General features: G+C 41.9%; 1 protein-coding gene across 1 annotated transcript; it reads right to left on the bottom strand.

Annotated features, from left to right (window-relative positions):
* Window positions 1–4,508: 4,508 nt before the first annotated feature.
* On the bottom strand, window positions 4,509–33,688 carry LOC137351771 (ELAV-like protein 1). The gene is made up of 6 exons (XM_068016579.1): window positions 33,529–33,688; window positions 27,605–27,831; window positions 20,660–20,763; window positions 19,101–19,254; window positions 17,984–18,209; window positions 4,509–12,949 (listed from the first exon to the last, which is right to left on the bottom strand). The coding sequence occupies exons 2-6, from the start codon at window positions 27,813–27,815 to the stop codon at window positions 12,622–12,624; spliced, it is 1,023 nt and encodes a 340-aa protein (XP_067872680.1). The 5' UTR covers window positions 27,816–27,831; window positions 33,529–33,688; the 3' UTR covers window positions 4,509–12,621.
* Between the last annotated feature and the right edge of the window lie 38,401 nt (window positions 33,689–72,089).

The raw sequence follows: 72,089 nt of genomic DNA on the forward strand, positions 1-72,089 counted from the left end.
TTTGTCCACCTTCTGGATTTTATTCCGTCACTGGAAAGTGTAAATGTCAGGAAGCTGAACTGTGTTGAACTTAGCTTAAAACAAAAGCTTATTCATTAGGAGTCAGAGAGCTGTCAGATGCAATCATTCCTGTCCCAGTTAAAAATAAGTGAGCCAAATTTTAGATTACTAAGATCAGAGCCTGCAGTCAGCTCACTGGCAAAGGCTCATACGCAACCCAGCAGCAAAGATGAAAAGAACAAAAGGAATGTATTTTCCTGCTTCAACTTAGAGAAATGCACACCTTCAAATTAAGACCCATAGAATGCAACATTACACTCCAGAGACCCTGTTCCCTTTGATACCAATATTCATGCTCAGCCTCCAGGCCATACAAGGTATGAATCTACTGGGCCACAATTGTGTTTCATTTAAATGTCTCATTTATCCATTGATGAGGCAACAATGGTAATAACCACCCTATATGATCTTTCAGGGCCTCAACATTCAAACTGGTCAAACCAGCAAAGAATAAGTATGCACCTGAAGACTATGAACCCAAAATGTCAACCGTCTGATCTCCCCGGTTCTATGCTTCCAGTGTTTTCTGTTTTAGTTTCAAATAGAATCCAGTTGTCTAAACTTCATTGACCAGTTCACAGACACACTTTTGACACCTGGAACCAGGTCCAAATTAATAAAAATCTGGACTTTGGTTGGGCTGTTTTGGTCTCACTTAAGTGCCTTTTCCTATCTTTTCCAAAGCAGTATTTTAGGAGAACTGACTCAGGGTGTCCAACTTACAGCCTGTAGGTCAAATGCAACCCCAAGCCCCATCAATCCAGCCAACTCAGCCTTAATTTTTGCTGATTGGCTGACATCCAATTTGTAGTGTTGGAGATTTAAAAAGAGCTTTTTTTTAAAGCACTATTGCCTCGATACTGGATAAATATTAAACCAAACACCAAGATCTATTACTCTCAGCAACTTCAGATAAATACAAGTGAATGAAAAGATGCATTTAAACTTCATATTTGGCCTCCTAAAAGCCCACGGTGTATAGTGTTGTAACTCAAAGTTAAAGTCTGATTACCTCAAACTATCTTTATGTATGGGGGAAAAACGTATTACAGCTCGACTCCGATCATGCCATCCTTATTAAAAGAACTGAAGTCTTCTCTTAGCTACAAGTTGAGGGGTGGTGGTGGCCAATGAAACATTTATTTCCACAAATTCAACTAATTTGGTCTCCTAAACACACTGGCACAAAATGATGAAGCCAATGAGCAGTACTCACTGATTTTTGATCTGGTACAATATATATTCACATTATCCAGGGGTCAGCCTCCTGCCTGCTTTGAAACCTGCTTCCAAAGCTCTGATGCTTCAATGCTCCATTTGTTATGCAGCCAGTTGACAAGCAGCTCCAGCTGTCTATGCCAATAGACCACATCTTGTGGTATCATTCCAGCTTCACTCCTGGAGGTGCTCTTTCCCCACTGACTGAAATAAGGATACTGTCAGTTTGGCTCAGTTAGCGCGCTTGCCTCTGGGTCATAAGTTAGTGAGCTAAGCACTTAAACCTAGGGCAATATTTCAGTGCTGTAGTGTCAGAGGTGCAATCTTTTGGATGTGATGCTCCTTGTCTGCCTAGTTGTGGATGTAAAAGATCCCATGGCAGTATTTGAAGAGGAGAAAGTCTCCACTGTCCTGGCCAACATTTATCTCTCAACCATCATCGCCAAAAATAGGTCACATCATCATTCATTTGTGGGTCCTTGCTTTGCAAAATTGACTCTGACGTTTACTGAAAACATGAGCAACTACATTTCAGGGATCCATTGCTTATAAAGCGCTGATGTAGTGCTAGATAAATGCAAGTACATTCTTTCATTTACATATTCTGAGGCAGATTGTCACCAAAGCATTCTGTACCAATTGGAGACTCTTGCACATTAAATAGTAGATATTATACCACTAGCTCCAGGTACCAATTCAGTTTTGTAATTTCAATTTGTATTTTTATATTAGAAATAAATCATTCTAAAAAAGGATAAGTACTTTAATTATTCTGTTAAATATTTTGTGTTGTGATAAAAACTAAATTGGTACAAAGAACAAGACATAGCTGTATATATCTCAACTACTGTAGCTTGCCAACATAGGTGAACAGCAATTGAATATACAAGTCTAATGTAATATAAATCTGCCTGACTAATGGTAATTGTTACCTTCTAAATACTTCCCTCCCCCCTTGATAACTTGATTTTTGCAAAATCCACAATGGGTCAAAATGTAATCAACCAGGCCTTGTTTCTCCACCTTGAAGTACCTACTTACTTACTTAGATAAGTCATTGAACAAGGTAGAAGGGGGCAAAAATAGGCACCCAGATATAGTGAGACTAATTCCCTCAAATTGATAAGCACAGCCACAATCAATTATACAATTTCTAAGATGTAATTGTGATCTTTGGTTGCTAATTGGTCAGTATCACCACAAGACCCTCTAGTGGTGGCAGTGATGCACAATGTTAGAAGACACAAGATTTCTTTACTGAATTGGTCAATTTGCATGATTAAGATACCAATTGAACCAAATAGTCCATGCAGCTCTCCTTAAATTGTAGTGCTTTGTGAAAACAGCACATGGTTCTTGGAGAATCACATTTTAGCAGCTGCTAAAAAGGCACAGAGCAGTCGGAACCAGGTGAACGCCTCAATGTAATTCAACACTCTGGCGTTTTTGGGCCAGCATAAGGAAATTGAAGGTTATTCCTGCAACAAACCCAAACACTACACCAATATCAGTGTAGACTTGTCCTCATTGCTGGATTGAGATTTTCTTTGAATTCAATAAGGACTCTCCTCGTCATCATCTGGCTTGGAGGCACAGATGTCTATTTCGGGAACACTCTTACCAGCAGCTGCAAAAGGATCAGAGACTAAATTCTTATGGTGCATTAATGACCCGGAGAACAAAATTATCTGTACCTGATGTCTAAGAATCACATTAATCGGGTACCTCCTCTAGTCTCTCCCCACCCCCAGTCACCAAAAACTTTAGCAACACTGATATAATTAATGAAGATTCACTCAGTGCACAGGGGGCAGCACTCAGCAGTAAATCTACAATTCTCATTTCAACGACTTCTTGCCCTATGCAACAGGAAATAAATAGAGCTAAAGGCCAACATTGAGCCTGCAGAGTAAGGTTAATTACTCCCAATGAACAGTCATAAATCTGAGGTGACTGAAGCCAAGGAATTTACTAGTATTTTCCATTGCTTTTCAAACCATGGCAGGAGTGTTCTGATCATTACAAAAGAGTTATGGCACTGGCCATCACCAGTGAGACTTCTTACCACACTCAAGGCTGAACTAGACAAACTTCAAATTTTCTACAAATACTAATAGAGCTCACACAAAGTACAAACCCATGCACTTAAATCACCAGAAAGAACAAAATTTGAAAAATGCTGCATTAAGTTCCAAAGGAAACTATGGACGAGTTATTGTGGTGCATTAGATTGCTGGAAAGAGAACATTGCATGGTAGGTCTAAGTAAGGTCAAATTTTACAGCAAAAATCTGTAAAGGGGTAAGTACATATTCACCCAGCAATGAAGTGGACCCATATATAGCAGACTCATCTGGTCTTGAGAAGTTAGAAATGCTGGCTATATTTCTCTGAAATGGAAAATCACACCTGACAAGAGTCAGACAGGATGACTGAAAAATCCCTGTAAACCAGTTTATGGCATGAAATATCCATGAAACCGTGGCTGAAAGCACTGCATTGTTTAAAGTAAAGCATCCTCTACTGCAGTCAGACCTGTGCTTGATTACCTTAATTAAATGAAAGTTTAATCTGAAATTGGTTATCATTTGTATTATGTACCATAATTGAATAGCTTGCTCTCAATGGGGCTGAAAGCAACTTTAAATGCTCAATTTTGAGAAGAAAAATCTGCAGATGGAAGAAGCAGTGTCCTTCAAAGCAACTGAAGTTTAGGAGTTCCCTTGATGAATGGGGATCAATAAATCAAGCATACAACATGAACTTCATTTCAAGCTAAGCTTCAGTAATCTATTTTTCAGATTTCACTGTACTTAACTAAATATACTAATAGTAGCAGAGGAAACACCAATGTGTTTGTAAGAATATTTAGACACAAGCATGTATTATGGCTAATCACAAGCACAAGGCCCAAAACTAATCCAATAAAGCCTGAGTGAAACACCAATGGCATTCGTGCAAATATGATCATGTGACTGGGCCATTGTCTGACACTTCACTCCACCAATCTGGTATTGGAGTGAAGCTCACATTGATCGGAGAAAACATCTTAGAAACATTTAGAAATACTTTCTACTTTAAATCCTTTAGTTTAACCCTTTTAGAAAAATCAAGACAGCCATGTGACAAACAATTTAGCTCCATTTTTAAAACCTGGAAAAAAAATCATGAATACTACTTTCCTTCAGAAACTGTGTGGAAAAGCAAATCAAGAGTTCAGTCAGACTCATCTTTTAAAACAGAATCAAACATAATTTAATATTGGTGAGAAAATAAATTAAGTACAAAAATGTTTAATAACTTAAAACAGCCTTCTGGCTTTGTAGCAAACTAAAATAAAGCAACAGTATTTAAACATTTACATCCACCAACTCACAGTACACATCAAGCCCAGGCACATCTACCTTGCCGGGAACTATATCTTGTACTGCATTAATGAAAAATAACTCCTACTAGCTGCCATGCAATACTTAACTTTTCAAAAAAAAAAGAAATGCAACATACAACTTTAAATGCATTACACCCGCCCTTTTTTTGACTCGATCTCAAAACTGATGAAAAAAATCTAATCTCTGTTTTGTACTAATTTTCCAATCCCTGGAATATTCCCAGTGCTTCTTGCAGTCTCACGCGAGCGACTCCGGTTTTCAGTACTTGTGGTGCTGAATATTCAAGTTAGTAGCATTATCAAATTCAGGGTACTTGAACTGGCTGTCATATGGTCTCATGTCATGTATATTAGCGTACTAAAATATTGTATGTCCTAACATGCTTGTACTGACTAGCCCCAGAGCATTTGTTCAAACTGTACTAAGGAACAGGAAATTCAGCATGAATATTTGTTCCACCTCAACACTTTTGAAGTTTCAATATAATCCTTTCAGATTTTAGCCTCATTTACATTACAGCCTTTCAGTCCAGTTTGTAACTTGGCTCAAGTACAAAAATAACCATCTGAACAGTGCAAATTTATCCCCATGCCATTGGGTATAAAACACTTGGAGCCAATTTAAAAACTGTGTCAGGAGTACATGCATCTGAATCAGGCTACAAACAGCAAGATTCAAGGCCCCATTTGCCTTCTTGCCCTATTGCATATGCCAATGCATGCATCAGAACTCATTGTATTGTACCACACAACATGTACTGGTTAAGGCAAAGCATAACATTAGTGTGGTTAATTTAAACTAGACCAATACATTCAGAATTCAAGGCAAAACTATAAAAATGGACTAGGTATTTTCCTTTGCAACTTCTAATTGTTCAGATTTCTCCTTCCTGTCTCTTGTTTAAAAAAAAAAGAGAATTTGAGCACTCAATGTGTTGCTTGTACAAGAAAAAGTTGTCTGTAAGCATAGTTACAATCTGGAACTAAAAATATTAGTGCAACTCAAAAGCTAATCTATGGTCCATCATATGCGTTGACCAAAATTCAAATTTTGATAAATTAAGTTTCACCTTCTAAATTCTGGTAGTTCAGCTGAAAAATCCACCTATCCCTCAAATTCTAATATACTCTCTCATCCAATTAGTTACACTACACTGCATCTCTGTCGTTCTTCAGTGTCAACAATTTCATAAAACATAGTAGCAAAACAAAACAAAACTTAGCTCCCAAAAGAACACATTCCCCAGATGAGAGAACTGTGTCACAAATATCAAGGATATAAAGTGGTTGGGAAAAGGAAATTACATATCAACTTTGCCCAATTGTGACTTCACATGGTTGGACATTTGTGCACAGTAAAAACGGGGAAAACACGGCTATACAAGATTGTTAAAGGGCTACTCTTCTAAAGTGCTGTTCATATCCTCTATGTATAAAAAAGGTCTGTTTTATATTTAAGTGGTCCTTCATGCTAAAGGTAGTTCAAAATTAAGCTGGGCACCTACTACAGTGAATACCTGTTGGAGATACAAGGACTGCATAAGCATCAATTTTTGTAGCATTTATCACCTTGTACCTTCAGCAGACCATGTGGTTAGAACTGCTGCTCTGTTTGAATTGTGACTTCAAGAAGTTGAGTGTGGTCAAATAACACACACAGGAATAAAAAGGCCTTGAACAAAAAGGATGCTGCATTTCTGTTGACTCTAGGTGTTGGATTCAAGCAAGTGTATGAAGCCTTCTGCATTTTACCCATATATTAAGGTGAGACTTCCATTAACAGCTATACAAGTACAACCCAGGGCACAGAAACTAGTTGAGATAACATCAGATCTAAAAGTATTCTATAGATTACACTACAACTGAGTACCTTCACGCTTTTAGTCACAGTAATATTTATAAAATAAAAAAAAATGAGGCAACCAAAATAAATGAAAGGCCCAGCGCTGTTGCTAATATAGCAAGTTGGTTAGGAAACTGCATACATCATCTCACAGCCTGTCTCTGACTTGACATGTTGTTTCTTGAGATGGTGCTAATAACTATCACTTGGCCCCACTTTCATTCAGTATTTAGGATGGCATGTGAAGCCTTTACTGCTTTTTCTGGAGGGTGGGGGTTACAAAGATCTACTGCACTATCTCCACTTCAGCTATTGAAGGCTTTTAATATCCACTGGTCCTGTCTCCATTCCAGCTGCTTTGTTGGGGATGGAGAGATCTAACATCCACTAGCATTGCTCTTTTCAAAAGAAGTTAACCATTAAAATTTACAGGTCTGACTTGATATCACTTCTGTGTTCTTTCCCCTTGTTAAAAATCTATCACATTAAGGTACATTAAAAAGCAAAGAATGCAGGCAGGGCAACACCTAGTTATTTCATTTTGGAACCAGACAAAAAAACTTCCCTTTGTACATGGGCCAGACTTTATGCTGCTTGCATCCCCTCCTGTGCCCACCGCCACCACCCCCCCCTTCCCAAGCTTTCAAATTAATACTCTTTAAATTATCATAACATTTCTTGGCAACCTTAGGTAGTCCTTTGACAGGAACTCACACATTATATAAAGTCCATCCTATGCTGAGTGGTACAAAGCAGTAACTGCAGGTCTCTATATAAAAAGGCTGGCTTCATACATATTTCAACAGACATCTAGATATCAAAGTGAAAACCCAACAACCCCTAATCCTCAGGAATACTGGGAACAAACCTCAATGCTTTTCCTTGTTACTTTCCACCCAAAATATGCTAAATGTCACAGAATAAGTATATTTACCAGTTAAGATGGAGTGAGAACTTTGAAATGCAAAAAAACCTGAAAACTTATCAAAAATGGCATTTATTGTAGACTAAACTCAACACCTTTACTTTGAAGTATAAATTCATTTACTTGAAATGCTAAATGGATGGCTAGATTTTTTGTGGTGTGATCAAGATAATTCATATTACTGGTATAGTAAAAGCCATTGAGCGCTACTCAACTGCACCAATAATATCTGCCTAATAACTGGGTCAGAAGTAATCCCTTTTTCATCAGTTTTTTGCTCCTCCTTTCCGGAAGGAGTGGAAGCCTTGCTGGTCTGGTGCCATAGGTCCTCCAGTAACTTGCTTATGTGGTCATTATTCATATGCGCCTCATCAGTGAGGGAAGAGAAGGGAATGGGAAATGCAGGGAAGGGATCATCATAGCCAAGTGCAATCCTCTTTCCACCCAACATCACTTCAAGCAGGGACTTTTGTATTGGGATCAGTGACTGATTTTCCCTAACCCAAGAGCACCAAAGTCAATAGCTGCACACCCACCACTACCTTGGCTAAGACCAGCTAACTTAGCACAGACCAGAATCTAAGTCAGTGGCTTCCTCACCTGTACGTCTCAGCTATTCATTAAATAAATTTACGGAGTTGCTGATTGATCTGTAACAAGCCCCTTAATGATAAGAACTTAATAACTACTTTCAGCAATTTGTGGAAACAAACATGACTTAGTTTAGGTCTTGAATATGACAAGGAAAGTAGAAACTATCCAAGACTGGACGTACAGCAAATGCAATTAAACCTGAAGGACTGTTTACTGGAATTCAGAAATATAGGAAACAATATTCAAACTGATACCATCCAAGTCCAATTTGTTACTTTGCTTGCACCTCCCCCAGTTAGAAAGGACAACTGAAAACAGGCTTATTTCCCTAATAATTTGTAAGCCTGCAGTGAACTAAAAAAATTACAGGTCGCTTCAGTGTCCAAACAGATTTTTAATTTGTCCTTTTCTAAAATTAACTCAATGTATCACAAAACTTCACAAATAGTTTTGATTAAAAAAAAAGACAAACAATATTGACATGACCTACATATTCCCTTTTTGGGGGTGGTTGGTGGACATGGTGGTGACAGGCTGATTCTGCTAAGAGTTGAAAATCTAAGCAAGCATGTGCCTTCCAGGTGACCAGCCCTCTTCAAAACAGCAATCTGGAAGGACTTGTTACGATACAAAAACCTTTTAAATGTGGGGGCTTAGCAGTCATTTGTGGCCAACATATGGACGCAAAGCAGAGGAAAGTTGATTATATATTGGGGCTCTTCAAAATGTATTTTACAACCATACCCTAAGAAACAATAATAGCACAAAATCGTTTGGTGAGAACCAATCTATGAATAGACAAGGGAATTGTTTCAATTTATTTTTAAAAAACAGCCCAAGTTAATTCAGACATCATCCTTGTCCTTCTGATATCACTCAGAGAAAGAAACCACCATATCATTATGTTACAGGCTTTATAGTTGAACATTATGTTCGCACTGGAAGTATGCTTATTTCTTTGGCGGAGGATGGGGTTGGGACAAGGGGTGGAAGGTGGGAAGACGAAAATATGTGGTAGGGAAATTTTTGCAGCGTTAAGTAGGAGAAAAGCATACCCTGAAATCTTACTTTGGGTAAAAGATGTACAATGGGGGATGGGAAAGAATATCGTATTAATTGCAGCTACCTCGGTGATAAAGTAACCTGGCCTGCACAGTTGTTCAGCCATTTTGGGAATGTTAGGAATTCAAGTAGATAGGTGAGAGTTTTTAAAATAAAAGCACCATGAAGATTCTAAGCTAGAAAGAAACCCTTTTATAACTACACTTTTAGTTTGTTATCCTGTAATCAGAGTATAATTAGTATAGACAACTATTGAGGATTTTGGAACAACCAGTTAGGACAATAATAAATTAGGAGTGCTGAGACACAGATATCCCTGCAAATTGATATAATCCAGGAATCAATGTGATATGTAAACAAAATTATAATGAATCATAACTTTAAAAAAAGACAACTAGTTCTTCAGTTTAACTTAACTTTTTTTTGTTTAGAATGCAACAAATAATTGGGTGCTCTATTGGGATAAAGCATCAATGCTTCCCCAACTCCCCACCAAAAAATACAAATTGTGGGCACAAAGTTAGACAAGTGTAGTCCAGAGGATGACTAGCTACAGCTGCCTGATAACTGTTAATTGCAGCGAGAGCTATATCTAATTCAGTTTACGTGTAAAAAAAAAGGACAGCAGAATTGGTTTTCATACACATTACACTGTATAAGCTAACACAGCATTAGGCAGAAGCCAATTCACATTAAATAAATGCTGTGCAGTAAGTAAGCAGAATGGCAACTGTGAAATGTGAATGAAGAAAGGTGCAAGTTAACTTCATTTGGTTTAATTGTCAGGCTGTAGTGAATTCTAAAGTGTGCCAAATGGGAGAGCAGGGAGAAATGGTTGACGACACGTGTCCAAGCAGTAATTGCACAATACCCTATAGCTGGAAAAATACACCATCAGTCCTCAGGTCACACAAATTAATTGTTGACCATTCACTTGTCAATGAGTAGAATTATTGGTCTGTCCTTAGACAAGTTGGCCTAGAATCCATAAAAAAATTTCAGGTATCAAAAGCATCATCACTTCAATCACACACAGAGCAAATTTTGTCACATATCATTTTTGCAGCAGAGGTATGCTGCTGAGTATTACAAATGCCTAGCCAAAAATTATTCTTCATACATACTAAACCTGATTTTACCAGAAAATGTAAGCTCTCAATCAAATGCACAAGCTGTCCAGCCAGATTCTCTTTTCTCAACTGGGTTGCCTTACATACAAGTTCTGAATATGGTTGAGTAACTGAAAGCATTTAGTTAGCTGAATAATAAATCAATTTGCACTAGTGAATGACTAGTTCTGAACCAAATTTATAAAGTCAGATTGTGGTGGAAACACACAAACACACACTCTCAATCCAACCGCTTTGTTATTCTTTTGTACCAGACTATTCCTAATTACTTCAGATACAAATTACTTCTCAAATATTGCTCCGTGGGTGGAAAACTCCTATTTTCCACTACTATATAATTAATATTCAGGCAATAGCATTAAAGAAAATTCTGAAACATCACTATAATTGGTTTGTTCTCTGAATAAGTCTGAACTGCATCTAGCACTTCAAACTGCAATGTACTGGGCAAAGTTAGGAGGAAAAGGGCCTGCAATGAGAAACGAGAACTTTAGATCAGTCTCCATTAATCCGATTGCCTTATTGCCCTCAGCTCCTGGAAATTGCAATAACTTCTTTACAATTTTTAAAAGTTCAAAATGTATATGAAAAATTAAGTGTGTTTTTCTACAGCTCCTTCCTCCAGGAATTTTGAAGTACTAGGGAGCAGGAAAATGAGAAAAGGAAGTCAACTGAAAGTTAACATGGCTTAACTATTCATATTTTGAGACACCCTAACAACACTCTCAAAACCTATTCTGGTGCTTAAACATACCAGTGCGTTTGGCACAAAGAAAAAAGGTCAAAAGTAATAGTACATTTGGTGTCAGCTCCCTTTGCCATAGGTTTGAGACTTGAGTCTGACGTGCATTTACCGGAGGTTTAAGTAGTTTAGTTTCTCCAAACTTATCACTATTCATAATCATGTGCTAAACATAAGCAATACAACTTCTCTTTCCTCCTTGCTACCTGCCCTCATTCAAACAGGACCAGTGGATTTATGTCTGCCTCTAATTCTGACAAAGATTTAAAAGCCAGTTACAGCTAACTGTCTACTGAAGGTGCAAGTCTGGTTAATTTATTTAAAAGCTCACCAGTTGGCATACAAAACTTTCCACTCAAAATCCCCTGCTAGCACTCCTGTAAAAAGTTTGTTTATAAAAATAGATGCTCTGTGAAGCCTACTTCAGCATATGGTGTAAAATTCTTTGGCAGGGTACCTAAAGATCAGGTGCCTGTCTGCACACTGGCCCCTCAATCCCTACCCCAAATTGTAAAATAAAACTTTGAAGCGCTAAACAGCAAATTAACTTTAAAACAGAAAAAAAACAAAAACAAAACAAAATTGGAGCAAAACAAAACAAATTTAATGATCATAAATGCAAAAGTAAAATCAATAGTCAAACAAAACAAAGGAAACAAAATGAAAAGAAATCATATAACAGAACATTAACGAAGTTCAAAGGCAGTTTGAAAAAACTTTTAGATTAGTCTTCTTTAAATCTATTTTAACAAAGCTTTGTGTTGACAGCTAACCTGCATAAAAAAACATTAAGTACTTTCTATTCTGACGCATTATCCCAACTTAGCATGTCAATTATGCAAAAAACAAAAACTTTTAAAAAAAGAAATGAAATGGAGTTCACTAGATGGGGTGCAACGAACTTACAAATGTTCAAAGGTTTGAACTTCCAGGATAATATTACAAGTAGAATTATTCCTGTATTACATTAAACTTCCCAACCAACATGCTCCTTTCACCGAGAAATTTGGCAAATGTGGTCACCTGCTCCATTCTTGTACTGTACACTGTAAATCTCATAAGTACAACTGTGAGCCAATCATATTAATGCCAGGATACCAAGGAGGACAAAGAAGGTGCCATTTACACTATCTACAGAAAACTGTAAATCACAATCATGGCTCAGAAGTCTGGACGAACTTAATACTAAACATATTAATGTTTTGGGCACAAATCAACATTTTAATTCAAAAAGGTTTACTATGTGTGAAGCCTGTGCTAGCAAGTTGCGCATTTATGAAGCTGCTTTCCCAAATGCAAGCAGCAATCAACCAAGAGCTGCTAGTTACACAACTGATATCAAAATGGAATGACTATTGCAATTTAAAGCAATATTATTTCAAATTTGTCGAACTACCATAAGGTTCAGCATTTTTTCCTTATTTTTTTGGATGGGTAGGAAGAAAGGAGGGGAATATGGAAGGAAATGTATCAAACATTCGAACATTTAATGTTAGTTGCATCCCAGAGTACTAATATAAAAAATCCTTTTCACTTATTCTAGAATGGTAGACAAAACACTTCTGTCACAACAGTAAGAGTTGCTTTACACTAGTGGACTTATTCACCTTTCAGCAGTGTATTTCTAATCAAATGCTTACAAATGAGCACAAGCTTTAAATTACACCTTGTGTGACTTGCTGGTTTTGAAGGAGACCTGGAGGATTTTGTCCCCGAGGCGATAGCCATTTAGGCTAGCAATCGCCATGGCAGCCTCCTCATAGTTTGTCATGGTTACAAAGCCGAACCCTTTGCATTTATTGGTGTTGAAGTCGCGTATAACTTTGACATTGGTCACTGCTCCGAATGGGCCAAACATCTGCCACAGGATCCCCTCATCTGCGTCTTGGCCCAGGTTGTAGATAAAGATGCACCAGCCAGATGGATTGTGACCACCAACGTTCACACCCGACAAACTACTCATATTGTCAACACTCATCGGCGAAAACCTAACAAACAAAAAGAAAATTAACTAGGTTGGTGGCAAAAGCTTCAAAAATGACAAAAACAAATAAAAATTAGTAAATATTCTCACACCTTCCCTCCAAAAAATAAAAAGTCAATAAAAATTTCACTCCGGGGGGTGGGAAGACTATTGTGAAGTCAAGTCATTGATTTACTCTTCGCAGAACTGATCCATACAAATGCAGACATTAACATTTCACCCAGAGTACAAATCTTCCACTTAAAACTGTTATAAAACATTGTGATATTATAAACCTCTACACTGTAGCCCAGCACAACTCTATTGTGCACTTTTACACGAGTACAGTCAAACAATGGTTGCCAAGATCCCTTCTGTCAGCTTAATTCCGCATATAAACAAGTATATTTTCCTTTACCGCTACAGCTTTTTAGATCCGTCGGGACAAGGGAGCAGCTTTATCAATGTAAACACAGAATGGTGACTCCTGGACTTCATTTTGCTGCAACCTGAACTAGAGAAATCACTAAACAAAAGCATTTGCAACTATCTTCAGCTAGAAGTCCTGAGTGGATGATCCATCTCAGCTTCCTCCTGAGCTTCTCAGTATCATAGATGCCAGTCTTCAGCCAATCCAATTCTCTCCAGGCGATATCACGAAACAGATGAAGGCACCGGATACAGCAAAGGCTCTGAGCTCTGACAACATCCCGGCTGCAATACTGAAGACTTGTGCTCCAGGACTAGCCGTGCTCTTAGCCAAGCTGTTCCAGGACAGCTACAAGACTGTCATGTACCCAACAATTTGGAAATTTGCCTTGGATATCCTGTCCACAATAAAAGCATGACAAATCCAATCCAGCCCATTATCGCCTCATCAGTCTATAGTGAACCAGCAGCAAAGCGATGGAGGTGTCATTGACAGTGCTATCAAGTGGAACTTACTCACAACCTGCTCACCGATACTCAGTTTGGGTTCTGAAGGGCCATTCAGCTCCAGACCTCATTACAGCCCTGGTCCAAACATGGACAAAGGAGCTGAATTCCAGAGGTGAGGGTGATTGCCCTTGACATCATGCCAGAATTTGGCCAAGTGTGGCATCAAGAAGTCCAAGCAAAATTGAAGTCAACAGTAATCAGGGAAAAACTCCTCACTGGTTAGAGTCATACCTAACACAAAGGAAGATGGTGTGGTTGTTGGAGGCCAATCAGCTCAGCCCCAGGACATCGGTGTAGGAATTCCTCAGAGTAGTGTCCTAGGCCCAACCATCTTCAGCTGCTTCATCAATGACCTTCCTCCCTCCATAAGGTCATAAGGGATGATCACTGATGATTGCACACTGTTTAATACTATTCGCGACTCCTCAGATCTTGAAGCAGTCCGTGCCCGTATGAGGCAAGACCTGGACAACATTCAGGCTTGGTCTGATAAGTGGCAAGTGACATTTGTAGAACACAAGTGCCAGGCAATGACCATTACCAACAAGAGAGAATCTAACGATCTCCCCTTGACATTCAAAGGCATTATCATCACTGAATCCACCATCAACATCCTGCAGATTACCAGAGACCAGAAACAACTTAACTGGACCAGCCATATAAACACTGTGGCTACAACAGCAGGTCAGAGGCTGGGAATTCTGCATCGAACAACTCATTTCCTGACTCCCCAAAATTTGTCTACCATCTACAAGGCACAAGCCAGGTGTGATGGAATACACTCCACTTGCCTTGATGGGTGCAGCTCCAATAACACTCAAGAAGCTAGATACCATCCAGGACAAAGTAGACCACTTGACTGGCACGCCATCCACCACCATAAATATTCACTCCCTCCACCACCAGCGCAAAGTGGCAGCAGTGTGAACCAACGAGATGCAGTGCAGCGACTCGCCAAGGCTCCTTTGACAGCACCTTGCAAACCCACGGTTTCTAACATCTAGAAGGACAAGGGCAGCAGATGCACTACTTGTTCCCTTCCGAGTCACTCACCACCCGGACTTGGAACTATATCGCGCTCCTTCAGTGTTGCTGGATCAAAATCCCGGAACTCTGTCTCTAAAAGCATTCTGGGTGTACCAACACCACATGGACTGCAGTTCAAGGTGGCAGCTCACCACCACCTTCTCAAGGGCAATTAGGGATGGGCACTAAATGCTGGCCTTGCCAGTGAAGCCCACATCCCAGGAGGAAATAAAAAAAAAATCTAAACTGCTACCTAATTCCAGCCAAAAACTGAAGCTACGTAATATTGATAAAAGTGCCTACTGCTAAATCCTGCAATTTTCTTACAGACTTCTTCGCAAAGGCAGCATCTGAACAAACCCAAAATGCCTAGGCAGACTTGTGGCAGACGTAAATAGCTGATGCCAGATATCACTGACAAGACAAAAAGCATTTTCAAATGTCATATATAAATAAAAAATTTGATATCAATTTTGAAATATACAGTGCAATTCTAAACATTTCAAAACCTAAATTATACAGTCACACTGTTCAAACCTCCAGCCCAAATTCAGTTCACCTCAATTTCAAATGGCCTGCCAAGCAGCTCCTGATCAGTAAACAAATGCCCGTTGGCATTAACAACTGGCCTATCAATGGAGACCTGAACTATCAGACAGTGGTGCCAGTATTCACACTGGGCAGATGCACATATCTTACCAATTTTCTTCCCCCATCCAGTCAGACATGGAATATTGTAAATTCTTGAGGAACAACCTCACTTCAAGGGTAAAGCACATTGCCAGGGGCAACAGGCATGTTAGCCTGCTGCAACCCTGCTGTGTCTGTGTGGTATTTTTAATTCCTCATTGGAAGATTAGCTGTTTATGCCAGATGATCTCCCCCCACCCCCAGGAAGCAAGGACTTTGTATTCATGGCCCTTACTCATATGTGGCTGTAAGTGAGAGGGAGTGTTGCTGTCGAGGCTCAGCCAACTTACTTATTAGAAAATCATGTGGGGCCACTGAGCCCAAACATGTTGCAATCTAATTCCCCCTTATTATACCAACATATGAATTAGAAGCAGGAGTAGGCCAGTCGACCCCTTGAGCCTGCGCCGCCATTCAATAAGTTCATGGCTGAACTGATTACTCCACATTTCTATCTACCCCCGATAACCTTCCAACCCCTTGCTGATCAAGAATGTATCTACCTCTGCTTTAAAAATATTCAAAGACTCTGCTTCCACTGCCTTTTGAGGAAGAGAATTCCAAAGACTCACGACCCTCTGAGAGAAAAAAATTCTCCTCATCTCGGTCTTAAATGGACAAACCCTTATTTTTAAACAGTGACCTCTAGTTTGAGATTCTCCCACAAGAGGAAACATCCTTTGAACATCCACCCTGTCAAGACTCCTCAGGATCTAATATGTTTCAATCAAGTCGCCTCTTACTCTTCTAAATTCCAGCGGATACAAGCCTAGCCTGTCCAATCTTTCCTTGTAAGACAGGTCACCCATTCCAGTAAATCTTCTCTGTACTGCTTCCAACGCATTTACATCCTTCCTTAAATAAGGAGACCAATACTGTACACAGCACTCCAGATGTGGTCTCACCAATGCCCTGCATGGCTGAAGCATAACCTCACCACTTTTGTATTCAATTCCCCTTGCGATAAATGATAACATTCTATTAGCTTTCCTAATTACATGCTGTACTTGCATACTGACCATTTACAATTCATGCACTAGGACACCCAGATCCCTCTGCATCTCAGAGCTCTGTAATCTCTCACCATTTAGATAATATGCTTCTTTGTTATTCTTCCTGCCAAAGTGGACAATTTCACTCTTCCCCACATTAGACTCCATTTGCCAGGTCTTTGCCCACTCACTTAACCTATCTATACCCCTTTGTAGCCTCCTTATGTCCTCTTCACAACTAATTTTCCTACCTATCTTTGTGTCATCAGCAAATTTAGCAACCATACTTCCGGTCGCTTCATCTAAGTCATTTATATAAATTGTAAAAAGTTGAGGCCCCATTACAGATCCCTGCGGCACACCACTCGTTACATCTTGCCACCCAGAAAATGACTCATTTATGCCTACTCTGTTTCCTGTCAGCTAACCAATCTTCCATCCATGCCAATACGTTACCCTTACACCATGAGCTTTTATTTTCTGCAATAACCTTTGATGTGGCACCTTATCAAATGCCTTCTGGAAATCTAAGTACAATACATCCACCGGTTCCCTTTTATTCACAGCACATGTAACTCAACACAAACAAATAAGCTACTCTCAGTCTGTTGCTTTCTGAAAGATACAATACTGTCTCCAGCATTCTTCCCCAACTTCAAGACTTGACAGCAAATTATACTGCCACCTCATTCTTCCCTATCATTGCAGAGACAAGCAAAACAAACAGGTAAAAATGAGAAAATAAAGGGGGGAAACAGAGAGGGAACAAGGCATGGTGAGGGTTCAAAAAGAGCACAAGATATACTGGGAGCTGCCATGGTGTTAAATGATGATTTCACCTAAATCAGAATGGACTTGATCATTTGTGCATCATTTGATAGAATGGATTTAGCGCACTACTACAAATATTTGGAAGCCTATTCCCTCATAAGACATTGCAATATGAAGTGACCAGAGATGAATCAGCCTTTCTGGACATGCCTATCTTGCTTCCAGCATTCACTTTCAAAAGGGACAACAAGCGAATAACAAACCTATCTATACGATGAACAAAAATACAATAAATTATTTAAATAAGTCAGGGTCCAAATTGGTGTTCATTGAACAAAAAAATTAATGAACGGTCAAAAACATCATCTGTCCCAGTTGCAAAGTTCAGGATTAAGTCTGAAAGAATCCACAATAAATTCTAACAACGAAACAGTGGAAAAACAATGCCTTAGCCTCTGAGTCCAGGAGGATTAGAGTCATTTTTTTTTGGTACTGAATGAATCACTGCATGAAGTAATCTTGAAGTAAAGGTGGTTGAAATCCATAAAAGGTCAAGTAGTCTTTCATGTTACTTCTCGCTTCCTCCCCAGCGACATAAAAAGGCAATTCAGAACTAGCATCTGACAGTGACAGCAACACACCTGAATCTCTGTGCCTGATGGTGCAATGGTCCTGGAAATCGCCTTGCTGGTGAATGGTACAGCTGTGCCAGCAGGGATTGATTTGTTTTCTGGTTAGGATTGGCTGCAAGTTTTACCGTAATTGGTTCAACAGCACCAGGTGGTTTGTGCCCATTCAGATTGTTAATAGCTTCATCAGCTTCAGATTTCCTGTCAAAGCGAATAAAAGCCACTCCCCTGGACATACCTGAAAACAGACGAGAATTACTAACAAACGTTTTGCTACCGAGACAACAACAATGGAAGGAGGTAAACTAGTGTGCTAGCAATCTATTTAACATTGGTTATAAAATGCAGCCTGTTGATTTGTTCTGGTACATATTAAGTGAAATTCTTTTGATGCTTGAAAAACACATTAAAAATGAGGTATTAAAACTGACGGCAATTGAAATTACTTGAAAAGGCTCCATACATGCACCTAGTGCATAATAGCGTAATAGTAGTCCATATTTACCCTACAAGGTCAAAGTTCATAGAATATTGCCACTGCAGCAGTTTAAAAGTAACATACACACAGTCCCAACTATAATTCCACACAGGAATGCAATATAGAATTTAACCAGTGTCACGAATTTTGGGTGAATTACTGTGAAACCATATCCCAACAAGCAGTCAATGTTATCTTTAGAGAGGGTGGCGCGGGGCGAAAATTAGCTAGGAAGAAAAGATAAATAATTTGAAACAATGTAACCCCCCAGAGCATTTGTATGTGACTGGGCGGCTGGCACTATTAAATAATGTTTGATAGCTTAACGCTTAAAATGGTAGTGAGCAAAAAGGAAGCTGATCTGCATTCAGGAAAAATTATGGTACCATTTCTGGAATAAAGGGAAAGAAAAAAAGTGGAAAAAAGCTCAGTTCCAAAAGATATTTGGAAAGGTGCAAGCCACAGAACCTTTATGTTTTGACACTTAAGATTAAGCAAGTTAATAGAGCCACGCACTAGATTGGGCTAATTAGGTTTACTTTTATGCAGCCAGACAAAATCTCAGACGATATCTTGAAATTACAAATATCACTGATATGCACATTTACATATATTCCTTTTATTGTTGATAAAAATGTAAAAGTTACCCACCCGTGACTTGGTCAACGAGGACACGAGACGTGATGATGCGGCCATACCGCCCAAAAAGCTGTTCTAAATCCTTTTGAGTCATTGTCTTTGGCAGCCCGCTCACATATAGGTTTGCATCCTTGATGCTGTCGGAGCTCGGCCGGGCATATGAAACCTTTCAAACAATATTATGTTCATTGCTGGCATTAGCAGTTTAATAAAGCATATTCATGGGTATGTAAAGCTCTACGTCTATTTGAATTGCGAAAAACAGATTTCATCCTGAACTTAGCTGTATCTGAATAGCTCATTTTGAACTATTAAACATTAGGGCTGGAATTTTACGCCACCCCAGTGGGGTTCCCGATTGAGAGCCGCCCCCGCTTTCCCAACCACCCCCAGGACCCGAGATGCCCGCCCCTTCCCCAAAACTACCATGACTGCCTCGCCAACGCGCGACTGATTAGCCCGGTGAGGCAACCCTAACTTACCTGGACTCCTGGCTCCATGTCCTCAGCTGGGCTGCAGTCCCAGCAGTGGCCACCGCTCCCGGGCTGCTGGGACTAAGATGATTGGCCGGCAGCTCAACGAGGCGGGACTTCCTCCCTCATGCGGGTGGAAGTCCTGCCTTGGAACAATTAAAGCCCGGGGACCTGTAAAATGCAGGTCGGATCCCCAGGCTGGGTGGAAGCGGGTTCGCCACCAACTTTTATGTTGGTGGCCAGCTCCCGTCTGCCCGACGTAAAATCCAGCCCTAGGTTCAAGGTTCCAGTCTTAGTGGTCATGTTGGAAACAACTTGAGGAGATTACCCAAGAGTGTGGCAAGAAGGAACATTGAAGCATACTAGCTTCAGGTGCTAAATTTCCTATACATTAGTGGTACCAATACTTTATATAAATCTAGTAACACACTACTAGAGACCTTGTACATATGCTTATTGATTTAATTGTCAATGTTAACACATTTACTAGAGTGTATCTTTTGGATGCATATGGTCTTTAGATATCTTCACTGGCATTTAATTTGTTTTGAGGATATGTGCCCTCTTACACAGCGCACAGCCTCATTTCTCCCTGAATGCACATACAATTGATGATCTTAGGGTCCACATGTGCCGAGTCTGCAGACATAGGCAGCATGTTCTAAAGATGTGCACAAAATCAAACTGAAGCTGGCATCCAGCTTTTCCCCCTACTTCAAGGGAGGTCCTCACCTCCAATCAAAAGCTCAACTGCATGACTGCAGAAAGCACTGTTGCTACATCTTAATGCTTCAACACCCACTAAAAATTTAATTTATAAACCACTATATTAGCATGAAATCTGAACCTTATCAGTGGTGAAATTTTGTACAACACACGTATAACCTAATATTAAAGTACCGCAGCAAATCAGTTGACAAACATTGCACTGCATGAAATTAACCCAAACAAGGGCAGCAGTAGCTTCATCTCTGGGCTAGGGAAGAGGACAAACACCCATGGAACAGCATAAGTCAACAATTGAGGGGATAGTGAGAGAAGATTTAAATGTCCACATACAGTGAAACATGCACAATGTTATAGTACTAGGTACCTTACCTTTATAGTTTTTGACTGCAGCCTCAGACCATTAAGTGTATTAATAGCTCGCTCTGCATCTTTGGCATCCACATAATTCACAAACCCATATCCGAGGCTGTGTCCTATTTAAAAGTAAGTGTTTGGTCAGCAACATCCCAGTTAAACTCTATGGAAGCTCTCATTTTCTCATATTCCATCTCCATTTAAACTGCAATTTGCATAGGAACCCAAAGTTTTGTCAGTTGCATTGAGAAAAAGCAACTGCTTACACAAAAAAGTGCAGGAATTGAAGTACTGTTAGTTACAGGTTTTCTAAAACCCTCTAATCCCACTTTGTGTTAATATTGCCAAGGCACATAAGAGCTCCTGCCAAAAATCCAGCCCCAACTTAACCAAGAGCTGAGTCACGTACCAAAGCCACATTAACAGAATGAAGCAGGTCTCTCATTTAATGCCAGAACTTCTATAAAAAGCCAGTATAGTCGTAGATCAGTAGTTGAAAGACAACGCACCACCTGCTCACTCAAGATCCCCTATGCAAATTTTATCATACCAACATGTATAGCATATAAATTGCACTGTGTTCAAAACGAGTAATATGTTCAACACTGTAGCACTATAAATTGTACCAAATTCATTAGATTAATTGAATACATATGAACATACGAATTAGGAGGAGTAGGCCACTCGACCCCTCAAGCCTGCTCCACCATTCAATAAGTTCGTGGCTGAACTGATTACTCCACATTTCCACCTACCCCCGAGAAACTTCCACCCCCTTGTTTATCCAGAATCTATCTACCTCTGCCTTAAAAATATTCAAAGGCTCTACTTCTGCTGCCTTTTGAGGAAGAGCATTCCAAAGACTCAACCTCTGAGAGAAAAAAATTTCTCCTCATCTCGGTCTTAAATGGGCGACCCCTTATTTTTAAACAGTGACCGGTAGTTCGAGATTCTCCCACAAGGGGAAACATCCTTTCCACATCCACCGTGTCAAGGCCCCTCAGGATCTTATATGTTTCAATTAATTCACCTCAAACTCTTCCAAATTCCAGCGGATACATGCCTAGCCTGTCCAATCTTTCCTCAGAAGACAGCCCATCCATTCCAGGTATTAGTCTAGTAAACCTTCTCTGTACTGCCTCCAACACATTTACAACCTTCCTTAAATAAGGAGACCAGTACTGTACACAGTACTCCAGATGTGGTCTCACCAATGCCCTGTATAGCTGATGCATAATCTCCCTATTTTTGTATTCAATTTCCCTCGCGATAAATGATAACATTCTATTAGCTTTCTTAATTACGTGCTGAACCTGTATACTAACCTTTTGCCATTCATGCACTAGGACACCCAGATCCCTCTGCATCTCAGAGCTCTGCAATCTTTCACCATTTAGATAATATGCTTATTTTTATTCTTCCTGCTAAAGTGGACAATTTCCCAAATTATACTCCATTTGCCAGGTCTTTGCTTACTCACTTAATCAATCTATATCCCTTTGTAGCCTCCTTACGTTCTCTTCACAAGTTACTTTCCTACCTATCTTTGTCATCAGGAAAGTATGATTACTAGTCACCAAACAAATTGCGGAATAAACCCAACTAAGCACAAAAGCAGCACTGACAGTCTACCCTTTTCAGGGAACATTTACTGTAAAGGTGGCAGTACTTTGAGAAAATATAAAAATACACTCTCTTCTCTGTATTTTCCTGAAATTTCTAACAATTTCATTCAGGTAAAGATCACATGGGAATAATGACACTATGACAGTAAACAAAGTAGAATCCTAAAAGGAAGCAGCTTTAATGTAACTATTTCAATTCAGTCAAGGTGTGCTATCTAAATGGGGTACAGTGCATGTACAGGCCTGACTTGCTGAGTATTTCCAGTATTTTCTGTTTTCTTTCAGATTTTCAGCATTTGCAGTATTTTGCTTTTTTGATGTACATGTAGTCGCTGGGCATTATTCTTGAACTTCTTTTCCATTAGTCTACTGAAATATTTTGACAGCCATTTTCATTTAGCTATTAAGGATCTGATTTTACACTTCCTAATATCCAGCTCATAGCAACATCGTTGGAATGCTGGATGAATACTGCAATAGCTACACTCCTGGCCAAAAGGTGGTACATGATGCGAAAAGGAAAAGAATGGAAGCTTATTGTTCTGGTGAAGGAAGTCAAATAGTCACAACAACAAAGGAACAGTGACTACTGGAGAGAGAGAGAAAAGTTACAACTAATCAAAAGGTAACAGAAAGGACTATTTGTCAGCCCGTTGTCTCCTGTCTGCATTTGCTCCCAAAACTGTCAGCAAGTACAAATAAATATGAGCAACCACACTTTACATACTGTTGGAATTAAACAATCAGCACTATATAAAATTTTCATCCTCAGCTTAGAAATTAACTATAGGGACAGCGCTGCTTTTGATCAGAGAACACAGAGAAAGTGAGGAAAAGACAAAGGAATGAGTACAACAGGTGAGGTATTCTGAACTTAGTCAAAAATCACTCATTTGCGAGAGCTGCATTTCTCTCCACCACATTCAGAAGCTAAGCACTAAGCAATTTGTCATCTCCAAGCATAACACATTTCCTCAAAAGGCTCAATATAAACGTAAGTGATCAGCATAATTATTACCCCTGGTGGATTTTATAGAAGGACTGTTAAACTACCTTACTGTCCTGGAAGGCTCAATGAATTGATGCACTACCTGCTCTAGTACTCAGCACATCTCTCCTCCCTGCCACCCCCCACCATCACTCCAAGCCAGTTTCGATGAAAGGTTCATCTGGCAATCTGGACCAAAGTTTACACTCATTGTTTTCCTGTAATCCTCTCCCACCACACCCAAACCCCCTCCCTAACCCTTTCAAATAACCAATATGAAGATCAGGGATGATGGGAACAAACGTCACCGTGATCCCGGTTCGCCCCCCCCCCTCCCAACAGCTGAATAGTGAAGAATGTCAATTGGATGAAACATCCTGTATGTTCTTAAAGATTTGCCATTGCTTCTCAAGTGTTTCATGTCTACAAATTAGTTCTGAATAGTTCAAAATTAAGATTTTTCAGTATTAAGATTTTTTCAAATCCAGTATTCCATTTAGGGAGCGACACTACAAACAACAAATATTTATGGATGTTTGCATTTAAACTAAAGATAAGGGTTTAAAAAAGGCAAAGCCACACTGTAATTCAAATACATAACAGGTACTGTTCTTTTTAAATATAAGCATACAGGTCTTAATAAAATAAAATATTAAGAATTTAAATTAATTTAACAATGTACAAGGATTGAAATCTTAAAGGTATTCAAAGGTTGTTTTCCACTTGGAAGGGAGATGTAGCGAAGTTAGATTTAGAAGTGTTTACGTGCTTTTCTTTGGAATTTCTTGCAATTGAACGAGTTTAGAAGATACTGGAAAGCTCCTATCACTGACTTCGTGAGTAAATAAACAATGTGGGATGCAGAGTACATAAAGTAATCTTTGGTCCATTATGACGACGTCAGTCATTGAGGGGGACATAGGGGCAGGGGGAGGAGGGAGTGGGCATGGGGAAAAAGGGAAGGAGATATTACAATTGGTCTCAGCAACCACCGGAAAAGGAAAGTCAGCTACACATTCCATTCTGATTTTCAGTCTCCTTCACTGAACCCATGTAATCTGGGGTAATTAGAATGGTCAATTCCTCCTCTCCGTCCACAGCAACAAATACAAAATCCAATTAGTTTCCAATGGTAGGAACTAATTCAGCACAGAACAGGGATGGCACCCAACTGTCTGCATGGCTCTAACATGCACATGGTGCATTTACTTACTGAACAAACCAGAAGAATAATTGCTCTATAAATGAATTAACTGTGAAATGTTTAAAGATATCTAAGAACAGGGTGGTAGGATAAGGTGTTAGAGACTAACATAATGTGTCACAGGTGAGAGGAGATCAAATCACCTTCAATAGTAAATGCATGCATGCTTTGGTATCCATTTTGCTGATTTATGAATTATTCTGGAAAGAACTTGCTGCATCCGCTGAAAAGGGAGACGAGATCAATGTCACACACATCTAAGACAGCACTGGCGGAGGCCTTCGGTTCGTTCTTACCAGCAAAGGTGAGGGATCGAATTGGATCTAGGAGTGAGAGAGAGAAATCTCCTTCACCGGAGCAATCCTTATAAAAAAATGTGTAGATTGCAGAGAACAGCTAGAAAATTGCTTATCCCACCCCAGAATTCTGACCCCTTCTCTCTCCCCATAGGCTACTCATCCTATTGTACAGTCTCGCAATGCTAGCATCTCAGCCCCTTACCTAAAATATATTTATCTCTTCAGATAAGCCAGCAATCAGGGTTTGGGAGGTGAGGGGCAGGGTGCAGTAGGGAACAGAGAGAAAAAGTAGCCAAGATGAGAATTATCTCTTTTTGCATTGCATCACTTGTAATTTTACTGGTGATTGTGGGGCAACAAATGGTCAGCAACATAACATATCTTTCCCTTCCCTGATGCCAAGAGATCAAACTTAGGACCCAGATCCATACCAAACAATACGGATGCCAATTGAAGAATTGAAACCACCCTCAATAAACTGTAATTGGGCTGCACGAAGATGAGTGGAAATAGCATAGCTGTGACAGAAATAAACAAAGCACTAAATTCAACATCCATCACAAAAATAATTAACAACCATTAATGATCAACAGACTAAGCCTGAGAGGAACTTTAAGATATATGGCATTTACGATTCTTTTACCTTTCATGCTATACTCCCTTTTAAATCCAGCCCCACGAACAGCAAATGCACAGATTCAGCAAATATTTGCACTTTTAAAATTGTGCCTCATATCCATATGGCAGAATTGTAATGTATGTCCACCATCCTGTACTTTATTTCTTTGAAAGTTGGTTATTTTGTCTTTCAGAGTTGTTAAGTGGAACAGCTTTGCCTTTCTACGAGTGTATTAAATGCTTGAATATCTGAAAAATATTCAGGGAGGTGGCAGCCATTGCATGTACCGCCTGACAAAGAATGTTTAGTAAAGAGAAACGTTGTGGGGCGGGGGGAGGGGGAGGTGGAAGGAGAAACATTCTCAATACTGGAAAGCCTTTTTAAATCTAAACTAGGTCATGCCACGAACTTGCATAAGCTATATTCACACTGATGACAGCGTTCCTACAATTAATACCACACAATATAAAATATGTCAAAATCCAAACCTCGATAGCACCTGGGACCCCACTTTGAATAAAGAAGAAAATAGGGGTGCAGAAAACACAGGGCTGTTTCTATTTGTTCTTTATTCGGACCTGCGACACAGGTTCATTTAACGAGGGGCCAGCAGGACTCAAGTTGAGAGTTTCAGTCCAACTTCCACCAAATGTGTAAAGGTGTCTTTAGTTAGCAACATATCAATCAGAAGCTATCAATATAGATCCAGAACTGTTAAGTAAAAAGAACAAAGCTTTAGATATGAAGGCCTTTATTAACTAATCACCCAGGCTGGAAAATCAACTTTAACCACAGTAAGAATTGCAGCAAGAATTAACTGATCATTCAAATTGTCTACATTGTAGTTCCAATTATTGAAAAAATGAATATAACATCTCTTCAGTAAATGAAGTCGAACATTTGAAAATTGAACTGTGCAAGGGAGATCCCTACCTCAGTGATAATGAGGCCAATTAAACCCATACCACTATCCTCGCTACGATTTGCTTACACTAGTAAGGAACAAATCCTTAATGCAATGCACAGCTCAGTTCCAAACTGATATAGTAAATTTTCCAATAATCAAAAGTCACACAGTAAAAATGCACTGTATTGAACACTTAATATTCTCTTTCATTTGGTTTCACCTGTACATCTAAAAGTGTGGTCTTCCTAAGGAAAGCAACCATGAAGTAAAATGTCATCAAAATTATTCAACTACCAAATCGACAGAATACAATAGTGAAAGTCTTCCTCATTTTAAAATGAAGACATAAGCAAAAGCACGGTATCCCACAAGTCACTTTGACACCTTGGCATCACCTGAAGGTATTTATTTCTCAGTCTCTCTTTTCTAGCCTGTATTTAATACTCTGTCACACAACAAAAACTATACTGATCCCCCAAGATAATGGTACAATATTCAATGTAGAATGATAGTGGACTCCACTTATGGCAGATGCATTTTGTCTGGACAACTGGCTAAACAAAATAAACCACATGTTCCAAAGCCAATGCACTAAAAGTACTGCACGTTTATAATTTTCTCAGACAGGATCAGAGATTCTGATGACACAAGTCTCCCTGTCCCCTTGTTATAAAGCGCTCCAGCCTTCATTTGTCATAAAGCAACACCCATTGCAATACAAGGAACAATTCTTTATAACAGGCAAAATGATACAACAAATTGTGCAACTCACTACCATCTGCAAATAAAACCATACTCTGGAAAAAAAATAAGCCAGTGGTAATTCAATGGGAATACCACCATATGCAAGTTCCCCTCCAAGTCACACATCATCCTGACTTGGGTCTGTTTCACCGTTGCTTCACTGTCACGGAGTCAAAAACCTGGAACTCCCTTCCTAATCGCACTGTGAGTGTACCTACACCAGTTGGACTGCAGGGGTTCAAAGTGGCAGCTCACCACCACCTCCTCAAGGGCAATTAGGGATGGCCTTGCCAGCAACACTCACATCCCATGAAAGAATAAAAAAATCCCGCTAATTGGCTTTTGAGACATTAGTGGCAGCAGACCAATTTATGTTCCTCCCACCTTAACTAGATGAGAAATGGTTCACATTTGACTTTGCTTGATGCAATATTCTAGAAACTGCCTCCAAGTTCAAGGAAATTCAGACGAAAAAATATTAGTCCAACTGGGTTACAAAAGATTTGTTTACAAATCTTATTAGTTAAGAATAAAAAAGCAGCAATGGCTGCAGCTTTACCTTAAAGGTCCTTACCTGCGACCTTGTCGCGGATGAGCTTGGCAGACTCCACCTCGCCTATGCTACCGAAAAGGCTTCGCAGCTCATCCTGCGTCATGTTCTGAGGCAGGTAATTGACAATTAAGTTGGTTCTTGCATTGTCATCCCCATGATCCTTGCATTCCTCAGCCATGAGATCAAGATCTGCTTGGTAACCGTTACTGTAGCAAGATTGGTCGTTTGACATTTCAAAAAGAGCTCACCTGTGAAAAGAATAAGCATTCAAATGTCTCACATAGTCTGGGAAAGAGCCAACAGATAAGCCAAGATCTGCAGAGCCAAACAATACCAGTGAGCTGGAAGAGTTGCTAATAACGTAATGGTGTGTACCAAGTCCTGGACCAAATGTGTGTGCAATTATATTCTGATATCAGAACTTCCTTTTTCAGTCAGTTGGAATGGTAAAAAGAATGCAATCGGCATACCATATACATTTGAACTGTGAAAAAATAATCAGTACTGCAACTATAGATTTCAACCTTCCAAACCTAGCTAGTGGCTGGAGAGCTTATTCTGAACTAAAGAACACTACAGTGAAGTACTGCTGGTTATAGGATCTTCACTGCTGGTACTGGAGATCAATTAAACATATACATGTGACATTATACTGGCTTAAGGTCAATTTCCCCTACCACATCCTCTAAATAAAACAAAAAGACATTTGTTTTCTTTTGTACATCAGCTTAAAACAGAGAACACAAGTGTCAAAAGTGCCAGATCAAGGCATGAATCACAGTTGTAATCCTACTGTTGGAAGCCACACAAAAAACTATTCTTCGCAAGAAGTATTGTCACAGTAAAGTAATTTAGTTCCTTTAAGTTTTATACTAAGCTCCAAAACAATGTTATTTATCCTACATTACATTGCTAAAAAAGTCTACCGGGTATATTGCTTGGAGATTAAACTACAGTTCAAAAAAGCATACCAAGGAAAGAAATCTGTTTGCATTATTTTCACCAGAAGCACCAACATTCCACTCAATATAAATTACTTACTCAAGATCCCCCATGTACAAAACCTGAAGTACTCTTGGATATAATTTATATTGTACTACGAGAACTGATAGATGAATTTCCAGTGTGGCATATAAATCCCATCAGAATTCCTTACGTATTCTCTACATCTAAATGTTCTGCACAGCTTGCAACAAATAAATGTGACTGTGAAAGATATGCACCACAACCAAATGAAAAACGAAGTCAACACAAAATTGTTACAACCAGGAGGAATAAACTAGCACTGAAATATAGTCTTGGTTCATCACTGCTGCCATCCACCACTGCACTTTCTCTAGCCCATGAAGAATTTCTTCACTTTTCCACAACTAATCTACTGTGAAAGTCTGACAAAAAGTGGGCTACTGCAGGGTAGAATTTTTTTTTATAGCATCCTCAAACTTTCATTTTTCTGCCAGCCCAAAGGGTTCACCCAGTAAAAGATAAAGACTCTGATCAAAGGCCAGGACCCACAAGACCACTAGAACAATTCCACCATCTAGTCATTTAACTGCCCTTCCCATATACTTTCATACTGAACTCCCTTTCCGTCCCACTGTTTTGTCTTTTAGTAACTTATTTTGAACTGGCTCTTCTGTTCTGTGCCAATCTGATACTTAAAACATTTGCAGAAAAATTGCTTTAGAATAAAAATGAACAATGACGTACTGGACATTACTTTAAAATTTGAAATCTATGCATTTCAAAAGTGATGAGCAAGCTCTTTTGTGTTTTTGTTTTGAGACATGACAATATAAGCAAGTATCCTCTTCAGGGAAATTTAGGACCAACTTTAAAATCACACTGAAATTAAATACATTAAAGTAGCCTCTGAAGAGAAACATTAGCAATAGGATAATTTATAAACCCAGACCTATTCAAATCCATGTCATTAAATTGAGAAACTCGAGTAAAAAAAATTATTCTAATACCCTCCTTGCCAGCTCCCAGCCACCAAAACCCTCCAAAAAATCCAACTTGTTCAAAACTCAACTGCCTGCCTCCTGTTCCCACTCACTTGTCACTGCTGCCTTCTCTGATCTACATTGGCAACCTGCTCCCCAACAGATTGCATTTAAAATCCTTGTCCTCAGTCCAATATTTATCCCAGCAACTGCCACCTTAAAACCCCTTCTGCACCCTCCAATACCCTGCCATTAGTCGTTTGTGCATTACTGACCTACCTTTCCTAACTCTCATCATTGTATGTTACCTTTATTTACTTGTATCTCCTCTTTATAGGAACATAGGACTTAGGAGGAGTAGGCCATTCGGCCCTTTAAGCCTGCTCTGCCATTTGATAAAATTGTGGCTGATCTGGTTGTGGTCAACTCCAGTGTCCCATCTGCCCCCATATCCCTTGACTCCCTTGTCTATCAAAAATCTATCAAACTCAACCTTGAATAAATTCAATGACCCAGCCTTCACTGTTTTCTGGGAAAGAAAATTCCACAGACTAATGACCCTCACAGAAAAAATGTCTCCTCATCTCCGTCTTAAGCATTGTCCCCTATTTCTAGTCTCCCCCACAAGAAGAAACATTCTCCCAGCATCCACTCTATTAAGTCCCCTCAGGATCTTATATGTTTCAATAAGATCATCTCTCATTCTTCTATACTCCAATGGGTATAAGTCCAACCTATTCAACTTTTCTTCATAAGATAAGCCCTTCATCCCTGGAATTAGTCGAGTGAACCTTCTCTGAACTGCTTCTAACATAATTATAGCTTTTTTCTACATTAATCTGCATTTATATAGTGCCTTTAATAACACTCCCCATGCCCTTAAAAATACAAATATAAACAGTAGCATGAACATGGGCAGTACAAACATTAACTTCAACGTGAAGACTCTCTGTAATGCCACATTAAAAGCCACTGAATATAAGAGTCTGCCCACATGCAGAAAAATGTTCTACTGTACCACTTCTACATTTTACTCGCATCATCCCTTCTCAGAAATGCTTCAACTACTGACCAGTACAATGTTATTTTCAGCACAATGGTCCACTTAAACATGCATCATTTTTGCTAGTTGGAACTCTTGACTCTTCAGTAATGAATATGAGAGGAATCTTAGATACAAGTGTAATAGAACAGGTCAATCCGAAACCCCAAGCCATTTTTAAAGACATCAATCTGTCACCCTCGCTAACCTTGCAAGGCAAAAGCAAAATCCTGCTTTTGTACTCAGTCTGCTACAACTTTACCAGTCAAATCCCAAAGAAATTCATTCCCTCAGCACAGAAGGAAAGATTGCTGCACCTCACGCATTTTAAAGAGAACCATTGTTGAATGCAACACAAGCTGGTTATTGCACATTCAACAATCTGATATTCTGAACATTTAGAACTCTCATTTTAAACAGTTCTTTCCCAATTGACAGGTACTGTAAGAGCAGTTAAAGGTGATTTTACCATCTAAAATTAGCATGGGGACGAAGTTTCATTTAACTGGTTCACTGTTCACCATCTCAATGCTTTCAATTGTCTCTTGCTGTTGCAGTCACTCAGGCTTAACATCTGAGGTTTATCAAAGCCTGGTGGCTTTACTGCTTGGGACAATGCACAAATGCATACATTTAAATTATTGAATTGTACACCAGAAACTAAAGATCCATACACCAGTGTGTATCTAACCAGATTAACATGTATTAATGGAAAAGGCAAGCATTTAACTGATGTGTACTAAGTCACAAAAAATTCTCCCAGTGGAAATGGCAGAATCTTTTCGCTGCTTCAGGTTATTGTGCTCCATTATACTCATTAACAAGCAATGGAAAAATAAATATGAGCATCCAAAAGGTTCATTAGGTTCAATGAATTAAAACTATTGTCAATAGGAGTAGGTAGAAAAGTCAAAATCACAGCAAATTTACAGACAACCAATCCCCCAGAATATTTAACTATCAAAACACAGTGCATCTTAACACTAACTCAAAGCACACAATTTAGGCCAACACTCCAGCACACTACCAAAGTACAGCTGCATAGTCAAAGGCCCCATCCACTGTTAAAATTTACATTAACAATTCAATGTCTCACTCAATTTCCCTTGCCAACATTCCACACTCAACCACCACGACCAATGACTAACTGGCCATTCATCTAATCCTTGTTTATTGTATCTTGCTGTATTTAAAATAGCTGCCACATTTTCTAATATGAACACACTTGTTGGGGTAGGGTGTTGTGGTAATGTCACTGAACTAGTAATCCAGAGGCCCAGGCTAAAGCCACCATGGCAGTTAATTTAAATTTAATTTAAAAAAATCTGGAATTGAAACTAGTCTCAGAAATGATGCCATAAAACCACCATCAATTGTCATTAAAAACCCATCCATCCTTACATGCTCTGACCGACATGCGACTCCAGACCCACAGCAATGTGGCTGACTCTTCCCTCTGAAATGGCCTAGCAAGCCACTCAGTTGTCAAGGGCAATTAGGGAAGGACAAGAAATGCTGGTCTTGCCAGTGACACCCACATCCATGGAATAAAAAAAAACTTCACCGTAATTGACTTGTATGGGAAGCCCCTGGAGAAGTTGCTAAGGCACAAATATCAAATGTAAGTCTTTGTTGCATTCAGTTCTTACCAAGATGCAATGAACACAAACCAAACACCATTCTCTGGCATAAAAACAGCAAGTGCTGGAAATACTCAGCAGGTCAGGCAGCAACTGAGGAGAGAGCAGAATTAATGTTTCAGGTCTGTGGCCTTTCATCAGGTCACAGACCTGAAACATTAACTCTGCTTCTCTCTCCACAGATGCTGCCTGACCTGCTGAGTATTTCCAGCACTTTGTTTTTATTTCAGATTTCCAGCATCAGCAGTATTTTGCTTTTATACCATTCTATGGCAGTTACATTGTTGAATCAGGCAATCAGAACTAGATTAGTGTAGTTTTAAAACTGTTCAAATTTCACCATTTCAAAATAGCTTTTAAATAGCAAAATGCAAATTCAGAATTTTTTGCACAAGTAATATATGCAAAAAATATGGCTGGAACAGTGCATTTAGATTTTCAAACCGGATAGTTACAAATAAAGGGAAGGTCACACAAAGAGATTGAACAAGGAACAGGTGAAATATGCTTTATCTATCTTACATATCAATTGAAGCATGCAAAACCTCTGCAATCATTTGTACCTTTAATGATGATGCAGGTTTGGGAAATAACCAACTGCTGGAAGGCAAGATATTTGTGGGGGGCGGGGGAAAATAAATCGCTGGGAAATGTAAATTTATTTGATGGACGTGGGAGAATAAGACGAATATTTAATAACATTTTAAAAAGGGGTTGTAAATATCTAGAGTTTATCAGTTTACATTTTTTCCTAAATCCAAATGAAAGGCTTATTTTTGTATTGAAAACAAGTGCAAAGGGCTTTGTGCAATGAAGTGATTGAAGCTGGGTACAAAAACTGCTGGCCCAGGTGCAGGCGTATTGTTCTGCCGGATACAGTGGTTCGCTTCTCCATCCACCTTTTTTCCTACTGAAACCAAACGCTCGGGGCTGGAACTCCCGGGACCTCAACATCGCGCCCGCCGAAGCCTCCAGCCTTTCCCCTACCGTCTCCATCTTACAACTGTCGCATTTTTAACAGGGCCTTCACAACCGGCTTACATCCTAGGTCTCGATTTCTGATCTGCAGAACCGCTTCTCTTTCGATGCCGTTTTTGGGCTTTAATCGGTCCCTTTTCCAGCTCAAATCGCAACAAACCCCGGTAACTACACCTTTGGCCTTTCCCACTGGTATTCCTCTCTCCCGGGCTAAGCAATGACTCCAAGCCCGCGGCCTAATACAGCAGCACAGGCCCCAATGCCGCATGGCCTGGGCCTGTTTGCCGGCTTATGCCGAGTACTTATTTATTTTCTCTCGCTCCACAAATTGACACTTACTCTGACTGAGCCCCGTACTTGGTACGGGGTGAGAGTGCTGGGCAGTATTGGCTTCTCTCCGGGACTCGAGCTGATGAGCAGAGAAAAGCCCGGCGGAACGGAGACGCGAAAAAAAAAATCCGTTAAAATCAAACAAAGTCAACCCCGCGCTCAGCCGCCTGCGCGCGCACCAGCAGCGAGCAAAGCATTGCCCCGCGCTGCTTCATTGGATAGAGTGACTGTCTATCACATATCTGTCCCGCCTTCCAGCTCATGCCACTGGCTATCATGAACGTCAATCAGCGTTTCCGCCGTGATCGATCCTTTGTACGCCATTACTATTGGCCCAAAGGGCGAGCTACGGCGTTCGCTGTTATACGGGGATGGACGAGTTCAGAAGAATCGGATAGTTTGTCAATCAAGTTGTTTAGACCGGGATTTGCGGTTATTTTGAAGTTGGGAGCAAATGGATGTGGTTTTGGTTAGCTCTGGGTAGTTGATAATATGAAATAAAAACAAGACATGCTGGAAATATTCAACAGGTCTGGCAGCATCAGTGGAGAGAGAAGCAAAGTTAACGTTTCAGGTGAATGACCCTTCATCAGAACTGGGAAAGGTTGGAAATGTAATAGGTTTTAAGCAAATAAAGCGGCGGGGGGCGTCAGGCAAGAGATAACAAAAGGGAAGATGCTGATAGGACAGGGTCACAGAGAATAACTGACCAGAAGGTCATGGAGTAAAGGGTGTGTTAATGGCGTCGTGAAAGACAAAGCAGAGAGGGTGTTAAATGACGTAATAATGAACAGACCTAGCCAAAACCACAAACATGAAAAAAGGCACATGGTAAAAAAAAGATGAAACAAACTGAAATAAAAGAAAAAAGGAGGGGGGGGGGGGGGGTTCAGTCATGCTCTGAAATTATTGAACTCAATGTTCAGTCGGTAGGCTGTAGCGTGCCTAATCGGTAAATGAGATGCTGTTCATCGAGCTTGCGCTTATGTTTCTTTATTTTCTAACCTTTGCCAGTTCTGATGAAAGGTCACTGACCTGAAACGTTAACCCTGCTTCTCTCTCCACAGATGCTGCCAGACCTGCTGAGTATTTCCAGCATCATCTTTCCCCATCAGTGAAGGCATTTCAGCACTATTACTGGCAAGAGGGTATAATTACAGCCTGTCCAGTTTAAATACGCTGTTATCATGAGAAGGCGGACACAGGAATTTATAATGGAAAATAGCTGACTGGAAGTGAAAGCAGGTGTAAGGGTCCTCCCACCTACATAAAAGAAATAGGAGCAGGAGCAGGCCATTCGCAACCCCCCCCTACCCGCGCCCCAATGCCTGCTCTGCCATTCAGTAAGTCATGGCTGATCTCATCATGGCCTCAACTCCACTTTCATGTCTGTCCCATAACCCTTGTCTCCCTAAGAGATCAAAAATCTGTCTAACTCAGACTTGAATATATTCAATAACTCAGCCTCCAGTGCTCTCTGGGGGAAGAGAATTCCAAAACTTAATGAACCTCTGAGAGAAGAAATTTATCCACATCTCCATCTAAATGGGAGACACCTTATTCTGAAACAGTGCCCCCCTAGTTCTAGATTCCCTCAGAAGGGGAAGCATTCTCTGAGCATCTACCCTGTCAAGCCCCCTCAGAATCTTATATGTTTCAATAAGATCACCTCTCATTTTTCTAAATTCCAGAGAGAATGGGCCAACCTGCTCAACCTTCCCTCGTAAGACAACCCATTCACACCAGAAATTAACCTTGTGAACCTTCTCTGAACTGCCTCCAATGCAAGTATATCCCTCCTTAAATAAGGAAACTGAAACTGTACGCACTAGTCTAGGTGTGGTCTCACCAACACACTGGACAGTTGTAGCCAGACCTCCCTACTTTTATACCCCATCCCCCTTGCCATAAAGGCCAACATTCCATTTGTCTTCCTAATTACTTGCTGTACCTGGGTGCTCATTTTTTGGGATTTGTGTACGAGGAGACCCAAAACCCAAGTACTACAGCATTCTGTTGTCTCTCTTTATTTAAATAATATGCTGCGTTTCTATTCTTCCTACCAAAGTGAATAACCTCACAGTTTCCCACATTATACTCTATTAGACAAATTTTTGCCACTCACTTAACCTATCTATATCCCATTGCAGAATCTTTCTGTCCTCCTCACAACGTGCTTTCCTGCCTATGTGTATATCAGTCGCAAATTTGACTACAATGCACTCTATCCCTTCATCTGTTATTAATATAGATTATAAATAGTTGAGGTCCCAGCACTGATCCCTGTGGAACTCTACTAGATAAAGTTTGCCAACCTGAAAATGATCCATTTATCCCAACTCTGTTTCCTGTTAGTTAGTGTCATGCTAGGCCCCCACCTGCCAAGAACGAGGCACATTAATTTTGTCATGAACATTGATTTTAAACTGTTACTGGAGTGAGGGGAGGACTTGTTGAACAGATCAGCCATGGCTGGAAAAAACATCTGCATATTAACAGACTTCATCTTCATTGCTGTTTCCAGGAGGACCACTGAATCTGCTGTCCACATCTACAAGTGGGGAAGGGCAAAGCAGCCATTCCCTGACATTCAACCCATAATGGTCTTGTGATCACCAGGTGTTGAAGATGGGGGAGCTCGCATTTCAGGTTGACTGCTAAGATGGTCGAATACACAAACAGACATGGTCAAACCAGCTAGTCACATGACTAACCTGCTTGGCAACCTGAGTTTTTTGAATTTGTACAAACAAAAGCTGTTTGCTCCTGGACTGAGAAGATCGTTCTCCTGTCTGCTCCCATCTCTTTCTCACAAGCCTCTGAATCCACTGAAGACACATAAACCCCAAGAGAAAAAAGTCTCCTACAGCAAACAAGGTTTAAGAGAATACTGGGCCCTAATGAAAAGCAAGATCTACCTACAATCAAGGACTCTACAGTGAGCTCGAAGAACCGTAAAAACAACTCTTCAGATATTGCCTCAAACTTTTCCACTTTATTTTATTCTGCTCTTTTCTGTCTCTATTTGCATGTGTGTATCGTGTATTGTGGCGCGCACCATGTATCTGTTGGCGTTCACCGAATTAGAGTTTAAGTTTAATAAATTTCAGCTTTTCTTCTTTAAACCTAAGAAAGCCTGTTTGTGCTAGTTTCTTTGCCTCATAATTGGAAAGTGGTGAACAAAGGTTCACCAAGGGGGAGCTAAAAACAGGGTGCTTAAAATTAAACCCGGAGTAAGACCAAGCAAAGGCTGAAAGGGAACCCTAGACCTGTTTCTCACCTGGTTGTAACAGTAGCCAATCCTCTATCCATGCTTAAATATTAACCCCAACACCATGACCTTGTGCAGCAATCTTGAATGTGGCACTGTTACAATCAGGTGAGGAAGGGTCAAAGGGCTCCCCTCTTTTCCCTCTCTGTTTGACCACAACAGGGTTTATTTCTTTTTGAAGGTGAATGTGATTGCTAATTCAGTGAGTATTTATGTGCTATTATCATGAAAGGACCAATCAGACAGGTTTACTTGAGTTTAACAAAGAAATGGTGAGCTTTATTGTACTTAAACTGATCTAAGTAAAATAATACTCACACTCACAGAGGTTAGATTGGGGAAGGATAGATTGGTCGGATTAGAGTCCGGAGCAATAAAAAGAGGTTTACAGTCTCTGGAGTTTGGTGACTCGGTTGGCTTCCAGATGAACTCAGTGGTCCTGAGGCTTCCGACTTGTAGATGTGGACAGCAAATTCAGTGGTCCTCCTGGAAACAGCAATGAAGATGAGTTCCTTCAGGGGTCTCTGTCTGATGCAGTGATGCACTTGGGTGGTTACGGCCAGCAGGCAGAGTTTGAAACTTGCAAGCTGAACTAGAGAGAAAGGGACCCCACTTGGGTCTTCTCCGATCAGTGTCCAGTTATTTATCTGACTGCAGAGAGAGAAAAGCTGCTTAAGAACACAGATGGTGGGCATGTCACATGATGGCACAGTGTGTATTTCCTCTTGCAACTTAATTAGTTCCTTCTCTCAATCAGGGTCCCATTGTTCAAGTGATTGCCTTTTGAGTGGTTCATCTACACAAATTTAATGTCACAAGTGATTGCCTTCAATGTCTTGTCAATGGGGACTGGCCAGATGATTCACTCAAATTTCCCCATGTCATTGTTCTGGAGGGGACTGGCCAGACAATTCGACTCTACCTTGATTCATTGGAATGTAGGGTGCTCTGATGCAAATTGTGGTGGCAATTTTAGCTGTGAGCAGTCACTTTTTTATCTGCTCCTTTTCCTTTTTTAAAATTTAATTGAGGTTTCCAGCCGATGGATTAAAAAAAACATCATTTGGCATAGCACGTGTTCGTGACAGGCACCTTATCGAATGCCTTTTAGAAACCCAAATACACTACATCTACTGTTCCTGTTTTATCTACCCTGCTTATTACATTGTCAAAAAAACTCTAATAAATTTGTCAAACATGATTTCCCTTTCATACAATCAAGCAGAGTCAACATGGTTTTATTGTAATTTTCTAAATTTTACTACTTCCTTAATAATGGATTCCAGCATTTTCCCAATGGCAGGCATTAGGCTAACTGGCCTATAGTTTTCTGCTTTTTGTCTCCCTCCTTTCTTGAATAGGGGCGTTACATTTGTGGTTTTCCAATTTGTTGGGACTTTACAGAATCTAAGGAATTTGGAAGATTACAACCAATGCATCCATTATCTCTGCAGCCACTTCTTTTAAGATCCTAGGATGCGGGCCATCAAGTCCAGGGAACTTGTCAGTCTTTAGTCCCAATAGTTTTCCTAGTACAGTTCCTCCCTCCCTTTTGCCCCTTGATTTTCTACTATTCTTGAAATGCTGCTGTTGTCTTCTACTGTGAAGACAGATACAAAATACTTGTTGAAAATCTCTGTCATTTCCTTATTTCCCATTATTGATGCCACAGTCTCATCCTCTAAGGGATCAAAGTTTGCTTTGGCTAATCTCTTTCTTTTTTATTTCTTGTAGAAGCTCTTACTATCTTCTTATATTTCTTGCTAGTTTACTTTCATATTCTAATTTCTCCCTCTTTTTGTCATCCTTTGTTGGTTTGTAAAATTTTCCCAATCTTCTGGCCTACCACTAATCTTTCCAGCATTGCATGCCTTTTCTTTCAATTTTATATCTCCTTTAACTTGCTTAATTAGCCATGGATAGTTCATTTTTCTTGTAGAGTCATTCTTTCTTAATGGCATATATCTTTGTTGAAAGTTATGAATTATCACCTTCAATGTCCGCCACTGCAATAGTCTTACCTTTTAACCTATTTTCCCAGTCTACTTTAGCTAACTCTATCTTCATACCTTTGTAATTGCCTTTATTTAAGCTTAAGACACTAGTTTTAGACCCAGGTTTCTCACCCTCAAACTGAATGTGAAGTGTATTATGTTATGATCACTCTTCCCTAGAGGATCCTTTATTATGAGATCAGTATTTAATCCTGTCTCATTAAAACTTCCAACATTTAAAGTAGCCTGTTCACTGGTTGAGTTCACAACATATTGTTCTAAGAAACTGGTCCTCTCCATTGCTGACGCTGCTAGTGTTTTGGGGGTTGGGGAGGCACTTAATTTGCATGGAGGAAGTGGGGACAAACTCTAATGTAGCCACATCTCTGCAGATGGCTGCAATGGGTGCTGGTGCCCAACACCTCAAGACCTGGGGACTGATCAAAAAATTTATTTAACCTTCCCATTTTTTGAGAACCCAGGCTACTTGTTTGGCTTGAATTCCTCTCCCTCATCCACCCATGACTGGGCATATTTCCTTCCATCTGGTGGCTGCTTAATTTCACTAGGCCTCAGTACTATGGCGACCCAAGGAAGTGCAAACAATTGACACAGGAAGTTTCTGCTCTTTGCTCTGCCTCGTCTGGTGACATTTGCCCTGTAAGGGACAGGTAATAGTCCTGTCCCTCACATGGCAGGTTTGAAATCCTGGAAAGTTGATATGAAACTCTAGCTGCTGACAGACTCAAGATGGCGCTCCCAGGCTATGAACATTTCCAGAGATGGTCTCCTTGAACACAGTGACAGTCTGGCATAAAGTCATGCGCAGCAGGACTGTGTAATTACAGCATGACAAGTTTGCGTCAATGAAAGTCATTATAAATTTGGAGGTAAGATTTTATAATGTGTTGAGGAAGTGTAATTATATATAATATAACAACAGGAAGTCAAGTTGTGCGTATCCTTTCACTGCTGCATTGGACTGAATATAGTATGGGTCGCTGTTGGTATGCTCCTGGTCTTGCCAAGAGATGATTTTAAAAAGCCATGCTGAGAGGCAATATATTTCAGGCTATTGTTTATTATGGGAAAGTTTTATGTAAGTCAAGTATCGGTAGCTAGAATTGGAGTACAACACTTCACTTTCACTGATATTTTTAAAGATTCCCTGAAAACTATTTTTAATATATGCACATGTCTTTGTGCTGAGTGAGTCATTCAGTGTAAACTGAAGATTAGCAAACAAATGAAGGTCTCCTATGCCAAAATAAACCTTACCCTTTTCATCCTTCTCACTCTTGACTTTTTCATCCTCCATGTTTTAGAACACTGATCAGTGAATGTCAACTTTCAGCCTTCGAGAGCATCTTCATTAGTAAGCTTTTGGTAATGTCCTCAGGATAACAAACTGAAAAACCCTTTCTATTAGTTATTTTGGTTAATAGAATTATCTGCTACTTCCATAGGTTTTTTCTCTCCTATCTTTTGATGGGTGATACAGCCTCACATCAGATCTCATTAAGTGAATTTAATTAACAAATAAATAACAGTACTACAATAAAACAGATCCTTCTATCTAAAATTTATACATCTAATGTTTCTTTTCTTGTATTTCTAACTTCTAAGAACTGTGATGGTCTAAATTATATCTCTTGGAAGTTCCAGACTGACTAAGATTTGAACAGCTGCAAAGCTTTAAGTATTCCTGAAAATGGTTACTGGGATTTCCCTGGATTTGAATAAATGTTTTATTTTGTTTTGTCCCTCTTCCCCCTCCCATCTCCCTGTATACATGTGGTACTGACGTGGTACTTATGAGCATTGAATTTGTATTTATTCCTGATGTTGGGGTTTTGGGAATTATGTCTCCAATGTATTACCAAATTGTATCCTTTCAGGATGATGTTCCATTACAAAAGATGTCATTTTTGTCCATTTTTGTGGACAGACTGTACAATAAATGCAGTTTCATGTAAATAAAGTTATAGCTTCTGCAGCATCCAAGCAACATATTTAAGCATTGCAGCATTGTATATATAATAAGCAATCCCTCATGGCAGTAGTTATGTCTCAGGTAACCAACTGAACTTTTCACTCCAAGTGAATTTTCTTGACTCAGTCGAACACTAATGCTTCTTTGATGCATTGGTGTGGACTGAAAGCTCTGAAAGGAACAATTTATTTATTTAGTGACTTCCTACATTACAACAGTGACACATCAAAAAGTAATTAATTGGGTGTATGTTGCTTTTGGACATCCTGAAGTTGTGAACAACACTACATAAATGCAAAACCTTTCTTTATTTTTTTTACTTTCACGACTTCAGGACATCCCAAAATGCTTTACAACCAATTAACTACTTTTGAAATTTAGTTGCTATTGTCATGGAGGAAAAGTGGCAGCCAACTTGCACGCAGCAAAGTTCCATAAGCAACAATATGATAACCAGATCTGTTTTAGTGATGTTGGGTTGAGGGATAAGTATTGCCCAGGGCTTCAGGCGAAAAATTTCCCCTGCTCCTCCTCGAACAGTGTCATGGGAACATGTATTTGAGATGGCAGAGGCCTTGCTTTCACATCTCATGTGAAAAGCAGCATCTGTGACATTGCAGCTTGCTCTCCCAGTGCTGCAATGAAGTGTCAGCCGAGGTTCTGTGCTCAATTCTCTAGAGTGGAACTTGAACATACAACATATTGACATGGAGGTGAGAATGCTACTACTGAACTACGGCTGACACTTTAATGGGGTACGCAATTATGAGGTCATGCATGGAGATAATCAGCCTTGCAAGAGCATTTTCTTGAGCTCTGTTATCAGCAGCCTGAAGGAAGAAGATGGCTCGGTAACGTCTTCGCAGTCCGACATACTAAGGATCAGCAAATCCTTTTATGCTGGGCTGTATGACGCGAAGCCCACAGACAACAGAGCCTCCCAGTCCTTCCTGTCATCTATCACAGAGGTCTTAGATGACGGCAGGAGGGAAAGACTGGACAAGCCACTAACTCTGGACGAGCTGACAAAGGCCGTCGAGTCCTTCGAGACAAGTAAAACTCCCGGAAGCGACGGCTTACCGGTTGAGTTGTACTCGGCCCTGTGGGACTGGGTCGGCCTGGACCCCCCTGCTGGAAGTATACGAGAGTATGCTCCTGGCCGGCAGCATGTCAGAATCCATGAGGAAAGGCATCATCACCCTCATTTACAAGCGGAAGAGGGAGAGGGCAGAAATCAGAAATTGGCGGCCCATCTCACTGCTTAATGTTGACTACAAGATTCTGTCCAAAGTCATAGCCAGTCGAGTCAAGTCTGATCTGGAGTTGGTGATCCACCCCGATCAGACCTGTATTGTACCCGGCAGGAAGATCTCTGATAGTCTCGCGCTACTCAGGGATACGATCGCCTACGTACGGGACAGGAGGGTGGACACCTGCCTCATCAGCCTGGACCAGGAGAAGGCTTTTGACAGGATATCGCACACCTACATGATGGACGTGCTTTCCAAAATGGGGTTTGGGGAGGGAATCTGCAATTGGATCCAACTGCTCTACGCAAACATCAGTAGCGCAGTCTCAATCAATGGGTGGGAATCGGAAAGTTTCCCGATCAAATCTGGAGTCAGACAGGGCTGTCCTCTCTCCCCGGTCTTGTTTGTTTGCTGTATTGAACCCTTTGCTGAGTCTATTAGGAAGGATGCGAGCATAAGAGGGGTGACAATCCCAGGCAGCGGAGGCACTCAGGTGAAAACCTCCCTGTACGTGGATGACGTCGCCGTCTTCTGTTCGGATCCGCTGTCTGTGCGCAGACTGATGAGCATCTGCGACCAGTTCGAACTGGCCTCGGGAGCCAAAGTTAATCATGGCAAGAGCGAAGCCATGTTCTTTGGGAACTGGGCTGACCGATCCTTTGTCCCCTTCACCGTCAGGTCAGACTACCTGAAGGTGCTGGGGATATGTTTCGGAAGGGCCGGGGCGTGCACCAAAACCTGGGACGAACGAGTAGCCAAGGTACAACAAAAGTTGAGCATATGGGGGCAGCGATCTCTCTCCATTGTGGGTAAGAACCTGGTCATCAGGTGCGAGGCGCTTACGTTGTTGCTGTACGTGGCGCAGGTCTGGCCCATACCCCACGCCTGCGCTGTGGCGGTCACCCGAGCCATTTTCCGCTTCATCTGGGGGATCTAAAATGGACCGGGTCCGGAGGGACACGATGTTCAAATCTCTGGATAAGGGCGGGAAAAATGTACACAACGTGGCCCTCATCCTGATGACCACCTTCGTGTGCAGCTGCATCAAGCTGTGTGTAGACCTCCAGTACGCAAACTCCAAGTGTCACTATGTGCTGAGGTTCTATCTGTCCCCGGTGTTGCGAAGGATGGGCCTGGTCACATTGCCGCGGAACGCTCCATGCAGTTGGGTCGTGCCGTACCACCTAGCCTTCGTGGATCAGTTTCTGCAGGAAAACACCTTTGATCACCGGTCCATCAGGCAGTGGTCTGCACGGAATGTCCTCAAGGCCCTACGGGAAAAGGAGACGGTGGATCCTGTCGGATGGTTCCCCGAGCAGACCGTCAAAGTCATTTGGCGGAATACCTCATCACCAGAACTTTCAAACAAGCACCAAGACGTAGCTTGGCTGGTGGTGAGAAGGGCCCTCCCCGTCAGACCCTTCATGCACACCCGAAGTCTCGCCCCCTCCGCACAATGCCCCCGCGGTGGCTGTGGTGGGGAAGAGACGGTTGCCCACCTCCTCCTGGAATGTGTCTTTGCAAAGCAGGTGTGGAAAGAGATGCAGTGGTTTTTGTCGAGGTTCATCCCAAGCAGCTCTGTAACACAGGAGTCTGTGCTCTACGGGTTGTTCCCAGGGGCGCACACCGAGACAAACATCAACTGCTGCTGGAGGACTATCAATTCGGTGAAAGACGCCCTTTGGTCTGCCCGAAACTTGCTGGTCTTCCAGCGCAAAGAGTTGTCCACCACAGAATGTTGCAAACTGGCACATTCCAAGGTCCAGGACTACGTGCTGAGGGACGCACTAAAGCTTGGGGCAGCCGCAGCAAAGGCTTAATGGGGAAAGACCACAGTGTAAGGTCCCCCCACCAAGCTGAACTGAGGGGCTGGATCCATGGGAAACCCCTCGAACTGTATCGTTAATATTTTCATTTGCTGTAAATGTAAAACTGTAATTGGCATGACAATTGTGAAATGGAAGGGTTGTGAAGAAACTCATGACAGTATTGAAGGAAACTGATCTCCCTTGCAATGTTTGTATTTTTTGGTGTTGTTTGAAACTGTTTGGCACTGTAATTTTTACAGATTTTTATGAATAAAGTATATTTTGGAAATATAAAAAAAAAACAAGAGCATTTTCTTCCCTGACAAATCAAACCACTTAATTGGGCACCACCTTCTTTCTTATGTCAGTTAGTAGCATAGCCAAATTGCTATTAGTAGGAATTAATCTGCAGTAAGAACTGGCAAACTGAAGGAATGCCCAGTTTGCAATGTAGTCTGCCTTTACCTGACACGTGACTTATATACAAAAACTGCAGCATGTAGATATAACATTTGAATTATTTCCTAAGAGACTCCAGGATTTTCACCTCCACAATTCTTAGAAATCTACTACAAACATTGATCAACTTTTATGAAGAGAATTCTCGACATCAGCCTTAAATTTGTCTTTCATTTGTTTGGATCTATTTGCACTTGTCCTACTCTTGCAATTTAGCTTAACGTAATATTCTATCTATACCTTTTCCATTCTTTTAATTTTCTTGTCTACATCTATAAGATCACATCTTGGATGCCTTCTTTCAAGGCTGAAAAACCCAAGTCTCTCCAGTCTTTAGCCCATTTGAATGTTACCTGTGTGTCACTGTGATCAGAACTGGATGCAGGACTTGAGGTGCCAAGTGACCAGAGCCTCTACTTCCTCTGATTTGTTCTGTATTGTTTTGGCTACACCATATAACATTGTTAATTGCTGATCCGCATTAGTCAGACATAGTTAGCATTGTGTCATGAACATGCTATGCTGAATGACGATATTTAATTCATTGGTTGGAAACATAAATTAAACTTTAAAAAAAAGCTACAAATCTAAATTCAGCTTTTAAAAAGAAAGCAGCTGAGATGGCCACTGTAATTTGCACTGAAATACCTCACATTCTGAGGTGTCGAGGTGGAGACACATGTCTGAATAGCTTTCATCCAGAACAATGGCTTGAGCGGTTTGAATACTACCTGGTATCACCTTTTTTAGTAAGACATTCAAAGCCATTTTGGAGCATTAGTGCAGACGAACCTCAAAGGTTAAACATTGAAACAAAAGACCTGAGAGAGATTGGAATTCTTAGACTTGGATCTCATTAAAGTGCAAAAGAGAATTCACTGGGACAATCATGTCTCTCCATCTGTGAGATGGTATGTTGCCTCCCTGGTGCAAGGGTCAAGGATGTCTTGGAGCGGCTGCAGGACATTCTGAAAGGGGAGGGTGAGCAGCCGGAGGTCGTGGTCCATATTGGTACTAACGACATAGGCAGGAAGAGAGATGAGGTCCTGCAAAGTGAATATAGGGAGTTAGGCAGAAGGTTAAAAAGCAGGACCTCTAGGGTTGTAATCTCAGGATTACTCTCTGTGCCACATGCTAGTGAGGGTAGGAATAGGAGCATTAGGCAAATGAATGCATGGCTGAAGAGCTGGGTGTAGGCGGGAGGGCTTCAGCTACTTGGATCATTGGGATCTCTTCTGGTGCAGAGGTGACCTTTACAAGAAGGACGGGTTGCATCTAAACTGGAGGGGGACCAATATCCTTGCGGGGAGGTTTGCTAGTTCTACTCGGGAGGGTTTAAACTAGTCTTGCAGGGGAGTGGGACCCAAAATAGTAGTCTCTCAGATGAGATAGTTGAGGCAAATGTAGAGGTTAAAGCAAGCAAGTCCAGTAGGCAGGCCGGGCAGGGGCAGGACAGGGAGCGTGGAAGGTCTGATTGGCTAAACTGCATTTACTTTAATGCAAGAAGCCTTACAGGTAAGGCAGATGAACTCAGAGGATGGATCGATACATGGGCTCGTGATATTATAGCTATTACAGAAACGTGATTGAGGGATGGGCAGGACTGGCAGCTCAATGTTCCGGGGTACCAATCCTTCCGGCGTGACAGAGGTGGAGGCAAGAGAGGAGGGGGAGTTGCACTATTGATTAGGGAGTACTTAGAGAGGATATACCGGAGGGAATGTCCAGCGAGGCCATATGGGTAGAACTTAGAAATAAGAAAGGGGTGATCACTTTGATGGGATTATACAATAGGCCCCCCAATAGTCAGAGGGAAGTGGAGAAGCACATGTGTAGGGAAATCACAGATAGGAATTATAGGGTTGTAATAGTAGGTGATTTTAACTTCCCTAATATTGACTGGGACTGCCTTAGTGCTAAGGGATCAGATGGGGAAGAATATGTTAAGTGTGTCCAGGATAGTTTTCTGAAGCAGTAGTTGGATAGCCCTACTAGAGAATGGGCTACACTCGACCTCCTCTTAGGAAATGAGGATGGGCAGGTGGTTGATGTGTCAGTGGGGGAACACTTTGGGACCAGTGACCATAATTCTATTAGCTTCAAGATAGTTATGGAAAAGGACTGGTCCTCAGGTTGAAGTCCTAAATTGGGGGAAGGCTAATTTCGATGGCATCAGACAGGAACTCTCAAAAGTTGAATGGGAGAGGCTGTTTACAGGTAAAGGGACGTCTGGCAAGTGGGAGGTTTTTAAAAGTGAGATAGGAAGAGTTCAGGGCCGGCATGTTCCTGTTAGATGGAAGGGCAAGGCTGGCAAGTTTAGGGAACCTTGGTTGACGAGGGATATTGAGGGTCTGGTCAGGACAAAGAAGGAGACATATGTCAGGTATAAGCAGCTGGGATCAAGCGAGTCCCTCGAGGAGTATAGGGGATGTAGGACTACACTTAAGAAGGAAATTAGGAGGGCGAAAACAGGCCATGAGATTTCCCTGGCAGATAAGACAAAGGAGAATCCTAAAAGATTCTATAAGTATATTAAGAGTAAAAGGGTAGCTAGAGAGAGAGTAGGTCCCCTTAAGGATCAGTGTGGCAATCTATGTGTGGAGCCTCGGGAAATGGGCGAGGTCTTAAATGAATATTTCTCATCCGTATTTACCGTGGAGAAGGTCATGGAAGCTAATGAGTTCAAGGGAGGGAACACCGATATCCTGGAGCATATCAACATTACAAAGGAGGAGGTGTTGGAGGTATTGTAGCACATTGAGGTGGATAAATCCCCAGGGCCTGACCAGGTGTATCCAAGGATGCTATGTGATGCAAGGGAGGAGATTGCTGGGGCCCTGGCAGAGATTTTTGTATCATCGTTAGCCACGGGTGAGGTACCGGAAGACTGGAGGCTAGCTAATGTTGTGCCTTTGTTTAAGAAGGGTAGCAGGGATAAGCCAGGGAACTACAGGCCAGTGAGCCTTACATCAGTGGTGGGAAAGTTATTGGAAGGGATTCTGAGAGACAGGATTTATATGGATCTGGAAAGGCATGGTCTGATTAGGGATAGTCAGCATGGCTTTGTGCGTGGGAAATCATGGCTCACGAATTTGATTGAGTTTTTCGAGGAGGTAACCAAGAGGATTGACGAGGTAGGGCGATGGACGTTATCTACATGGACTTTAGCAAGGCCTTTGACAAGGTCCCACATGGTAGGCTGGTCCAGAAGGTTCAAACACATGGGACCCAGGGTGAGCTAGCAAATTGGATACAAAATTGGCTTGGTGATAGAAGGCAGAGGGTGGTAGTGGAGGGTTATTTTTCAGATTGGAGGCCGGTGACCAGTGGTGTGCCGTGGGGATCGATGCTGGGCCCTCTGTTGTTTGTCCTATATATTAATGACTTGGATGTGAATGTAAGGGGCATGATTAGTAAGTTTGCAGATGACACCAAAATTGGTGGTATAGTGGACAGTGAAGAAAGTTGTCTAAGGTTACAACAGAATATAGATCAACTGGGAAAGTGGGCAAGGGAGTGGCAAATGGAATTTATTGCAGACAAGTGTGAAGTGATGCATTTTGGGAACTTAAACCAGGGCAGGACATATACCGTGAATGGCAGGGCCCTGGGGAGTGTTGTTGAGCAGAGAGACCTTGGGGTGCAAGTACATAGTTCCCTAAAAGTGGCAACACAGGTAGACAGGGTGGTGAAGAAGGCGTATGGCATGCTTGCTTTCATCGGCCGAGGCATTGAGTACAAGAGTTGGGACATCATGTTACAGTTGTACATGACGTTGGTTAGGCTGCATTTGAAGTACTGTGTGCAGTTCTGGTCGCCGCACTACAGGAAAGATATGATTAAGCTAGAGAGGGTGCAGAAAAGATTCACAAGGATGTTGCCTGGTTTGGAGGGCTTGAGTTATAAAGAGAGATTGGATAGGCTGGGTCTGTTTTCCCTGGAGCGAAGGAGGCTGAGAGGGGACATGATAGAGGTACATAAAATTATGAGAGGCATGGAGTAGATAGCCAGAGTCTGTTTCCCTTATTAGGGGTGACTAAAACTAGAGGGCATAGATTTAAGGTGAGAGGGAGGAGGTTTAAAGGGGATCAAAGGGGTAAATATTTCACACAAAGAATAGTGGGTATCTGGAATGAGCTGCCTGAGGATGTGGTGGAGGCAGGAACAGTAGTGACATTTAAGAGGCATCTGGACAGGTACTTGAATAAGCAAGGCATAGAGGGATATGAAATTAATGCAGGCAGGTGGGATTAATATAGATAGGCATTATGGTCGGCATGGACGCGGTGGGCCGAAGGGCATGTTTCTATGCTGTACGACTCTATGACTCTAACTTGGAGTTTCTTTTGGACACATCAGACAAGCTTCTGAGAGTTAATAAAAATAAAAAGTGCTGGAAATACTTAGCACGTCTGGCAGCATCTACAGTATTTTGCTTTTAAGCTTCTGAGAGTTAACCAGTGAGGATCCAAGTGGTCTCTCTCTCTCTTTCTCTGTCTGTCTCTCTCTCTCTCTGTCTCTCTCTCTCTCTAGGTAACTCTAAGTTTCAAACCCTGCCTGCAGGCAGCAAAACATCCAAGTCTATCATTGCTGCAGACAGAGATGCCAGGGAGAATGCCATCTACATCACTGTTTCCAAGAAAACCCTGAACCAGGGGGCTACCTCAACCAGCCAGAAACTTCAGACTGCAAGTTCAGCTGGAACACAACTAAATTACCAGACTCCATAAACTGTATATTATTTTATTTGTTTTGGACTCTAATTCAACAAAACTATTCTCCTTCACTCTGTAACCTATTTATGTGTGTGTGTGTGTTTGTGTTTGTGTGTGTGTGTGAAACTCTGAACGTGGTTTATTATTTTATTTAGATCGGGTTTTGATTTTTAAGTACAATAAACTAACCACATCTTTGTTTAAACTCAAGAAAACCTGTCCAATTGGTTCTTTTATGATGATAGCACATCAAGACTTAAACATTCACTGAATTGATCAGCAGGTACACTGTTTAAAAGAAATATACCCTGTTACAGTCAAACAAGAAGAGGGACAAGAGGGGAGTCTTTCGACCCCTGCTCATTTGATTGTAACAGAAATTTGGGGGCTCGTGTCTGGGATCAAAACTCAAAGACAAACGAGAAACCAAATTTATCCCTAGCAAAAATTTTAAAACTTCAACAATACAGGTTTTCTTGTGGTTTTCAGTGCTAGAGTACTAAAATGTCCAATTTCAAGGCCAGTACCTTCCTAGACCAGGATGACATAATCTGGGACAGGTTAAAAGCCCTATCTATTGAAGCGTTGAAGAATGTTTCTGGGCAGTTAGGGAATGCTATTCATCCAAAAGCTAGGAAACCTGAAATTCTGAAACATGTGACCAACCATTTTGCACTTAAAACTGAAGACTCGGAAACAAGTTTAGAGTCTGAAACAGACAGGGTAACATTAGCTAAGATACAGCATGAACAGAGGAGACTAGAGTTAGAATTCCAAGGAAAAGAAAAAGAAAGAGCTTTCCAGAAGGAGAAAGAGGAGAGTTTCAGGAAAGGGAAAAAGACAGAGCTGTCCAAAGGGAGTTCAGACAGCTTGAACTAACTAGGGGAAGACACAAAGCACCCCGTGAAGGCACGGCTAGTAAGGGACTTACTCCTTGCTCAGGACTGAGTGCTGATCTTTTAAAGTTCTCCCAATTGATACCAAAGTTCAATGAGGGGAATGTGGAAACATTTTTCATCTCTTTTGAAAAGCTTGAAAAACAGCTGAAGTGACCGGCAGAGAGCTGGACCCTGCTATTGCAAAGCAAACTATAACAGGAAAAGACCATGAGGTTTATTCACTGTTGCTTGATGAGCATTCATTAGACTATGAGATAACCAAAAATGCTATCCTGAATGCATATGAGCTGGTACTGGAGGCGAACTGCCTGAAACCTCTGGAAGCAGCCTGAACAAACTTGCCTCGAGTTTGAAAGAGTTAAGCAACTCACCTTTTTGACCAGCGGATACGGGCACTCGAGATACAGCGCAAATATGAAAACCTCAGGGAGGTGATCATTCTCGGAGTTCAAGAACTCACTTCCCCATTCTATTAGAACCCACTTAGAGGAACAAAAGGTTCCAAGACCCAAGCAGGCAGCAACCCTGGCTGATGAATTTACACTTGTCCATAAGCCCTTATCCCAAGGGAAACCCTTCCCTAGACACCTCCAAAAGCCCAAAAAGGATAGAAGGTGGGAGAGTGATAGGAGCCTTAACAGCCATGGGTGAGAAGGGAAAGCTGGATACATAAAGCAGCCCTCCTCAGGCCAAAAAGGACAGTGCTGAGTGACACCCGAAAGCCTGTGTGTTTCCATTGTAACAAAGCAGGTCACCTTCAAGCTGACTGCTGGAAGATACGGGGAAAAGCTGTAGGATTAATCAGGACACACCAGACCAGTGCAGGAAAAAGGGTCCTGATGGAAAGCACAGTAGACCAGTCTGTGGCTTTAACTGCAGCAGTAAGACCCAGCAAACATACCACTGTGAGTGTGGGAAAACGTAACAAATTTCCTGAATTAGCAGGATTTTGTGTCCCAAGGAAAAGTGACCCAATACCCTTTGAGCGAGGCAAGCAAGCCCATAGTCATACTTAGGGATACGGGGGCCACCCAATCTCCTCTACCGGGAAAAGGCACGACTTTTCCCCCAGAGAGTGCAATGAATGTTAGTAAATGGTATCCGAGGAAGGTATATGCCCAAACCTTTTATATCGGGTGCACCTAGAATATGACCTTGTTTCAGGACCGGTAATTGTGGGGATTGTCCCTAGTTTACCTGTGGATGGGGTCGACCTGCTTCTGGATAATGATCCGGCGGGGGCAAAGGTGGTAGCGGTTCTAGAGGGATTGAAAAAAGTCAGGGAGACAGAGCAGTTGCTGGAGAGGGTCCCCGGTATTTTCCCTGACTGTGTGGCCAAACAAGCTCCATCAGAGGAGGCTGAACTGGCACTGCAGACAGTTGACCCTACTGTCTGGTTATCTGAAACCTCCTTTGGGAAGTTAGGGGACCCAGAGGATGGGTTAAACAGGTCTTCCTTGGTCAAGGCTCAGCAAGCCGACCCAGTGTTTTAAAAAAAAAATTAGCACAGGCTGCCCAAACTGAAGCAGAGGGAGCCCCAGAGTACTACCATTTAAAGAATGAGGTGCTGATGAGGAAGTGAACCTCCTCACAGACCCGCGGATGAAAAGTGGACAGTGGTTCACCAGATGGTGGTGCTGTCGAGGTACAGTAAGGAAATACTAACAATAGCCCACAACCTTCCAATGGCTGGACATGTTGGTATATGAAAAATCCAAACCCGCATAAGACAGCATTTTGACTGGCCAAAACTCCACAAGGATGTCGTGGAGTTCTGTAAAACTTGCTACATGTGTCAGGTTGTGGGGAAGCCCCAAACTGCAATAAAATCTGCATCCCTAATTCCCATACCAGCTTTTGGGGAACTGTTCAGCAGGGTGCTGGTGAATTGTGTGGGACCTCTGCCAAAAACAAAAGGGGCTACCATTATCTTCTCACCATTATGGATTTCCAGAGGCCATTCCCCTGAGAATTATCTCTGCCAAGGTAGTGGTGGAGGGGCTGTCTGCCAAGATCCAGTTGGATCAGGGCATGAATTTCATGTCTGCTATCTTTCAAAAAGTCATGGGTAATCTGGGCATAACCCAGCTAAAGTCCTCAGTGTACCATCCACAGTCACAGGGGGTTTTACAACCGTATCACCAGACCCTATAGACAATGATCGAGGTATACTGCTATGAGTACCCCCATGGCTGGGGCAAAGGGCTGGGATTTTTCCTGTTAGTCACCAGGGACTCCCCAGTGAGTCCACTGGTTTTGGTCCCTTTGAATTAGTTTATGGAATCAAGGAAAGGTTTTTGGGACACAGGGATGAGCCTTCCATGTTAGACTACATCTCCATGTTCTGGGAGCAGCTCACGAGAGCCTGTGCAGTGGCTCAGGAACACCTAAAAACCTCCCAGATATGAAAAATCAGCAGATAAACATGCCAAGGCCAGAACATTTTGGCCCTGAGACCATGTATTAGTACTACTCCCTACACAGGGCGAACCACTGAAAGCCCAATTCAGTGGCCCCGTTAGAGTAGTAAAGAGAATTGGCACGATGAACTATTTAATTGACTCTCTGGACCGTAGGAAAAAACAAAGGCTGTGCCACATTAATATGTTAAAACAGTATTACAGCCGGGAAGGTGAGAAACAAGCACAGGTCTGTCAGGCGGTCAGGAAAGAGGAGGACGAAAAGGGCAGTGAGGATGAGTTAGAGGAGGTCCTGGAGAATTCCCAAATTGAACCCCCTATCATCTGGTTAGCCAACACTGAAATGTTAGGAAAACTAGACATTGTACTCCCCTATTTAAATGCAGAACAAAGGGGAGCCCTACCAAGGCTGCTCACAGCATTTAAAGAAATCTGCAGGGACAGACCAGGGTGCACAAACCTAAGCCTACACAGTGTGGAGGTAGGAGAGACCCTTCCCATAAAACAGAACCCTATCGCCTAGGAAACTGACCCAAGTTCGGGGGGAAATTCTGGATATGTTGGAAAACAAGCTGGGCTGAAATTTACAGACCACCCCCCGCCCCCCCCCCCCCCCCCCCCCACCATCTCCGACATCTGTGTTCGTGGTGGGGTGGGGGTGGGGCAGAAAATGCCTCTGGGAGAGGGCTGCCATGCACCCCAGTGCTGGGAGAGCCCAGCCTGATGTTGCCAGCGGCAGCAAGACCCGCGGCGACCCCCTGCACCCCCGCCACTCAACAACAGGACTGCCATTTAAATATTTTAATAAATTAAAATTAATGAATTGATTATACTTATGCCGCCACCTTTGTCCTGCTGCGATCTTCCTGCCGCTGGGCACTCCCACTCCATCCGGTGAAATGAGGTGAAACACTTGTGGGGAGGAGAGAGGAGGTAAGTTTCTCAGTGCGGGAGTTGGGGGAGGAAACGGGGTCAAAGGAATATAATTGGTACAGAGGATGGTGGAAGGGATTTCGGCTAAAGTTTATGCACCTTGTGGGCTGGGGGGGGGGGGGAGGTTGTGAGGACAAGGTAAGTGTTTTGGGCGGGAAGAGAGGGCAAGTAATTAATTTTATGGTTATTGGAGGATGAGAGAGGGACAAACTAAATGTATTTAATTTTTTAAAATCACTTTCTTTAAATATTTAAATTTCGTGGTAGGGTTCAAAGCCCTTTAAAAATGGCGCCTGCACATAGGCAGTGGACATCATTTCCAGGGACAGCCAACCCGCCTCCTCCACCTTGGCTATTTAAATGAGCCACCCGCACTTAGAATCGCAGCAGCTCCGCGACGTGCTGCCCGCACAGGCGGGCCATCATTGTTTTCACCTGCCGCTGATTTTAGCAGTGGGAGTATAAATTTCAGCCAGCTGTTTGAGCACAGCCAGAGCAGCTGGAGTTCCCCAGTTGTGGTGGTGCCTAAACCCGATGGCTCAACAAGGCTCTGCATTGATTACAGAAAGGTTAATGCAGTGACTAGAGCTGACTCCTACCTAATTCCCAGGGCTTGTTGTCGGTCAGGGGTGAGTGCTGCCCATGACCAAATGGGAAATAGTGTGATTTTTGAGGATATCTGGGTTTTACTGCAAGTTTGTCCCAAACTTCAGCATTATAGCCACCCAAACTGACAGACTTACTGCAGCAAAGAGCAAAGATAGTGTGGTCAGAGAGGTGCCAAATAGCTTTCGAGAGGCTAAAAGCCATCTTAACTTCAATAATGGGGAAACTTCTAGAAAGATTAATTTGGGACAAAATTAAAAGTTACATGGACAAATGTGGGTTAATTAAAAAAAGTCAGCATGGATTTCTTAAGGGAAAATCATGTTTAACTGACTTGCTGGAGTTTTTTGAAGAGGTAACAGAGAGGGTTGATGAGGGCAATGCAGCTGATGTGGTGTATATATACATGCAGGGCTACAGACCAAATGCAGGAAGGTGGGATCAGACAGGGTGGATCATTTTTCGACCGTGCAGACATGATGGGCCAAGTGGTCTCTTTCTGTGCTGTAAACTTTCTATGATTCTAATTCTAAAGGGTGTGCAGGAGCGGAGGGACCTGTGTGTATATGTGTATATGTCCAAAAGGTGTTTGATAGAGTGCCACAGAACAGACTTGTGAGTACAGTTATAGCTCTTGGAATAAACAGGACAGTAGCAACATGAACACGGGATTGGCTGAGTGACATAAAAGAGAGAGTAGTTAATGGATGTGTTTTGGGCTGGAGGAGTGTTTGTAGTGGAGTTCCCCAGGGGTCATTGTTGGGACCCTTGATTTTCCTGATATATATTAATGACCTAGGCCTTGGTGTACAGGGCACAATCTCAAAGTCTGCAGATGATATGAAACTTGGAAGCAATGTGAACTGTGAGGAAGATGGTGTAGAGCTTCAAAAGGACATAGACAAGTTGGTGGAATGGGCGGACAGGTGGCAGATAAAGTGCAATGCGGAGAAATGTGAAGAGATACGGTTTGGTAGGAAGAACATGGACTGACAATATAAAATATAGGGTACAATTTAAAGTGATTGGTAGAAAGATTAGCGGGGGAGGTGAGGAAAATGTTTTTCAGCCAGAGGGTGGTGGAGGTCTGGAACTCACTGCCTGAAAGGGTACTAGAGGCAGAAACCCTCAACTCACTTAAAAGGTGTCTGGATATGCACCTCAAGTGCCATAACCTGCAGGGCTACAGACCAAATGCTGGAAGGTGGGATTAGACTGGATGGATCGTTTTTCGGTCGCGCAGATATGATGGACCAAGTGGCTCTTTCTGTGCCATAAACTTTCTATGATTCTAATTCTAAAGGGGGCGGAGGAGGGGTGGGACCTGTGTGTATATGTACATAAGTCATTGAAGGCGGCAGGACAGGTTGAGAGCGTGCTTAATAAAGCATACGGTCTCCTGGGCTTTATTAATGGGGGCATAGAGTACAAGAGCAAAGAGGTTATATTGAACTTGTATAAAACACTAGTTCAGCCTCAGCTGGAATATTGCATCCAGTTCTGGCGCCTCACTTTAGGAAAGATGTAAAGGTGTTAGATAGGGTGCAGAAAAGATTCACGACAATGGTTCCTGGGATGAGGAACTTCATTTATGAAGATAGATTGGAGAAGTTGGGGCTGTTTTCCTTGGAGAAGAGATTTGATAGAGGTATTCAAAATCATGAGGGGTTCTGAACAGAGTGGATAGGGAGAAACTGTTCTCATTCGTGAAAGGATTGAGAACGAACAGGCACAGATTTAAAGTATTTGGTAAGAGAAGCAAAAGCAACATGAAGGCAAAACTTTTTCACGCAGTGAGTGGTTAAGGTGTGGAATGCACTGCCTGAGAGTATTGGTGGAGGCAGGTTCAGCTGAAACATTCAAAAGGGAATTTATACTTTATGTAAAAAGGAAGAATGTGCAGGGTTATGGGGAGAAGGCAGGTGAGTGGCACTAAGTGAATTGCTCATTTGGAGAGCGGTGCAGACACGATGGGCCAAATGGCCTCCTTCTGCACTGTAACAATTCTGTGATTAACCAATGAACCATTTAAAGTGATAGCTGATGCTGGTGACCTAGGGGTAGGTGCTGTCCTTCTCCAAGTTGATGAATCAGGCATTGAGAGATCAGTTGGGTACTTCTCCAAATAAATAAGTCAACACCAAAAGAGGTATTCCACTGTGGAAAACGAAATGCTGAGAATGTTGCTAGCTCTCCAGCACTCTCTCTCTCTCCCCTCTCTCCCTCCCCCTGTCTCTCTCCCACCTCCCTCTCCCCCCTCTCTCTCTCCCTCCCTCTCTCTCCCCCCTCTCTTTCCCCCCTTGTTCTCTCCCCCTCTCTCTCTCCCGCCTCCCTCTCCCCCTCTCACCCCCTCACTCACCCCCTCTCTCACCCCCCATTTCTCTCTCCCCCTCTCTCCTCCCTTGCTCTCTTCCCCCTCTCTCTCCCTCCTCCTCTCTCTCTCTCCCCCTTTCTCTCCCCTCCTCTCTCTCCTTCTCACCCCCTAACTCTCTCTCTCTCTCTCTCTCGCTCTCTCTCATTCTCTCCCTCTCTTACCCCACCTCCCAAGATAACACTAAGTTTTGAACCCTGCCTGCAGGCTGCAAAACATCCAAGTCTATCATTGCTGCAGACAGAGACTCCAGGGAGAAAGCCATCTACATCACCGTCTTCAAGAAAACCCTGAACCAGGTGGCCACCTCTACCAGTCAGAAACGTCAGGACTATGAATTCAGTGGAAGACAACTGAATTACCAGACTCCACAGACTGTATATTATTTTATTTTATCCAACCAAACTATCCTCCTTCATTCTGTAACCTATTTGTGTGTGTGCGCGTGAAACTCTGAGCATAGTTTATTATTTTACTTAGATCAGGTTTTGATTTTTAAGTACAATAAACTAACCTCTTTGTTTAAACTCAAGAAAACCTGTCCAATTGATTCTTTTATGATCATACCACATAAAGGGTTAAACACTCACTGAATTGACAAGCACATGCACTGTTTAAAAGAAATAAACTCTGCTGTGGTCAAACAAGTAGAGGGACAAGAGGGGAGTCTTTCGACCCCTCCATACCTCATTGTAACAAGTGGGTTTACTAAGAAATGGCCTTCCTTGTGATCCTGCAGAATTTTAGATCCAAAGTACTGTGGGTAGTGATTTTGTTTACTGTGTAAAGGAGCTGGATTTAGTTGTATAAATGCAAGGAGCTGGTCCCATGTATTCGCTGTTGTGATGCTGACAACAGACTGGCTGCCCTTTGCAAATGTAAATATGGGACAGGGTGCACAGATGCCATTCCGTCACTGTTATGACCAGGTGAGAAATGTGTCTAGGGGGCTTTTGCTATCTTTATCTGGTCTGAGTGTAACAGGGTTTAATTTTAAACACATTGTGTTTTAAGCTACCCCTTTGTGAATCCTTGTTCACAACTTTCCAATTATAAGACAAAAAAAGTAATTCACACAGGCTTTCTCAGGTTTAAAGAAGAAAGATTAAATTTTCTTAAAAATTAAACTCTAATATGGTTCATGCCTACAGATATATGACTTGCCCACGCCAGCATGCACACGTGATACATACATAGATAGGGACAGAAAGGAGAAGAGGAAAATATAGTAGAGAGGGGTTTGAGGCAACATCTTTTTACGGTGCTTAGAGCTCACTGTAGTCCTGTTGAAAGTAGTCTTGCTTTTCGTTGAGGCCCTGTAGTCTTCTTAAAACCTTGATCCTGTAGGAAACCTTTCACTGTATGAGTTTCATGTGTTTTCACAAGATTCAGTTCCATGGGAAGCAAGCAGACAGGAGAGAGGTTTTCTTGCTTCAATTCCAGGAGCACATGGCATTCTGAGTTCAAATTCCTTTGTTGGAAGTTCAAACTCAAAAGAGCTCCAGCCAGCTAGTCAGTCATGTGAACAAAACTGGTCTGACCACTTCTTCTGTGTATTGGGGAAGCAACGAATGGGTCCCTTTTATTCCAACACTGCTAGTGACTATAAAAGATGTCTTTCCAGTCAGGGGCTTGCAATTTTAAGTTTTACTGTTCATGTGGCGAAATCATGCATGCCTCAGTCTTGGCAGGTGGGGGATTTGCCTAACAGTCACCAAGACTATAAGCGAAAGGCACAACAACAACAACTTGCATTTATGTGGCAATAATTAACGTAGAATATAATGTCCAAGGCATTTTACAAAGAAATGGATTCCAAGCCTTAATGGTGAAGTTATGGCAGTGACCAAAGCTTAGGTTGAAAAGATTTTTTTTTCCAGCACAGCAACAGATGACGCTTTGAGCCTTTCCAGCTATTCAATTATATTGAGGCTGTTCTGTATCTTAACTCCATCCACCCGCCGTGGTTCCCTAATCCTTAATGCCCTTGACTAACAAAAATCTATCAATTGGAGTTTTGTAATTTTCAATTGACTTAGCATCAATAGCTTCTTGGGAAAGAGTTCCAGATTTCCACTACCCTTCACAAGAAGTGCTTTCTGACATCCCCCTGAAGGACCTAGCTCAGTAATCGTGATGATTTTAGCTGTGGCTCAGTTGGGAGTACACCCATCGCTTAGTTTAAAGGTTGAGGGTTCAAGTCTCACTTCAGAACTTGAGCACAAAAATCAAAGCCAACTTTTCAGTGCAGTGCTGAGGAGTGCTGTAATGTCAGAGATGCCATCTTTTGGCCGAGGCAGTAAACTGAGGTCCTGTCTGATGTCTCGGTTGGACATAAAAGATTCCATAGCGCTATTTTGAAGACTTCATTGGCAGTAAAGTGTTTTGTGATGTCCTGTGGTCATGAAAGGTGCTGTATAAATGCAAGTATTTTTTTCTAGCTCAATCTTTTGAGGGTGTGCTATCCTGTACTGTATGCTACCACCCCAGCAAATGATTTTTCTCAATCTACCCTATCAAACCCATTAATCATCTTAAACACCTCAATTAGATCACTCCTTAACCTTCTATACTCGAGGGAATATACGCCGAGTCTATGCGACCTGTCCTCATAATTTAACTCTTTTAACCCCAGTGTCATTCTGGTGAATCTGCACTGCTTTCTCTCTAAGGCCAATATATCTCTTCTGATGTACATAACTTTCACCCCTTTGTATTCCAGCCCTCATGAGCCTTACATTATTTTTTCATGTCTTTCTGCAAGCTTTTAGTGATTCCTGTACTTGTTTTGTTGGGGGGTGGGGGGTGGATACTAAAGCTCATTACTCCTCCACAGTTCCTAGCCCCTCCATTTAGAATATACTTTCTTGGGCACAAAGTGGGTAACCTCACATTTCTCCACATTAAACTCCATCTGCCACAGTTTTGACCACTCACCTAATCTATCCATCTCCCTTTTCAACTTTGTTTCCATCTGCAGTATTTGATGTGCCATCTCACTTAATTTTATCAGAAAACTTAGATATATGGCTCCCTTCCTTCATCCAAGTTATTTATAAATATGGTGAAAGGTTGAGGCCCCAATACAGATCCCTGGGGGACATTACTAATTACATCTTGTCAATTTCGGTGCCTATCCATTATCCCTACACTCTAGCTTCTACCTCCTAGCCAATTTCCTATTCAAACCAGTAAGTTGCCTCCAGTTCCATGTGCTTCCATTTTTGTTAACAGTTTCTTATGTGGAAACCTGTCGAACACCATCTGGAAGTCCTTATAAATAATTTTCCAGTTAGTCCCTTATCTGCCATATTTGTTGTCTCCTCGAAACTTTTTAACCAAATTCATTATACATAACAAACCCATGTTGGCTCTCTCTCTGCTCAGCTCATATTTGTCCAAATGCTTAGCCATTCTATCACTAAAATTCTGGTAACTCTCTCACAACTGATATTAGACTAATAGGCCTATAATTAACTAGTTTATCACTCTACCATTGTTAGATAATGGAGTGACATTGGCAGTTTTCCAATTCCAAGGGACAATTCTTGAATCAAAAGTTTTTAAAGATCATGACAATACATCAACAATTTCCTCATCTACTTCTAATACCTTGGTATAGAAAGAAAGAGCCGCTTGTAGTTATATAATACCTTCACAACCTCGGGACACCTCACGGTGTTTTATGGTATTTTTGAAGTTCATTTACTATTGTAATGCGGGGAAACACTGCCAATTTTGCGCACAGCAGTATGATAATAACCAGATAACCTGTTTTATCCGAATGTTCCGAAGAAGGGTCACTGACCCGAAACGTTAACTTTGCTTCTCTTTCCACAGATGCTGCCAGACCTGCTGAGTGATTCCAGCATTTCTTGTTTTTGTTTCAGATTTCCAGCATCCGCAGTATTTTGCTTTTATTATTATAACCTGTTTTATCAATGTTGGTTGAAGGATCAGTATTTTGGACACTGGGGAGAATGCTTCTGCTTTTTAAAATAGTGCAACAGGATGTTTCACGCCCACCTGAGAGGGCAGGTAGTATCTTGGCTTAACATTGCATCAAAAAGATGACACCTCTGACAGTGCAGCACTCCCTCAATACTGCATTGAAATGTCAGCCTAGATTATGTGCTCAAGTCTCTGGTGTGGGGCTCAAACCCACAACCTTCTGATCCAATGACGAGTGTGTTACACTGATCCACGGTTGAAAACTCAAGCAGAAAACATTAGGTCCTGGAGATTTGTTTATTTTTAATCACATTAGTTTTATTAGCACTTCTTTTTTACTTGTAGTGGATCTATTTAGTTCCTCCCCTTGATTTATTTTTAGTTTTCCTTTTCTCTCTCTTAATTTATCCACATACTCCAATGTGTACACTGATGGAAGGTAGTTATTTAATAAGTCTGCCATTCCTGATTTCCAATTACAATATCACCTGTAATTAAAGGGCCCATAATATTGTTTCTCTTAATATATTTGTAAAAATCTTTAGTGTTGTCCTTGATATCCATCGCAAATAAGGATGCTTTTGGTGGAGGGTTTCAGGAAATGAGGTACAGACAGTTGGACTGAGAAAAGTATTGGTACATGCCGACTGTCCCCTCCACCAGTTGTAATTAGTTGACTGAAGAGAACTTAAAACCTGTGTCCTTTTGGTCTGTAAACCTGAATTTATATAGCATCTCTAATGTAAGAAAGCATACCCAAGGCACCTTACATTCGATTATAAAATTTGACACTGAGCCACATGAGGAAATATTAGGCCAGATTACTAAAAGCTTGATCAAAGTTTTAAGGGGCATAGTAAAGGAGGAGAGAAAGAGGGAGAGGGGCAGAGATATTTTGGAAGGGAATTCTAGAGCTTCCAGCCTTGTAAGCTGGTGGAGCAATTAAAATTGACAATGCTGACGAAATGTGGATGTACTGTATTTGGATTTCCAGAAGGCATTTGATAAGGTGCCACATCAAAGGTTATTGTGGAAAATAAAAGTTCATGGTGGAGGGGGTAACAGACTGGCGTGGATAGAAGATTAGCTAGCTAACAGCAAACAGAGAGTAGACAGAAATGGGTCATTTCCTGGTTGGCAAGATGTTAAGAGTGGTGTGTCACAGGGATCAGTGCTGGGGCCTCAACTTTTTACAATTTATATAAATGACTTAGATGAAGGGACCGAAGGGATGGTTATTAAATTTGCTGATGACACAAAGATAGGTAGGAAAATAAGTTGTGAAGAGGCCATAAGGAGGCTACAAAGGGATATAGATAGGTTAAGTGAGTGGGCAAAGATCTGGCAAATGGAATATAATGTGGGAAAACGTGAAATTGTCCATTTGGCAAGAAGAACAAAAAAGCATACTATCTAAATGGTGAGAGATTGCAGAGCTCTGAAATGCAGAGGGATCTGGGTGTCCTAGTGCATGGATCTCAAAAGGTTAGTATGCAGGTTCAGCAAGTAGTTAGGAAAGCAAATAGAATGATATCGTTTATCACGAAGGGAATTGAATACAAAAGTAGGGAGGTTATGCTTCAGCTATGCAGGGCATTGGTGAGACCACATCTGGGGTACGGTGTACAGTTTTAGTCTCCTTATTTAAGGAAGGATGTAAATGTGTTGGAAGCAATTCAGAGAAGGTTTACTAGACTATTACCTGGAATGGGCAGGTTGTCTTTTGAGGAAAGATTGGACAGGCTAGTCTTGTATCTGCTGGAGTTTAGAAGAGTAAGAGGCAACTTGATAGATATAAGATCCTGAGGGGTCCTGAAAGGGTGGATGTGGAAAGGATGCTCCCCCTTGCAGTAGAATCTAGAACTAGGGGTCACTGTTTTAAAAATAAGGGGTCGCCCATTTAAGACAGAGATGAGGAGACTTTCTTCCTCAAAAGGCAGTGAAAACAGAGTCTTTGAATATTTTTAAGTCAGAGGTAAATAGATCCTTGATAAGCAAGGGGGTGGAAGGTTATCGGGGGTAGGCGGGAATGTGGAGTTGAGGTTACAATCAGATCAGCCATGATTTTATTGAATGGTGGAGCAGGCTCGAGGGGCCGAGTGGCCTACTCTTGCTCCTAATTCGTATGCTTCTATGTCTATAAACCGGGGCACAAAGATCTTGGGGTTGGGGGTTGTAAGGCTGGAGGAGATTACAAAGATAGGGAGGGGTGAGGCCATGGAGGAATTTTAAAAACGAGGATGAGAATTTTAAAATCTAGGTGTTACTTAAACATGAGCTAATGTATGTCAGCAAGCACAGTGGAGATGGGTGAGCAGGACTTGGTGCGAGTTAGGACATGGGCAGCAGAGTTTTGAAAGAACAAAGAGCAAAGAACAGTACAGCATAGGAACAGGCCATTCGGCCCTCCAAGCCTGCGCCGATTTTGATGCCTGCCTAAACTAAAACCTTCTGCATTTCCGGGGACCGTATCCCTCCATTCCCATCCTATTCATGTATTTGTCAAGATGCCTCTTAAACGTCATTATCGTACCTGCTTCCACCATCTCCCCCGGCAGCAAGTTCCAGGCACTCACCACCCTCTGTGTAAAGAACATGCCTTGCACATCCCCTCTAAACTTTGCCTCTCTCACCTTAAACCTGCGTCCCCTAGTAACTGACTCTTCCACCCTGGGAAAAAGCTTCTGACTATCCACTCTGTCCATGCCGCTCATAACTTTGTAAACCTCTATCATGTCACCCCTCCACCTCCGTCGTTCCAGTGAAAACAATCCGAGTTTATCCAACCTCTCCTCGTAGCTAATGCCCTCCAGACCAGACAACATCCTGGTAAACCTCTTCTGTACCCTCTCCAAAGCCACCACGTCCTTCTGGTAGTGTGGCGACCAGAATTGCACGCAATATTCTAAGTGTGGCCTAACTAAAGTTCTGTACAGCTGCAGCATGACTTGCCAATTTTTATACTCTATACCCCGACCGATGAAGGCAAGCCGTATGCCTTCTTGACTACCTTATCCACCTGCGTTGCCACTTTCAGTGACCTGTGGACCTGTACGCCCAGATCTCTCTGCCTGTCAATACTCCTAAGGGTTCTGCCATTTACTGTATACTTCCCACCTGCATTAGATCTTCCAAAATGCATTACCTCACATTTATCCGGATTAAACTCCATCTGCCATTTCTCCGCCCAAGTCTCCAACCGATCTATATCCTGCTGTATTCTCTGATAATCCTCATCACTATCCGCAACTCCACCGACCTTTGTGTCGTCCGCAAACATACTAATCAGACCAGCTACATTTTCCTCCAAATCATTTATATATACTACAAAGAGCAAAGGTCCCAGCACTGATCTTTATCACTTCCTCAAAAAACTCAATCAAATTAGTGAGACACGACCTCCCCTTCACAAAACCATGCTGCCTCTCGCTAATAAGATTGTTTGTTTCCAAATGGGAGTAAATCCTGTCCTGAAGAATCCTCTCTAATAATTTCCCTACCACTGATGTAAGGCTCACCGGCCTATAATTTCCTGGATTATCCTTGCTACCCTTCTTAAACAAAGGAACAACATTGGCTATTCTCCAGTCCTCTGGGACCTTACCTGCATCCAATGAGGATGCAAAGATTTCTGTCAAGGCCCCAGCAATTTCTTCCCTTGCCTCCCTTAGTATTCTGGGGTAGATCCCATCAGGCCCTGGGAACGTATCTACCTTAGTGCTTTGCAAGACACCCAACACCTCTTCCTTTTTGATAATGAGATGACTGAGACTATCGACATTCCCTTCCCTAGGCTCATCATCCACCAAGTCCTTCTCTTTGGTGAATACTGATGCAAAGTACTCATTTAGTACCTCGCCCCTTTCCTCTGGCTCCACACGTAGATTCCCTTCTCTGTCCTTGAGCGGGCCAACCCTTTCCCTAGTTACCCTCTTGCTCTTTATATATGTATAAAAAGCCTTGGGATTTTCCTTAATCCTGTTTGCCAATGACTTTTCATGACCCCTTTTCGCCCTCCTGACTCCTTACTTAAGTTCCTTTATACTGTCTTTATATTCCTCAAGGGATTTGTCTGTTCCTAGCCTTCTAGCCCTTACGAATGCTTCCTTTTTCTTTTTGACTAGGCTCACAATATCCCGCGTTATCCAAGGTTGCCAAACTTATCCTTCTTCCTCACAGGAACATGCTGGTCCTGGATTCTAATCAACTGACATTTGAAAGACTCCCACATGTCAGATGTTGATTTACCCTCAAACAGCCGCCCCCAATCTAAATTCTTCAGTTCCTGCAGAGGACAGAACTAGGGAGGAAGGCCAGTCATGCATTGGAATAGTCAAGTCTAGACATAATAAAAGCATGGATGAGCGTTGCTGCAGAAGATAAACTGAGGCAAGGGTGGAGTCAGGTGATGTTAGAGGTGGAAATAGGCGGTGATTGTGATGGATAGCCACATCCATGAACTGAATGAGTGGTAAGAAAAAGACCTGCATTTATACAGCGCTTGTCATGACCACCGGTGTCTCGAAGTGCTTCACAGCCAATGAAGTACTTTGTAAAGTGTAGTCACTGTTATAATGTAAGAAAATATTCAGAGCTAAATCAATTCATTAAAACGCATCAGCTGGGTTGAGATTCGCAAGTTTCTCGACTAAAAAAAGAGCAACTTGCTAAGTGCCCAGTTAACAATGATGGTGAGTGTGGTATCATCTGTCATGAGACCAACTGATGTCAAGACAATCTCCTTGGTAACCAGGTATCCTTGCTGTTCTTGGCTGGCTAAACCTGCTATAAAAATGGCTCATTTTCAGACATTCGAATCTGGTGAATAAAGCTATATTTGGGTGTTCAGTTTTGACTCTGGGAGCTTTGTGCATTTGTGTTTCATGATTACACAGCTAAATCTGGCTGTTTTATCCTGTCAGTAGATTCGGAGGCCCAGATTGTCATGGATCTAAGATTCTGCTGCTGCGATGAGGAAATTGCAAGCATGGGGAACTCGGACTGGGACGTCTGTCTCTGAGTCTGAACCAAGTGCAGCTTAAAATTCTTTAGGATATAATCCACCAAGAAAAACAATTATCAAAAGTTAGGAACTGTTCAGGACCAGATTTCTGACTGCAGTTCACAAAATTCTACACATGGAAACAAGACAGAAAATGCTAGAAATGGCAGGTCATACAGCATCTGTGGAGAGAACAAACAAGTCATTGTTTTGGGTGAGGGCCCATCTTCAAAACTGAAAAATAAAAGGTGTATTAAAACAGTCAGAAAAATGGAAAATATATTATCTACACTGACAAACGCAGAGGAACTGTGAATGGAATGGTTGTAACAGATCATTTCAGTCAAGTTATGGGCAAAAGTATTAAAACATGAACGAAATAATGAATAGCATTTTAAAAAGAATGGAACAAGTGGGAGGAACACACACACACAAAGGGCCACCAAAGTGAAAGACCAAGGTAGTTAAATAGCAGAAGTGATATTAGCGCAAGATTACAGGATGAATAATGAGAAATTAATATTTCTTGCACAGGAAGGGAACTGGTGCTGGTGGTGAAAATGTGACTCAGGATGCCACAGAGAGAATTGAACATTTTGAAGGCAGCTAGGGGAAGAGTGGAAGATGCATTGGAGGCAGAGAGTAAGGATAATGGTTACATATTGAAATTGGCGTGATGTGATCAGTGGTGTTCTACAGGAATCTGTATAGGAGTCTCAGCTCTTCACTATTTATAAATAACTTGAAGGAATAAAGAACTATTTATCTAAGTTTTCTGATGACACTATATTAGGTGGTATAATAAATAATGTAGAGGGGAGCTGAAAATTGCAAAGAGATGTTGATAGATATGGTGATTCGGCAAAACTGTGACAGATGGGCCATTCTGGGATGATGTCAGAAATCACTTTTCACACAAAGGGTTGTGGAAACCTGGACAAACTGTAGGGGCTAGGTCAAGTGAAAATTCCAAAACTGAGATTGGTAAATTTTTGTTAGGAAAGTGTATTAAAGGTTATAGAACTGAGGCAGGTAGATGGATTTCGATTCAGATCAATCATGATCTATTGGAATTGCTTAGCCCTGTTGCTATGTTCAACAACAAAACTTATATTTATACAGCACCTTTAATGTAATAAAACATCCCAAGGCACTTCACAGGAGCATTATAAAACCAAATATGACACCAAGTCAGAGAGAGATATTAGGTAAGCTGACCAAAAGCTTAGTCAAAAAGATAGATTTTAAGGAATGTCGTAAAGGAGGAAAGAGAGGTGGAGAGGTGTAAGAGGGTATTCAGAGCCTGGGACCTAGGCAATAAATGGTGCAGTCACCAATGGTGGAGCGATTGAAATCAGGGATACACAAGAGGCCAGAATTAGAGGAGTGCAAGTATCTAGAAGGGTTGTGGGGCTCGAGGAGATTACAGAGATAGGGAGGGGCGAGGCCATGGAGGGATCTAAAAACCAGGATGAGAATTTTAAAATCAAGATGTTGTATGACTGGAGCCAATGTAGGTCAGCGAGCACAGGGGTAATAGGGGAATGGGACTTAGTGCGAGTTAAGACCCGGGCAGTAGAGTTTTGGATGACCTCAAGTTTATGGGGAGTAGAATGTGGGAGACCAGCCAGGAGTGCGTTGGAATACACAGTCTAGAATGAGTGTTTCAGTAGCAGATGAGCTGAGACAGGGGCGAAGTCGGGCAATGCTATGAAGTGGAAATAGGCAGTCTTTGTCATGGCCTGAATATGAGGTTGAAAGCTCATCTGGGTGTCGAATGTGGCACCAAGGTTGTGAACATACTGGCTTAATCTCAAATGGTTGGCAGGGAGAGGGATGGAGTCAGTAGCTAGTGAACGGAGTTTGGAATGGGAATCAAAAACAATGGCTTCAGTCTTCCCAATATTGGAGGAAATTTCTGCTCATCCAGTACTGGATAATGGATAAGCAGTCCGATAATTTAGCAACAGTGGAGGTGTCGAGAGACATGGTGGTGAGTACAGTTGAGTGTCATTGGCATATAAGTGAAAACTAACGCTGCGCTTTCGGATGATGTAGATAAGAAATAGGAGGAGGATCAAGGATTGATTCTTGGACACCAGGGGTAACGGTGTGGGAGCAGGAAGAGAAGCCATTGCAAGAGATTCTCTGGCTACGATTAGATACATAAGAATGGAACCAGGTGAGAGCAGTCCCACCCAGCTGGGCGACTGTGGAGAGGTGTTGGAGGAGGGTGGTGTGTTGTCAACTATGTCCAAGGCTGGAGACTTGTGGAGAAGGACAAGGAGGGAAAGTTTACCTCTGTCACAGTCACATAGGATGTCATTTGTGACTTTAATAAGAGCTGTTTCGGTACGGTGGCAGGGAAGAAACCTGATTGGAGGGATTCAAACATGGAGTTCTGGAAACGATGGGAATGGATTTGGAAGGTGACAACATGTTCAAACACTTTGGAGAGGAAAGAGAGGTTGGAGATGTGACAGTAGTTTGCAAGGGTGGGGGGGGTGCTTAAGGGTTAACCTTTTGAGTAGAGGGGTTATGACGGCAGATTTAAAGGAGAGAAGGACAACACCTAAAGAAAGAGAACATTTTAAAATATCAGCTAACATGAGCTCCAGGAGGGCATGTTGGGTGATCAGTTTAGTGGGAATAGAATCGAGGGAACGAGAGGTGGGACTCATGGGCAAGATAGGAACATAGGAGCAGAGGTAGACCATTCAGCTCATTGAGCCTGCCCCACCATTCAATATGATCATGGCTGATCATCCACTTCAATGCCTTTCCCCCACACTATCCCCGTATTTAGAAATCTGTCACTCTCTGCTTTAAACATACTCAGTGACTGAGCTTCCACAGCCCTCTGGGGTAGAGAATTCCAAAGTTTCACAACCCTCTGAGTCAAGAAATTTCTCCTCATCTCGGTCCTAAGTGGCTTCCCCCTTATTTTGAAATTGTGTCCCCTGGTTCTAGACTCCCCAACCAAGGGAAACATCTTAGCTGCATCTACCCTGTCTATCCCTTTAAGTATTTTGTAGGTTTCAATGAGATCACCTCTCATTGTTCAAAACTCTAGAGAATACAGACCCAGTTTCCCTAATCTCTCTTCATTGGACAGTCCTGCCATCCCAGGAACAAGTCTGGTGAATCTTCTTTGCACTTCCTCTCTGGCAATAATATTCTTCCTAAGGTCAGGGGACCAAAACTGCACACAATTTGATGAGCTCAGGGAGGGCATAACGGGAAACAGGAGAGAAACTAGAGAACTACAGTTCGACACCAGGTAGTGCATTTACCCACTTGGCCATCATGGGAGTAATGATCCACAATCTCAACTTTATGTTTGACCAAGAGTGAGATTTAGGATCACAATGAATGAGACAGATCACAAGTACATTAAAACAGTTCACTTTTAAGAATGAAAACCATGAAAATCGAAATGGAACCAAGATTAATTATACACAATTCCTATCATCACTGTTTGTCAAAATGTGGCAATGGAGTCTGTTCTGCAGTTGTGGAAAGTTCCAAGATCTCTGAGTCTATGTTGGTGTGGGGAAAGGGGTCCGGATGAGATTTGGGGAGTCGAGAAGCTCACTTTGATGCTCATGATATTCCTGTTGGTGGTGCTATTGAGCTACTAAAAAAATCAGTCTTGCAGTGCCACTGGCAGGTATATAATGGAATTACACACTTTAAAAAACAATCAGGATGTCAACAGCTTTTTATTTGTTCTCGGGATATGAATGTCGCTGGCCAGCATTTATTGCCCAAACGTAATTGTCATTGAGAAGGTGGTGATGAGCCGCTTTCTTCAACCAATGCCACCCATGTGGTATAGGTACACCCAGAGTGCTTTCAGGGAGGGAGTTCCAGGATTTTGATCTAGTGACAGTGAAGTAGCAGCGATTTAGTTCCAAGTCAGGATGGTGTGTGGCTTGGAGGGAAACTTGCGGAGAGTTTTCACCTGATTCCATTGACTTCAATTTTGCTAGGACTTCTTGATACCACACTTGGCCAAATTCTGCCTTAATGTCAAGGACAATCACTCTCGCCTCATCTCTGGAAGTCAGCTCTTTTATCCATGTTTGGACCAAGGCTGTAACGAAGTCTGGAGCCATGGTCCTGGCATCAGTGAGCAGGTTATTGCTGAGTAAGTGCTACTTGATAGCACTGTCAATGACACCTGCCATCACTTTTCTGATGATTGAGAATAGACTCATGGGGTGTTAATTGGCTGAACTTATCCTGTTTTTTGTGCAGTGGACACACCTGAGCAATTTTCCACATTGCCGGATAGATGCCAGTGTTGTAGCTCCACTAGAACAGCTTGGCTAGAGGTGCAGCTCGCTCTGGAGCACAATTCTTCAATACTACAACTGGAATGTTTTTCAGGGTCCATAGCCTTTGCTATATCCAGTGCCTTCAACTGTTCCTTGATAGCATGTGGAGTGAATCAAGTTGTCTGAAGACTGCTGTTACGACCAGGTGAGAAAGAGGTCTAGGGTTCCCTTTCAGCCTTCACCTGGTCTTACTGTAACAGGTTTAATTTTAAACACACCGTGTTTTACCTCCCCCTTGGTGAATCCTTGTTCACCGCTTTCCAATTATAAGGCAAAGAAACCAGCACAAACAGGCTTTCTTAAAGAAGAAAAGTAGAAGTTCATTGAACATAAATGTAAACTCTAATTCGGTTGTTGCCTATGGATACACGACGCACCCACACTAGCATGCATATGCGATACACTCATGCAGATAAAGACAGAACAGAGCAGAAGAAAAATAAAGTGGAAAGGTTTGAGGTAATATCTGAAGATTTGTTATTACAGTTCTTCGGGCCCACTGTAGAGTCCTTGATTATAGGTAGATCTTGCTTTGCGTTGGGGCTCTGTTCACTGTAGGAGACTTTTCTCTCTTGGGGTTCATGTGTTTCAGTGGATTCAGAGACTTGTGAGAAAGAGATGGGAGCAGACAGACAAGAGAGAGATCTTCTCAGTCCAGGAGCAAACAGCTTTCTGCACAAACTGTTAGTACAAATTCAAAAAACTCAACATGTCCAGCAGGTTAATCATTTGACTAGCTGGTTTGACCATTTCCGTTTGTGTATTTGGCCTTCTTAGCAGTCAACCTGGAATGCGAGCTCCCCCACCTTCAACGTCTGGTGATTAAAAGCCCATTGTGGGTTGAATGTGTCAGGGAATGGCTGCTTTGTCCTTCCAAACACAGTCTGTTAATATGCAAATATCTTTTCCAGCCACAGTTGATCTGTTTAACAAGTCCTTTCTTCACTTCAGTTACAGTTTAAAATCAATGTTCATGAAAAAAATTAATGTGCTTCATTCTTGGCAGGTGGGGGCCGAGCATGACACTGGCATGTGTGATGGTGGGACCGTTGGAAAGAGGTGGAGATATATCATGATGGTTGCAAATGCTTCAGCCTTATCTTTTGCACTGATGTACTGGCCTCCCCCATCATTGAGCATGGGGAGATTTGTGGAGCCCCCCTCTCGAGTTAGTTGTTTAATTGCCCACCACACCTACGACTGGATGTGGCAAGACTACAGATCTTTGATCCGATCCATTGGTTGAGGGATTGCTTAGCTTCATCTATGGCACACTGCTGCTGCTTTTTTAGCATGCATGCAGTCCTGTGTTGTAGCTCAGCATGTTGGCACCTAATTTGTAGGTATGCCTGATATTGCTCCTGGCACGCTCTCCTGCATTCCTCATCGAACAAGAGTTGATCCCCTGGCTTGATGGTAATAGTAGAGAGAGGGACATGCTAGGCCATGAGGTTATATTGTACTTGAATACGATTCTGCTGTTGATGGGCCACAGCGCCTCATGGATGCCCAGTTTTGAGTTGCCAAATCTGTTTTGATCCTATTTAACATGGTGGTAACGCCACACTGCAGAATGCAGGGTGTTCTCGGTGTGAAGATGGGACTTTGTCTCCTTCAGGACTGTGTGATGCTCACTCCTACCATTACTGCCATGGACCAATGCATCTGCGACAGGCAGATTGGTGAGGACAAGGTCAAGTCGGCTTTTCCCTCCTTTTTAAAAAAAATTATTTCATGAGATGTGGGTGTTGCTGGCAAGGCCAGCATTTATTGTCCATCTCTAATTGCCCTTGACAACTGAGTGCCTTGCTAGGCCAATTCAGAGGGCAGTTAAGAGCCAACCGCATTGCTGTGGGTCTGGAGTCACATGTAGGCCAGACCAGGTAAGGATGGTAGATTTCCTTTCCTAAAGGACATTAGTATTTTAAAATTTGTTTCATGGGATGTGGGCATCGCTGGATAGGCCAGCATTTATTGCCCATCCCTAATTGCCCACGAGAAGGTGATGGTGAGCTGCCTTCTTGAACCGCTGCAGTCCATATGGGGTAGGTACACCCACAGTTCTATGAGGGAGTTCCAGGATTTTGACCAGCAACAGTGAAGGAACGGCGATATATTTCCAAGTCAGGATGGTGTGTGACTTGGATGGGAACTTGCAGGTGGTGGTGTTCCCACGCATCTGCTGCTCTTGTCCTTCGAGGTGGTAGAGGTTGTGGGTTTGGAAGGTGCTGCCTGGGTAGCCTTTGTGCGTTGCTGCAGTGCATCTTGCAGATGGTACACACTGCTGCCATTGTGCGTCGGTGGTGAAGAGAGTGAATGTTTATTTGTGGACGGGGTGCCAATCAAGTGGGTTGCTTTGTCCTGGATGGTGTCGAGCTTCTTGAGTGTTGTTGGAGCTGCACTCATCCAAGCAAGTGGACAGTATTCCATCACACACCTTACTTTCTACGACAATCAATAGTTTCATGGCATCATTACTGAGACTAGCTTTCAACTCCAGATTAATTAATTACATTTAAATTCCACCAGCTGCCATGGTGGGATTTGACCTTGTGTTC

The sequence above is a fragment of the Heterodontus francisci genome, chromosome 36, assembly GCF_036365525.1.
Source record: "Heterodontus francisci isolate sHetFra1 chromosome 36, sHetFra1.hap1, whole genome shotgun sequence".
Taxonomy (NCBI): domain Eukaryota; kingdom Metazoa; phylum Chordata; class Chondrichthyes; order Heterodontiformes; family Heterodontidae; genus Heterodontus; species Heterodontus francisci.

Bases quoted from the DNA above. Each gene is read 5' to 3' on its own strand.
- LOC137351771 (XM_068016579.1), bottom strand. From the start codon at position 27,815: ATGTCAAACGACCAATCTTGCTACAGTAACGGTTACCAAGCAGATCTT. The intron at 19,255-20,659 runs GTAAGGTACCTA...ATTGTTTGAAAG, and splicing joins TGCAGTCAAAAACTATAAAG to GTTTCATATGCCCGGCCGAG. The intron at 18,210-19,100 runs GTGGGTAACTTT...GTCTGTTTTCAG, and splicing joins CCTCGTTGACCAAGTCACGG to GTATGTCCAGGGGAGTGGCT.